At 32.2% G+C, this 61,241-nt stretch overlaps 8 protein-coding genes and 2 long non-coding RNA genes across 15 annotated transcripts; 3 read left to right on the top strand and 7 right to left on the bottom strand.

Annotated features, from left to right (window-relative positions):
• The first annotated feature begins 1,276 nt into the window (after positions 1 to 1,276).
• Positions 1,277 to 5,432, top strand: LOC121114812 (tudor domain-containing protein 7). Its single transcript, XM_040708892.2, has 6 exons — positions 1,277 to 2,265; positions 2,336 to 3,917; positions 4,104 to 4,205; positions 4,265 to 4,693; positions 4,760 to 5,069; positions 5,122 to 5,432. Exons 1-6 carry the CDS (start codon positions 1,682 to 1,684, stop codon positions 5,343 to 5,345), a joined length of 3,231 nt encoding a protein of 1,076 aa, XP_040564826.1. The 5' UTR covers positions 1,277 to 1,681; the 3' UTR covers positions 5,346 to 5,432.
• On the bottom strand, positions 5,420 to 7,635 carry LOC121114814 (activator of basal transcription 1). The gene is made up of 2 exons (XM_040708893.2): positions 6,249 to 7,635; positions 5,420 to 6,183 (listed from the first exon to the last, which is right to left on the bottom strand). The coding sequence occupies exons 1-2, from the start codon at positions 6,580 to 6,582 to the stop codon at positions 5,639 to 5,641; spliced, it is 879 nt and encodes a 292-aa protein (XP_040564827.1). The 5' UTR covers positions 6,583 to 7,635; the 3' UTR covers positions 5,420 to 5,638.
• A 546-nt stretch (positions 7,636 to 8,181) lies between these two features.
• Positions 8,182 to 9,178, bottom strand: LOC121114815 (putative histone H1.6). The gene has a single exon (XM_040708894.2). It carries the CDS (start codon positions 9,109 to 9,111, stop codon positions 8,494 to 8,496), a length of 618 nt encoding a protein of 205 aa, XP_040564828.1. The 5' UTR covers positions 9,112 to 9,178; the 3' UTR covers positions 8,182 to 8,493.
• A 2,574-nt stretch (positions 9,179 to 11,752) lies between these two features.
• Positions 11,753 to 12,834, bottom strand: LOC121114817 (transmembrane protein 192). The gene is made up of 2 exons (XM_040708896.2): positions 12,257 to 12,834; positions 11,753 to 12,099 (listed from the first exon to the last, which is right to left on the bottom strand). The coding sequence occupies exons 1-2, from the start codon at positions 12,754 to 12,756 to the stop codon at positions 11,829 to 11,831; spliced, it is 771 nt and encodes a 256-aa protein (XP_040564830.1). The 5' UTR covers positions 12,757 to 12,834; the 3' UTR covers positions 11,753 to 11,828.
• Positions 12,835 to 13,768: 934 nt separating this feature from the next.
• On the bottom strand, positions 13,769 to 15,345 carry LOC139904854 (uncharacterized). The gene is made up of 3 exons (XR_011779103.1): positions 14,571 to 15,345; positions 14,362 to 14,486; positions 13,769 to 14,280 (listed from the first exon to the last, which is right to left on the bottom strand). It is a non-coding gene; the product is annotated as an uncharacterized lncRNA (long non-coding RNA).
• Positions 15,346 to 31,912: 16,567 nt separating this feature from the next.
• Positions 31,913 to 32,848, top strand: LOC121115341 (E3 ubiquitin-protein ligase RNF216). The gene has a single exon (XM_040709564.1). It carries the CDS (start codon positions 31,913 to 31,915, stop codon positions 32,846 to 32,848), a length of 936 nt encoding a protein of 311 aa, XP_040565498.1.
• Positions 32,849 to 36,315: 3,467 nt separating this feature from the next.
• On the bottom strand, positions 36,316 to 40,345 carry LOC139904982 (uncharacterized). The gene is made up of 3 exons (XM_071887244.1): positions 40,264 to 40,345; positions 36,844 to 40,146; positions 36,316 to 36,787 (listed from the first exon to the last, which is right to left on the bottom strand). The coding sequence occupies exons 2-3, from the start codon at positions 37,630 to 37,632 to the stop codon at positions 36,692 to 36,694; spliced, it is 885 nt and encodes a 294-aa protein (XP_071743345.1). The 5' UTR covers positions 37,633 to 40,146; positions 40,264 to 40,345; the 3' UTR covers positions 36,316 to 36,691.
• A 2,740-nt stretch (positions 40,346 to 43,085) lies between these two features.
• Positions 43,086 to 46,172, top strand: LOC121114819 (uncharacterized). 3 transcript variants are annotated; one of them, XM_071887245.1, is made up of 3 exons: positions 43,086 to 43,109; positions 43,562 to 44,369; positions 45,621 to 46,172. In XM_071887245.1, the coding sequence occupies exons 2-3, from the start codon at positions 43,562 to 43,564 to the stop codon at positions 45,869 to 45,871; spliced, it is 1,059 nt and encodes a 352-aa protein (XP_071743346.1). In that variant the 5' UTR covers positions 43,086 to 43,109; the 3' UTR covers positions 45,872 to 46,172. The 3 variants fall into 3 exon arrangements, with proteins under 3 accessions (XP_071743346.1, XP_040564831.1, XP_040564832.1); XM_040708897.2 differs by lacking the exon at positions 43,086 to 43,109 and adding an exon at positions 43,190 to 43,480; XM_040708898.2 differs by lacking the exons at positions 43,086 to 43,109; positions 45,621 to 46,172 and adding exons at positions 43,199 to 43,480; positions 44,513 to 45,614.
• Positions 46,173 to 47,400: 1,228 nt separating this feature from the next.
• LOC121114822 (uncharacterized) lies at positions 47,401 to 51,719 on the bottom strand. 2 transcript variants are annotated; one of them, XR_011779349.1, is made up of 3 exons: positions 51,428 to 51,719; positions 49,447 to 51,224; positions 47,401 to 49,122 (listed from the first exon to the last, which is right to left on the bottom strand). It is a non-coding gene; the product is annotated as an uncharacterized lncRNA (long non-coding RNA). The 2 variants fall into 2 exon arrangements; XR_011779348.1 differs by lacking the exon at positions 51,428 to 51,719 and adding an exon at positions 51,314 to 51,418.
• A 5,359-nt stretch (positions 51,720 to 57,078) lies between these two features.
• On the bottom strand, positions 57,079 to 59,840 carry CycY (cyclin Y). Of its 3 annotated transcripts, XM_071887252.1 has the most exons (6): positions 59,732 to 59,840; positions 58,592 to 59,647; positions 58,282 to 58,508; positions 58,087 to 58,220; positions 57,878 to 58,030; positions 57,079 to 57,822 (listed from the first exon to the last, which is right to left on the bottom strand). In XM_071887252.1, the coding sequence occupies exons 2-6, from the start codon at positions 58,914 to 58,916 to the stop codon at positions 57,540 to 57,542; spliced, it is 1,122 nt and encodes a 373-aa protein (XP_071743353.1). In that variant the 5' UTR covers positions 58,917 to 59,647; positions 59,732 to 59,840; the 3' UTR covers positions 57,079 to 57,539. The 3 variants fall into 3 exon arrangements, with proteins under 3 accessions (XP_071743353.1, XP_040564833.1, XP_040564834.1); XM_040708899.2 differs by having other exon boundaries at positions 58,592 to 59,840; XM_040708900.2 differs by having other exon boundaries at positions 58,087 to 58,217; positions 58,592 to 59,838.
• Between the last annotated feature and the right edge of the window lie 1,401 nt (positions 59,841 to 61,241).

Consider the following 61,241-nt stretch of genomic DNA (forward strand, 5'->3'; position numbering starts at 1 on the left):
AGAGTCAAAATCAAGATGCATATTCATGGCGTCATATTAGATTATGTTGTCAAGATAATTACATTGAGCTCTATTTTTCAAATGAATATTAAGTGTATAATATCCCCTTATTCTTAATATATTGCTGATTTCTTCGCTATACTATATTTATTTGAAAATGTATGTTCTGAACTATTTTTTTATTTATTTAAAACAACTTTTAATCAATTTAAAAAAAAATTAATTTCAGTACTTTAATCGTCGGGGGGTAAAAATTAACAGTAATAGTTAAGAAAATACTAGATGATGTATTGATTATTTCCCAAATGACTCCGCTGTGACGTTAACAAAATAGCAATTACAATTGTAAACAAAGGCAAAGAAATATCTTATCGACAACCCTTATGTGACCTTGAGAAATTAGATACATCAACATTCTTAAGCGGCTCGTATAAAGCCGATTTCTATCTCGTGTGGACGCTAAACTTTATGAATAATGATAAAATAAATGTAGCATCGATTTAAAAAATATTGTATGAAGTACGTACAAATGAGGGGAGGGGTTTTGAAATAGATAACACTAAAAATTAAATTTTTTTCATTACAAAAAGGACATCCATGGAAATGCATTTCCTAGCCCTTACTTATAATCTGATCAAGAGTTTTTTTTTGCCACCACAGGCAGAGTTTGAAATTTACACTAGGGAGGCTAAATTGTATTTGTTTACTTACTAAGTATACAAAATATACATTTTCAAATAATAAATTTTGGGGATCAGGGGCCTATTCCTCTGGTCCTTCCGCAAACTCCACCTATCTTTGCCACGTAGAAATGATTGTTGTTTATGTCAAGCTTCAAAAACATTTTCTTTGGCTCACCATGTATAGTGTGAGCAATCGTTTTCTTATTACAGCCTGCCTGGAAGTTGTTTTTTTTAATAAACATAAAGTTTTATAAAGATCCTAAATATTTTTTCTTTATTTCAATTCTAAAATAGACCAAGCGTTTCTTCAAAAAACGCAAATCAAAATTTATTAATCTATAACCCTCCCATCAAAGTCCTCTTTTTTGGAAATCAGAATATATTCACCTTTACTATGTACCTAAATTTGACAAAATAGAAAATTCAACCCACAAAAAAGATCTCATGTTTTAGCCTATTGTCATATCTAAAGGAAATTGAGACACTATATAGCTTGTGATATCAAAGCAATCGTAAAAGGTCTCCTCGTCCCCCCTACTCAGGGTGGGAAAGACTAAAAATGAAATTGAGAAGCTAGGGAAGAATCTTTCGATAAAATAGAAAAGTAATGTACAAAGGGAGAGCTAAAGAGAGAGAAATTGAGCTGAGGGAATGCCGAATTAATGATGATCGAGAGGAAGGGAGGGAGGAAGGGAAGCTGGTGAAGGAAGGAATCAAGTGAGAGGGAGTACTGAATAGAATAAATAAATAAATACTCTAATATAGAAATGTACTAACTACTAGTAAAATATGATTTATGTATATCTGAGGTAAGGAGCTGAGAGTGGAGAAAGAGAGAGAGACACGTACAGAGAGAGAGATAGGGGGAGAAAGAGAGAAAGAGAGGTGAAGACAGGAAAGAAAGAGGAAGGAACATGTGAAAGAGAATAAGTGAAATTATTGGTAATTTGTCTATCGTCGAATGGAGAGAACTTATGATCTGATTCCCTTGTAATTGAATGATGTCGACTGAAGATCAAAGAAAAGAAGTTGTAGATCTGATTCGTGCCTGCCTCCTAAGCAGCAAGGGTGGGGTCGGGCTGGATCAGATTAATAAAGACTATAAAGATCTCGTGGGTGACAACATTCCGTTTCGGAGTTTAGGACACAACACACTCACGGACTTCTTCTCCAAGGCGAGGGATGTGTGCCGTATTATGGAGACGAATGGTCGAATCATCATTCATCCCGTGGCAACGGAGTCAACGCATCACATTGACAACCTGGTGAGCCACCAGAAGAAGTCCTCCGCAAAAGGGGGAAAAAGGCGTGTCCAATCCCAATATGGCCTCTCGGCGGGGCGAAGACCCAATCAAAGATCCAACTGGATTCCTCCCTCTCCCATGAATACAAATGGCAACAGCAACCATCCTCGTGGCGGAAGGCGGCCGACCAACTCCCGGAAAGTGGGCTCAGGAAGATTACCTCCGAGGAGTAGCATTGCCAATAGCACATATCGCCCATATCCATCTCATCAAAAACTACGAACTCCCTCCACTCATCACTCCTTCACTAACAATCAGTCCAATAGCAATCATTCCAAGTTCGTACCTTCATTTCTTTCTTTCTTTTATTTTTAGTTCTTCTATTGCTTTTCTTTTTACCATTAATAGTTCCTATCCTCTTAAAATTGGTACATTTCATTCTGGAAAACCAAACCACCATCCTCGCTCAAAATCAGGGGGGAAAAATCAGAATCCTCCAGAACGCTCTTACGTCAAAGATTTAACACAATATTATCAAGATAAAGGATATGGTACACCCGAATTTAAAACCTCTGAGATGGGTTCAAAAAAAATGAGACACAGGACTTATGTATCATCTGTAACCGTAGAAGGGCAATCATTTCGAACATTCCCTATTGAATATAGTTCTAAAGAGTTAGCTGAGGAAGCAGCAGCTCGTCTTGCTGTAGATTCACTTGGTTTAAAGCGGGAAACTCAAAATAATAAGCATAATGATGGCTTCAATTTTCGACAAGCAGGTGAAATCAATTCGCTTATTGCTGATCGAATTGTCGAAATTGTTGGAGACAAATGGAATGGTATTTGGTCAACACAAATTGATGTAGAGTACAAAGCAAAATATGAAGAGGTGTTACCTCCCGACTGGCCACAGCTAATTATTCCGACGAAACACCATCTTAGAATTGATATTCCTATTGAAAACCATTATATTGTTCTTCCTATGAAAGAAAAAGAAGAACCAAAAGTGAATAGTAATAATAATGGTCTTGAAAATGTTGATGCACAAATCACTTCTGTTCATTCTGATCTGAAAGGAGACACAAAGGAGGATAATTTTGAAGAGCTATTAAGTGTTGACGATAATTACTCTGGGAAAGCTCTTCCACCTATAAGTATTTCAGAGGAAACTTATTGGGATGTGTATATTACTGTCATTTCGAGTCCAAATGAAGTTGTTGTACGTCTACTCAGCGAGAACTATAATAAAATTTTTGAAGATTTAACTACTGATATGGAATTATATTACTATGACTATTCATCTAAACTACCACTAGTGAATGAACCTCTTGTTGGGTGCTTATATGCAGCTAAACTTGATACAGACTGGCACAGAGTTCGTGTTACAAATGTTCACGGTATAAAAGTTACATGCTACTTTATTGACCATGGAGATGAAGACGATTTAAATGTTCAAAATTTAAGACCAATTCACCCTAAGTTTTTAAAATTACCACCACAGGCATTGTCTATTAAACTTGCGGGGTTTGAAAATTTAGTTGATGCTGATGATACTATTCTCACTTATATGAGAGAAAATGTTCTTGGTAGATCCCTTGTTGCGGAAGTTGTATCTAGAGGAGAAAAGGGTACTGATCCAACACTTATTCTCTTTGACACATCTACTGAAAAGGATATTAATATAAATAAAAAGATTCTTGAACTCTCAAATGAAGGAGTCAATTGCAATAGTAGCATCTTACCATCCGCTGGGGAGGAAGTAGTCTCAGTCTATCTTTCTTATGTTTCTAGTACAGGAATCTGTTATATTCAAAGAGAAACGCCGACAATAAATTTGATAGAGAAGTTAATTGATGAAACTAAGGATAAAATACTTGAGCAAGAGTTTTCACATAGTTTGGATATAAATACATTATATTTAGCAAGAAATCGTTCAGATAATAGGTGGTTAAGAGCTGCTCTCCTTACAACAGAAGTAATCGATGAAAAGGTAATACATACAATGTTTTGATTTATATAAGTAATTAAATTGACAAATATATTTTACGGATCACTCTCTTTAGTGAGATGATTAATTTACGGAATTTTATTGTTGTTTAAGGTATTAGAAATATCTTGTTGCTATTTGTATGTAGTTGTTACAAATAATAATATATATACATAAATTTTCATTAAGGTTGAGATTGTACATATTGATTATGGAAGTCATGATGAAGTTGACTTAAGTGATTTGCGTGACATTGGATCTACAAAACTCTTATCGGAAACTCCTTATCAGGTAAGTTTTCATAAATTATTTAAATTGAAAATTTTATAAATTAATTTATATTATTTTAGGCATTGAAGTGTAGATTAGCCAATATACCGTGCACTTATCAGTGGACAGAAGAAACCACAAATAGATTGAAAAATCTTGCTCCAGAAAATAAGCTCTTATCTTTAAAAGTCATTTCCTCATCCGGCGATACACCTGAAGTAGAAATTTATGCTAAGGAAGATGATAAACTGAGTGTTTCATTTAATTCAATTATATCTCAGCTAAAGGAACTTTTTATTGTTAATAATCAAGATTTTGAAAATTCCACGAGTCCCACCAATGTAATAACAGATGATAATGATAAGAAAAGAAGCTCATTATCACCTCAAGATGAGCTTTTATTTTCTGATATTGCATCTTTGAAAGGCTTAGTTCCTCCCAAAATTCCAGAAAAAGAGGAATATTTTGATGTCACTGTTACATTAGCAGCAAATCCTAGCACTTTTTATGTAAACGATTTTTGTTCTTATTTTCTTAAGCCTACGAATATATTTTTTTTTTACTTAATCATACAGGTAAAACCTTGGAGGCAAACAGAATCCTTAGAAATACTTACAAGTGAAATGATCGAATTTTATTCTAGTCCGACTCGTCGTGTCGTCGACATAACTTTGGAAGACCTTAGTAAGGATTCGTTTTTTGCAGCAGTTCACTCGGATGGATTTTGGTACCGAATTAAAGTTGATAGAGTACTCGACGATCAGACGATAACTGTTAAATTTGTTGATTACGGGGACTTCGCTATGGTAAATTTAAAGAATCTGCAGCCATTGTGGCCCCAATTTAGAAACCTTCCTATGCAGGCTATTAAAGCCTTTTTGTCAGGTAACATATACATAATATAGATCTCACGAGTTTAACCTTAATTACCTATCAGATATAGTCCCAGTGAATGGAGATTGGACTCCTGCTGACGCGATATGGTTTAGTAATCGGTCAGTAAATAAACAATTCGTTTCCGTAGTGAAAGACATATCCCAAGAAGAGGATGGTTCGGTCAAGCTAGGAGTATCCCTTATAGATGTGTCACACCCTAAAGAAGATATTATCATCGACAAGCTTCTTGTTGACGAGAAAAGAGCCGTTTATTTGTGCATATAAGTCTTATTTTGTTTTTCTTCTAATATTATTTTATTAAGAGGTTTAAGTGTAAAAAAAAATAATTAAAAAAAAGATAGCATAGAAAAAGTTGTAAATTTATTTTTTCCACCAGAATGAATATGAATTATTTTACAAAATAGTGAACATACATAGTAACAAATACCATTTATCCCGAATTACTTCCATACGGCCATGTTTCCATAAAATTTGCACAAACAAGAAAGCGAGGTCGTCAAATATATTTTGACCAATTATGAAATAAAAACGCAGGATAACAGAGAAAAAGGTGGAGGCTAATCTGCTGATCCACCAAATACATTTTTAAGGAACTCTGATCTTTTCTGAGTCGATGATTTCCCTTTCCCTTTATTCTTCCTAGCTTTTTTGGATGGGATTATAGTTGCTTCGCGTTTTGACTTCTTGTAGGGAGATGGGGATTGTGTCGTGCTTTGTCTTTTTCGTTTAGCGAATATGGCGGATTCAGTATCTTTCAAAAAGAAATCGTAGGGGCGAGGCGATTGAATTTCGTCAGTTTTTATATTTTTGCATTTGTCGATATTTGTCCTAAAGTAATCTACTTCTTTCTTGGCCTGAGACACTTCGTTCCGCATTTTTTGATTATGCACCACTTTTTCGTAATTCATCCTCTCGGTTAGATGGGACCACTTGAAACGAGGAAGGTATTTGACATTCCAAAGGACATCATGTGATTTACTCCTCTTCTTCCCGCCAACGTGAGTGCAGTTTATAGATTCAGCAACTTCCCGAGCCACAGACTTGCTCATATATTCAATCCATCCCTCAATAAAACTCTTTAATTTATTTTTATCCCGTGAATCTAGAATAAGTAAATGAGTTAGAAATTACTAATTAAAGAAGTTATGAAGAGAGAAGAAACTCTACTTGGCTGTAGGAATACTCTTCCGACTTGTCCAAACTTGGAGAAATAGGCTGTTGTACGAGAGACGTTAAAGCCATGTGGGATGGAACTCAAATATATAATTCCAGGCTTCTTCTTCTTCTTTCCGTTTCGTCCTTTACCATTTTCACCCTCTTCATGATCAACGAAACAAGACCCTTTCGCTTTTCCTCCTACTTCCTCTTTATCATCCGCCTCATCAACTTCATCATCCTCATCCTCACTTGTGTATTGAAGGGAATTTATATCTTCGTCCATTTCTTCATCAGATAAATAGAAATCGTTACTTGAGGAGGACGACATCTTTTTCCTCAACATTCACAATGGAAGAATCTATTAACAACCAATATACAGACTAATATATTTCTTACATAAATGACCACGCCTCCGGCAACAAATTATCTCTTTTGTACAAATTATAGTCAGTTTACAGTGCCATAGTTTCTTACTCTAGGCAACTATACTCACGTGACATTCTTCAGCATCAGGATATTCTGATCTCTGACGTCATATTCAATAATATGATGTAAGAATTTGGTAATCATGATTTACATGGGGACAAAAATAACTATAAATTATAATTTATAACTTATAAGATACTGTATGAACTGAATAAAACTATGTTAACTAACTAATCTTATCTATGTACTTCCGAATAAGTTATAGAAAATTATTTGCAATATTTTAAACACAATTTTTTATGAGTCTTACAACTCATTAAATGTTCGTCTGAACCGTACTATTATTTTTTATTCATGAACTAAGCTGAGATGTTCTATTAAATATAGACTATTGGTTATATTAAAATAACTAATAAGCAAAAGGTATTAATTTATTATCAAAAATATATAAAGGAGATGATAATGAAGTTAAAAATAGATTTAAATTATTTTTTTTTAATAAATAAGTATTAACATAATTTCTAATCATGCCATTTTGAATTCTCGATTCTAATAAAAGGGGGTTTATCAGCTATTTTTCAGCTTACTGATATGATTTCTTGCTCTCTTTTTAGCCTCACTTTTGGATATTTTTTTATTATCACGAATTTAAACAATAAAAACGTAGTTTAGTTTATTACGCCGAGTAGAGTTTAATTTTAATATAGCTAGTATGTCATTTTGCTCTAGATGGAATAAAGGAGAAGTGTATCGGGATCATTTTTCCTCGGGTATTATATATTTTTCTAATTAATATTGAAAGATTTGAATGTAGATATATTTAATTATTATATATTCTATTAAATCTCTTATTCGACAGGTAAATATGTATGTTCCCAATGTGATAATGATCTATTTTCAAGTGAGTCCAAGTTTGAACATCAAACCCCTTGGCCAGCCTTTTATCATCCCATCCGTTCGGACTCTTTATCTAAAAAACAAGAAAGGAAAAACGCATATAAAGTATATAATGTTTTCCCTGGCTAAATTTATATTTTAATGAAATTATATTATTAATTAAACTTACTTTTTTTTATTAAGGTTTCTTGCGGAAAATGTGGCAATGGCCTAGGACATGAGTTTCTTAACGAAGGCCCAAAAGGAAATTCGAGATTTTGAATATTTAGCCACTCCCTGAAATTTGTTTCTAATGGTAGCCATCATTTTCATGCTAATTTTATCTCAAGAGTAATCGTATTATTAATTGTTAAATTTCAGATGAATCCAAGGGAGTGAAAACTACATAAAGCCGACAGTATAATACTAAACATGTACACTATAGCCATCAAAACAATTTTTGCAGAAGTTGGGGATACATTTAAAGAAAAGTTTATGCTTCTATGACGCTTTTTTATTAAAAAATAGAACAGGATAAATTAGCTGATGTTTTTATATAACCTTGTGTAAACTTTATATTTTTAATGTATGTTGCATCACCTTCCGAGTAGTAAAATAATTAATTAAGCATAGGAAAACATAATATTTTATGGCTTTTATTTTCATTGGATTTACATATTAGCAAGTCAAACGAACGTCTGAATAAATAATGATAAACAAATGTTGCACAAAATTTCAGAAATTATATAGAGTATGTCGATATATATATATATATATTAATATTAAAATATAATAAATTGAACTGAACAATTATGAATTATTATTATAAGAATGTCTGTCTATAAAAATAAAAATTGAGATAATAAATTGGAGTTGTACTTTTAGAGGGAGAAAGAAATAATTATCCTATTCCATAATTATTGTCCTTCCACTAATCTATGATTATTTGGAATCACTTCTTTGCCGAAGTCTTTCTCTTGGATGTTGCCTTTTTGGTAGGAGTTTTCGGGGATTTTTTAGCAGGAGACTTTTTAGAAATTTTTTTAACTGGAGTCTTCTTTGGGGCAGGCTTTTTGACGGCCACTTTCTTGGGTGTTTTCTTGTCGACTGTTTTGGTCTTTTTATTCGAAGTCTTCTTTGTGACTGGACTCTTCTTGACAGAGCTATCCTTCTTAATAGTAGAAGAAGCCACTTTAGCTTTTTTGGGAGAGGATTTGCTTGTATTCTTTTTTTTATCCGTGACTCTGAAGGACCCAGCAGCCCCATTTCCTCGAACTTGCTTTAAGACTCCGTCACTGGAGCCACTCTTGAGTGCAATCTTAACATGTGCATTGATGTGCTTATCATTATCCCCTACTTTGTAGTTGGCCATGATGTACTTGAGAATAGCGTGCTTGGAGGAGCCCTTCTGCTCTTTAAGCCCATGAATTGCAGCAACAACCATATCCACATATTTAGGATGTGAAGCAGCAACTTTTCTTGACTTGGTTTGTTTTTCAGGACTTTTTTTCTCTTTTTTAGAGATAGGAGATGCACTTGAGGTGGATTGACCTTCCATTGTTTCTGCCATTATTACCTATTAACTAAGGAAAATTAGAGACGTTCACTTCTCAACGACGAAAATTGTATAGAATCTCAAAAAGCTGGCGCGTCTTATATTTATACTTTTTTGAAGCGGACCGAAGAGAGCAATACATTCTCTTTTCAAAAGATATCCATATAACTTTTGTTTTTCTTTGCTGGATTCAATTCCATTTTTCACGAGATTTTTGTAAATTATTACTTATTATTTCAAGACTAACATCATTAGCAATACTACAACTCAATATTTCATAACATAAACGTTCAATATTTTGAGCTCTTTCCTTGATAAATCTCTAACAAAAGACATGAAGACCACGAAGTATTTTCACATACTTGCATTTTAACTTCGATAATTATCTTAAGTATCATGTTTTCGAAAAAAATAAAAAATAAATATGATAATACAATGCTTTTTTTATGATTTGTTTTTATTAACTTGTAATTAATAACTTTGTTTTCCCTTAGAAATCAACAATCAAATAGTGAAAGAAAACACAAATTATTAATTCTTTTACTAGAGTTATATTTTTCAATTGAGAGAATGCTTCGAAAATTTCGAACTCCAGTAAATTTGAAATGGAATACATGAGCACTAGTATGTTAAAGAAAAGTTAAACCTAATTTTAAAAAGCTAAAAAGCGATTTTTCAGATTTACATTGAAGAAAAATATTAAATTATATGATAATTCGCATATCTGATTATCACTATCAATATCTTAAAGACATTATTAGGAGCTCTAATATTTTACAGTGAAATCAGTTCTGATTTCAATTGCATTTAATAAATAATCTAATAATTAATAATAAAATATTATATTTTTTCCTTATGGACCATAATTATATGTCGGAGATTATTATTCAAACTTATTTGTTTTTCCGTATTGCTTTTCATTTATTAAAGTACTTTTTACAGATTAATCCATGCAAAGTATTTTCAAACCATAAAAATATGCATAACTATTCCATTCTAACAAGTAAATTATTAATTATCTGTTAAAAATAACACAACTAAAGAAATGATTTTTTATTATTAATCTTAACTGTTCAAGGACAATTTGCCAAAGAACATTTCTGTAATCTACATTTAGCTAAAAAATATTTTATAAATTTAATTATGAATCCAATCATGAAGTGTTTTTTTCCATATGAAGAAAAAACACAAGCTTAATTTCTATTTCCTTGGTTTATTCTCTCCATTGTTCCTTAAAATTTTTGAACTAGGAATAATTTTCTATTTTTTTTTGTTGAAATTATGAACGACTTTTTTTTCTAATACAAAATTTGTCCTTTCGAAAAATTATTTTGATATTTGACCAAAATAAATAAATTTAGATGACATTTTTCGATAACAATTATGTACTTCCACTTTCTGATATCTTTATTAAAAGTTTGACAACAATAATGAGGTACCTTTCGACAAAATATTTACATATGTATGAATATGTTCATTTATTTGAGTTGGAAGGACAGGCCTCTTTTTGTTGAGGGGGGCTAGAACCGTTATTAAGATGTTTTTGTATGACGAATGAGGGTTGACGATTTTGAGAAAATGTGATTCTTCTTTCGAAAGGCCAAGAAAGTGCAAATTGCAAATTACTTTAAAGGATAAAAGTTGAAAAATAACCTTTTATTTAGAAAACACATTTAAATATTATCTTCTTTTTTTTTTTTTTTTGAAAAATTTCTTTTTCTTTTGAAATTTTTGAATATTGTTACTAAACAGAATTGTCAAAAAATGTGTTCCTTTCAACAAACAAAAATGACAGCAATATTTTGGGGCGGTAGTCACGGGCATGATAGCTCCCATAGTTACGACATACCTAGTCGTTAGCTTTGTTTTCAAATCATGATAGGAAATTTCAGATATTAGTAGCAATTGCCCAAATTTTTGCTTTAAATAAAGTACAAAATTAAATTACATCCATTGTTTTATGACTTGTATATGTTTACTCTTTCAAAGATAATTAATTGATGAAAAATTAATGTCTTTAATTATATATCCTTAGAAATAAAATTATTGAATATTGCAACATACAATATCTGACTTGTTGATCCTCCAAAAGTTATAAACTTCTATACGTTTGTGATTAAAGTCATCAACTTATCATTACTGTACGTGCATGTACAATGCATATCAAACAACAACATAAAAAGCATTATAAGTATAAAATGAATAATTCTTTAATTAGCAATGTTAACTATTAACTTATTAAAATGAATTCCTTACAAAAATATTTTGCATCCCTTTGTTAAATATTTATATAAGGAATTCAAGTTACATTATATAAATAATTTTTCATTATATCAAATAGTATTAATTCAATGATGAGTTATGAAATAATAACCGCTGGTCAACAGTTTCTTTTGCTTACGAGTCCTAGCCGAGTCAGAGTCTTTGAATTGAGAGTCCGGCTGGAGCCTAACTCCTGTCTGAATCCTCAGCTCTATAATAGTAGTACAGTTTTGTCAAAAATGATTAACAAATGGTTTTACATTAATATGAAAAGTATACGTCATTGAAGGACTAGATAAAAACCTCTCACGGTTCACATCTGGTCTGCGGGAAACTGTTTTAAAGAGAAATAAAGGAGAGGAAAGGTTACAATAAAACTTTTTCTGATTAAATCATAATAATAAATTTATTTGAGCATAAATATAACTAAAATATAAATTAATAAGTTAAAATAAACATTTTAAAGTACATTAACCATTACTTGGCTGCGTTGTGAATGTATACTGATCTATCTTGAGTCTTAACTCATCTATTTCAACCATCATAAGACTTATGACTTCAGACTGTCTGTCAAGAACAATGTTACGTATTTTATCGGGTGAAGCTCCTATCAAGTCACTTATGCCTAGAGTTGGAACACGTTTACTGATTAATCTATTCATCCAATCTTGTCTAAGCACGTCTGGAGGAGCTTTTGTTTCATGAAATTTTTTCAAGTTTACAAGGTACTTAGTAATTAGACTGCAAAAAAGAATCTTATGGTTTCAAAAAAGACTAAACAGTTTTAATTTATATTTGTCCAATGAGTACTAATCCATAAAATATTTTTATGAGCATAATATTTTAGGATCAAAAAACTTATTTTAATTTAATGGATTTGAAACCATATGATCAAGACCTCAATATAGAAAGAGCTTCGATAGTCACAAGTCCTCGTAAATAATCAACTTCTTCACAAATATAAGACTTGCAATTCTCATAAAGAATAGTTGAAGCAATAAGTAATAATGCATTTCCAAATGATACGATATAGAATGGTGCTCTTCGTATGTTTTTCGTCTGAATGTAAAATTCTATATATCCATCCAATTTTGATTTCGCATGATGATATTTCCAATATTGATCCCCGATTAGATGGATAAGCCAGTGAAGGCCATGTCCATAAATTAACCACGAAAATGGCCGAATTGAACAATGCTTTTTTCTCCAACAGATACTCGGTAGAATTAAAGTTAAAAACAGAAGAAAGAGATTACTTGTCATCAAAATGATACACAAAACATAAGTTGGCATTGGTTTGAAATCGTAGTCCCATGTTCCTTCACTATCGGCAACTTGAGTAACATGAGAATCTTGATCTTCCCCATCAGTACTATTTGGTCTTTCAGATCGACTCATCACCTCCTAAACTAATCAACTTATATTATGCGAATGAATTTTAATCATTTTGTTATTTATTTATAGGCTTACTTAGTACACTGGTAAGTAAGTAGAAACTATTCACTCCAACTATGTACTTTACTGGGTGGGGAGTAGAGTTGTAGAGAATATGAACTAAAACATGTTTGAAATTTATTTTAGGGTAAATACTCAATTACAATTAACTATCATAATACTTTCAACTAAAAATATAATGCTTAACCTGCTTAAATAAACTAAATTGAGATATATTCGACTCTTTAACAATGATCAGGAATTCTGTTTAAAAACTGTAAAAACATTTAAGTTGACTGTAATACATAAAAAGTAAAAAAAGGTAGTTTAATAGTTATTAAAGAAGCGATGGCTGGACTTCACACGCATTTAACCATATACAACTTCATAATGATTAATTTATCAAAATTGAATATAAGAAATACTATATAACTTTTAATGATTAAATCCTTAATTTATTATGGTACATTGTTATCTTTTACTTTATTATTGATAAGTGATATACTTTCTCATACATCTGTATACCTGTATGTAAAATAAAATTTGTCTCCCTCTCTTTCTCTGTTTGCCTACACCGTTGAACCTAGTAGACCAAAATTTTGCATGGGTACCTCTTTTGAACTTGGCCATGCTAAGACGAGGTGCCATTTGGAGGGGGGGGTCATAAAAGTGGGGCTTATTCTATACCCAAAACACAATAAAACTCTTTTTTGGAGCTCAAGGACACTCTATAGAGGTTTGAGTTATAAGTCAATAAGTTACTGGCGGCTCAAAAAACAACTATATTAATAATAACACTCTTTAAATTAGCCAAATAAGAAATTGGTGAAAATTGCAGTTTCGTTTTTTTTCAGTTGCAAAAAAATGTATTTTTAATGGAATATTGGATTCGTAGATAAAATAAAGTTTCCAGAAATTTGTCTGAAAATTCAATAAATTTGCTTTAGCTTCATACTGAGAGGATTGTTACGTAGCTTTCTGTTGATTGTTTACCGTAACTGATTATTTGGTAGCAATTTGTTGGTTTGTCTTCTAAGCATACGTAAATGTGGAAGTTTCGCCGTACACAATACCTGTTTAAGAAGAATTCTGGAGAACATCACTTTTTTTTATCAAACCCAGGAGGCTACCGATTTTTTTTTTTTTATTATTCTTGGGTTTTTTTAATTACTGTTCTGGAATAAATTAGGCACTTTAACATTCGATTCAAATAGACAAACATAGGTTATGAATAACATTATTTATTTGGATATATAAATTATTTGACCACCTCCATTTTGTGTCCAAATGTGTCCTCACCCCATGCATCCGTGGAACGGGCAGGCTCATACTAGTACTAGTAATAATACATATATTATAATTCTACATGTAAATCCGGTGTGTTTTTTAGCTTCCCTGTTAATTTGTAATTGGTAGTATAAAGATCGAATTTTATTTTCCTTAGCAGTTGTCATTATTATTTCATTCCTGAGTAGTGAACATCCTTTCCTACAAGGTTAATAGAAATACAAGGTTAGACCATCATGTAATAGGCTCACCAGAATTTTCAATTTGATGTATCGTACTAACTTCTGGCAAAGGGAAGGAGATTTTGACGTAATAGTGAATAGAAAGGATTCCAAATACAAATTCACAAAAGGGCAAAATTAAGAATTGGGACTACGCTGTGTGCCAAGAGAGAAAAGTTTGGTTTCCTTGGAGTATGGTATTATATGTTATTTACATTTTATAATATATATATTATTTCTAACTAATTATTATTATTACAATAATAATACCTATTCGCCATTCCGAAAAAGTATCATGTATTCTTGCAATGAAACTGTCAGTTGTGCAGTTGCCATTTGTGATTCTCTTAACAACATAATTTATCATCATTTTCCAAAGGATCCCTCAAGGTTTGATTTCCCTACGACGTGGAAGATCCTCAATGGGTTTGAATGTTTTTTAATAAAATGAAGACTTGTCAAATGATAGAACCACGAATGTAGATTTTTTCTTTTTTTATACGATGGAAAATGTAAACAAAACACGCAACTACTTATACACTATGAGGTCACTATTAAAAGCGTGGTGGAAGTCAAACATCAGTCGTAAACACGTTGTGGTATAACCTTGTATTTCTATTAGCTTTACCTTTCCGAAACATATTTAATTATATTCAAAACCTGTTTGAACGTTCGTGTGTGCTCATAAAAGACGGAGAATAACTCTGAGGATTTGTTGTGGAGACATAATTGTAACTCCTTGTTGGACTCAGAGTAGAATTGGGGATCGAAATCTTAGTAATTCCAGCAAATGTCCTTGTTTATATCCCTTTTTTCTTCCTCTCGTCGCAGCTGATTGTAGCTGATCTAATCAAACGTCATGAGCATGAATCTTTCTCTCCCAAAACATTCGTCAAATTGGGTTACCATATTGATTTTAGGTTTATTTTTTTTAACATGCCCATTCCTCTTTGGATTTTCCCTTTTTGATTATAATGCTTGCCCGGACCGAAAGGGTCTAAACATTAAGAAGAAATAATATTGTCATTGACCATTTCCAGTATGATTTTACACTCCCTCCTTGCCCCGAGCAACGCCGGGTAAAAATTTGCTAGATATTAGATAAAATATAATTATATATTTTTTTGTTTAATTGATTGAAGGACTGAATGAAACTTTCCCTGACTAATATAATTTAGCTTATTGTTTAAATTTCTATAAATATGATTGTTACTCCAATGCAAAATGCAATTTTTTCATCTAATTTTTCTTTTTTGAAGTTATATACTCAAAGGTGAAAATCCATTGTGGAATGGGCATGTTAAAAAAAGAATATATATATATCCGTCAAGATATAAAAAAATACCATGTGAATTTGTTAATTGAGTCTATTAATTATATAAATTTTGTAATACAATAATTTGTCATAATATATGCTCGAAAACTGAGAAGAAACAAATTGAACACAAATGAAACATGAACAAATGTGTTCTAAATACATGTGGTCGGTTCAGGTATTGTTATTTTAGGGGAACATGTTTAGTAAATTGATCTAGGAAACCTTGCTTTTGCAAAAATTTGACAAAACCTTGGAACCCGTCAAAACTTGGGAACTCGCCAAACTTGGAATTCACTGTTTTTTTCTTTTTCGAACCGATTATAACATGTGAATCTTCCCAGACTGACTTCTTTTCTCTGTTAAATTTATAATTTATGTTTTTCCACAGGCAACACTGTGTAGAAACTTGTAGAGTATTGTGTAATGTATACTATTAATCCAAGTTGATAATTTTTTCTAAGAGAAAAATACTCACTTGCTCAAATTCTTGCGGCGCAATAGATGGCGTATTATCTACAAGGCATTCGTGAGCGACGCTCCAAACTCTCGAGACAGAGTGTAGCACGCTCACTATTTTATAGGAGCGAAAAAACCGCTCGAATTTTCGCTCATTTATATAAATTTGTATTACTTTTTCCGTTTTCATCATCTTATGAGATAACATCGAAAAATTCGAGTAAAAGAATAGTTTTAAAGATAACAAGGAAAGACGATTAAAGTTATGTCTCAACATAAAATGGAATCTTTTTTTTCTATGCTGTATCTGTCCCTCTCTGCTGGTTGATGAGTTTGCCTCTCAGAGAGGTGACAACTCTAAGAAGACTCAGACATCAGTTCCCTCAGAGACACTAACCATCTCCTTCCAGTGTGAAGATTACTTTGGAAGATAAATTTTTCTTATTGTAAACAAATTTTCTAACTGAAATACGATTTTTTATTATTTTTATGTTGGAAATTGACATAAATTCTCAAAATGTCATGCAAGTATAACTTGAAAAACATTGTTTCAGCTCAAACTAATTATCAGGCTTAGTTGGATACGAAACCTCGTAATAACATATCTCCTAAGACAGTAGTTCCGAAACTTTTGTGCCCAAGGTACACCAAAAAAGACAAATAAAAATTTCTTCATACACCTATTTTAATTAAATCAATTCTTTGGATTAAATAAGCTATTTCAAATAATGTATAGTTGTTCCAAATAGTACGGAACACTTGAAATGCCCTCAAGACACACTGTTTGGGGATATGTAATTAATTGCAGTGATTAGGTTCTTGCACTTAGGAATAATTCTTCACTTCTTCACCTATTGAGTTACTTCTTTATTATATTATATACAAGATAACATATACGAAATGACTTTGCATAAAATGTAACGCAGCTTAATATACATAAATAAACACGCAACTCATCATACCCTCCTAAGATTTTAAGGGAATATACATAAGGTTTTAAATGACGTTAAATTTTTTCCAAAAAAACATATATATACACAATTTAGAAATCAATATTAAATTTAACAGTTTTCTTTTTATTCCGGTCACTCCTCCTCAACATTCTATGTTCTATGTTTTCGTCTCCAGATTTGAGATTCTCGGTCAATATTCCTGATTTGTTTAGCCTCATGAACTTCCTATTTCGAATAAATTCACGATTGTTCTTAATCAATATATATGATCTCCCATGATCTCGGATGTCTTTGATCACGGCTTTAGTGTCCCAAGTTTTGGAAGTAGGGTTTTTACCAATACATTGTTCCCAATCTTGAACTCTGGTGGATCACCGTTTGAATTATCGGTAGTTATTGTTTTCTTTCGTTTCTCATAAACATCATTTGAATCGATTTTTCCATTACCATTAGGTTGTGTTGGCAAATAACCATGTTGTCTTCTGCTGAACATCATTTGTGTCTGACTAAATTCATCTGCCCTGGGTGTATTTCTCCAAGCAAATAATTCTGCTTCTATATTGGTCTTATCTGTTTTCTTGATGATTGACTTAACTGACTTGACTGCTTGCTCTGCTAAACCATTACTTTGAGGATTATGCGGTGAACTTATCTCATGGATAATAATATATTTTTCACAGAATTTATCAAATTCATTTCTATACTGTGGTCCTCCATCAGTACGAATATATTTTGGGAATCCAAAACAATGAAACCATGAGAATATAATTTTTGTAACAGCATCTGTAGACAACGAATTTAATTTGGCTACAAAAGGAAAACCACTGAATCTATCAACCATTAGAAGATAGTGAACATCCCTATACTCAAAGAGATCGGAAGCCACATGTGACATTGCATATTTGGCCTCTGAATTAATGATTGGTTCATCTGGCTTACTTGGTAAAAACTTCTGACAGGAATCACATTTCTCTATCATGTTTTTGATATCATTGTTGATATTTGGCCAAAAGTAGAGTCGTTGCGCCGTCTTCCTTGTTTTGACAATGCCTGCATGAGTTATATGAAGTAATTGTAAGATTCTTTCCCGCTCGGCCGAAGGAACAATAATACGATTGTTGTCATAAATGAGGAGTGTGTATTCATCATCATCAAATAGAGATAATTGATCCCAGATTGACGATAGTTGTTTTGCTGGGTGGTTGATTGGAAATTTCTTCATTTCTGTTCCCGACCTGAATGCATGTAATATCATTTGTAATATCATTTGATATTCACCCATGTCCTATTTACTACTGCGTCATATCAATATTGTTCCATTTGTAAACACACACTAGGATCTGTACAAATTTTGTTACATAACACTGTGTTATCCTCAAATTCCTCATCCGACTCCTCAGGTGGGTCAAATACCGGAGCTCTTGACAAAGCGTCCGCTATCTCATGAGATTTACCTGGAACCCATTCCAATTCGAAGTTGTAATCAGTTAATTTCTCCCTGAAACGTTGTAGGCGTTTATTTGGGATATCCATAATTGCTTTTTGAACAAACCAACAAGTGGACGATGATCACTAAGAATAAGAAATTTAGTTGAACCGTATAAGTAATACTTACAACGAGCAACTGCCCATTGCACCGCCAAACACTCAAGTTCCACTGTAGAATATCTGGATTCCGTTGAAGTTAAGCTTCTTGATCCACATTGAATTAGTTTTAAGCAGTTGTCGTTATCTCGTTGTACTAGAGCAAATCCTATTCCATTCAAACGTGAAGCATCTGTTAACAATTGAGTAGACAACTTGCGATTAAAAAAACTGGCAATTAGCCTTGAACTAAGCAAGGCTTTTTTTACTTGTTCAAAAGACTCTGTGTGGTCTTCTAGCCATAAAAATTTACAATCTTTCTTCAGCAATGATCTTAAATTAGTAGTCATGTGGGCCAAATCCAGTACGAAGTGTCAAAGTTGATTGATAAGCCCCATAAAAGATCTTAAACTTGATATATTTTTGGTATTGGAAATTGACGTATAGCCTCGAGCTTGACTTCATTTGGTTTTACACCTTCACCAGAAACGGAATAACCAGCAAAGTTAACACATGGTCCATAAACAAATTTTTTTACAGAAATCTTTTCATTTTTCTTTCTACATTCTATTAAAGTTTGACGTGTCCATTGAAATAGAGTTTCTTCATCAGGTGCTTGAATAAGGATATCGTCAACTATCTTCTTAGCATCACATACCTTTTCAATTATAGGATCAGAACGAGAACACCATTCATCCGAACTGGCATTTAAGCCCATAGGTGCGCATGTAAATCGAAATTTACCATCTGGTAAAAGAAACGTAGTGAGATTCTTGCTCTCCTCCTCTAAGGGGATTTGGAAATAGCCATGAACACAATCAATTTTAGCAAAAATTTTTGAATCAGGCTTGATACTCTGCATTATATCTTTACTTGTTGGAAATGGATGTATTGGACGTTTGACCTATTTTTTAAGACGTGTGTAATCAACTACTAATCGGACTCCCTTGCCTCCTTCTTTGTTGACGAAAAATGCAGGACTTATCCATTCAGTCGGTTTAGAAACTCGTTCAATAATATCATCTTTAATTAATTTATCGATAAGTGCCTTTGCTTTATCTTGTTGATGTATGTTTATTGGACGTGCCGTCAAAGTTTTGTGCGCTTTTATATGTTGAGAGGATCCAACTCAATTTTCATAGGTGGTCCAGACATTGGTTTATCGTCTAAAGTCACTGAATATATCTTTAAATTCTCCCATGATTTTATCCATCTCTTTATTTAAGCATTGAACTTTGTTCACTAAAACATTTGGAAACGCTTCCGTGATGACTGATAATCTTTTCAAATCATCTAAACATATGAGAAACTCTCTTTTCATAGACGATGTAATTATAACATCAACCATAATACTTTTCCCACTTGAATGTGGAACTTCAAGTTGAGCAATTCCCTCATATTTCATAGGATAATTACTTGCATTGAACAACCGTTGATTTGTGGTAGTGTAAGGAAATCCATTTTCTCTTATATAATCATAGGAAATTATACTCTTGCTCAACCCTGTGTCCGGCAATGCCATAATCTTGAAATGTTTCAAGCATCCTTTTATACTAGATTGAACTTTCAATTCCATCCTCTTCAAAGACATTGATCCTTTGATCTGACTAAAATGGCTTTTGTCAATTAATCAAATATTTAATAGTAAAAACTTTGGATAGAAAAATTTAAGGATTTTTTATTTTATTTTAAATATAATGTTATATCTTTATGTTTTATTTATTCTTGTACCTTCTTTCTCTTCATTTTGTGGAATAAATAATATATAAAAATTTAAGGAAATTAATCTCTATCATAAAGAGTTGTCATATTCAAATACTCCAAACGAGTGAAAAAATGAACGCCGCTCATTTTTTAATTGAGCGGGAGTGCGCTCACAAACTCTGTAACTGAGCGGGAGTGGGAATGTGCTCAGGATATTTTCTTGAGTTGACTAATGCTCTGGTTATAAGTTATAACCAGACTTTAGTGAAATATTGATTTGGAGACTATATAAAAACTATTGAATTACGCTTATTACACTCATTCAAATAAATTAAAGTAATTTTTAAGTAAATTTTTCTCTGACAAAAGCAAGTAACAAGTATTCAAGCGAATAACGAATAAAACTAGTAATTCCTCGATTGTTTTTTTTAGTAACTCAAACATACTCATGCATCCAAATTCAGCTCGCAGTACATCAATTTAAATATTATTTATAATAAATAAAGTAAATCGATTTACTTTATTATTTTAAATATTAAAGAATCGGAATCCAGATTTTTTACAAGAATCGCATGGGAATCGGCATCGATAATTTTTTGGGACGCCCCATTACTATTATTAATATAGATAATAACACCTCAATAAATCCTTGATGTTACCCTCCCTTTTAACGAGCACACATACACGTAGTTACTCACTGAGTACTTTAATATTTAGCTCGTTACTAAACCTCATCTAGAGTAGTTGTGTAGTTCGCGAACATAAAGGCTCTATGAACCGTTACTTTGAAACGAACGACGGGGGTCTGCTCCCCACTAATAAGGGGCCCCTCCCAAAATGAATTTGCTTTTTATTTAAAAAAAATTAACTAAATTTTTTTTTCCTTCTTTTCTAGAAAAATTCGTGCAAAATAATGCAGCAGAACAAAAATTTGAATTATTTTATAAAAAATGTAGTATAACGATTAAAGCAACAAAAAAGATCTCCAGAGACGTTTGGGAGTCGAAAGAGTTTTTTTAGTAAGCTGAGCCGAAAGAGCTAGTGCTCTTCTCAAAAGGGCCAGAAATTTCATCGCTAATCTAAAATCATATTCATTTTTTAAAAATTGAATGTGAAAATACTTTCCGTTTTTTTCTTCTATTTTAATATGAGTAGATTACTTAACATCAGGATAGACACAAGCTACGCAACCTCGTTATTAGAACCTTTGAAATTATCATTCTTATATTAAATAACAATTGTAGAAGAGAAGAATTAATTATTGTTAAAAAGTGATGAATCATGAACGCAATGATAGGGACTTATCCCGTATCCAATCGTCCATTGAAAACCCTTATTTATGATCTAAATAAACAATCATGGAATTTTGGATAGTCTGATTTTGAAGGAAAATTTTATTTTTTGAAGGTCAAACTTGAAAGAGTCCTCCAAAAGCAATTATCAAGTAGGATTTAATTCTCTCGAAGAAAGAGTTAATTTTTATATAATATTTTCTTTTATTCCTTGTAGATCTAACTTTTAACTGCAGATCCCTTTATTATTGAGTATTGGGGTGCGACCTCTTATTAAACCACATCGAAGGAATACATTATTTGAGGGAATATGCATAACATAGTAATGAGATTTTCAGTTCCTTGTAGTTCATCAAATTTCTCTTGTATTGGAGGAGAGCGTCTCTTGATGAACCTGTTTTCATCTTTAAATGACTTCACATTAAGTAATTCATGTCTCACCTCATGTAAAATTGTTTTTCCTTTTTCTAATTGATTAAAAGTGTTGAAAATAGTGTTTCTGATTTGATTTCCATGATGAGTATATATTTGCAGTTCGTTTGTGTAGAATTTATTATCAAGGATGCCTCATCCTCCCCTGTACACATATATAAAAATATATATTTGTGGCGATTAGCTACACCGATAAATATGACCGGTTCTCCCCTAAGGACTTTATCGTTGAATAATGATGTATATAGATTTTACTTCAATAAAGTTAGTGTGTTTTATTAGTCTAAGTGAGTGAGACCTCTTATTGAAACAGCCAAGAATATAGATGGATAGAGAGAGGATGTTTGCTTAAATATGTACTTTTAACCTCAGGAATTTAAACTTATAAATATTATAGATTAACAACCTAAATGTGGATTATTCAACATGTTATGCATGCATTAGTCCATAGTACGAATGCGTTATTATCGATACTACTCAAACTGAAGACACGGTACGGTTCTAATACTTAGTCTTAAAAAAAGCATGTAAATTTAAAATTTTGCTTCATGTATTTATTCGCTTTGCCACCACCAAATGAATTATTTCTTATTAGTAGCATTCCACATTTGAAATTTCAAGTCTCTTTGAATTATTACATACACTAAATACAATAATTGGACAACCTAAAATTAATTAACAATAGTTATGAATAATTAATTAAATAAAAACTTTGTTCTTCAATCAAAATAAGAATTAATTATCCTCTCAAAAAGAGTGTTATCATTTTATTAATTTTGTGTGTTGTACAAAATACTTGAATCTGATTTTGTTATGTACAGAAATTGAACTTCATCTTCCATCCAATCTATTTTTATTTTTGTAGGTACACAATTGATTACCGATTTTTGTTTAAGCTCCGACAAATTTGAGATATCATCTTCTCTCAAAAACGTTTGCGCAATTAATTCTATTTTATCACTCTTCTGTTTACGCCTCACCTCAGCCATTGGCATATTACTAGTCCTTTGTTTAATTGTTACTTTTGTTTTTAATATTAAAGATGGTATAGCACTTTTCTGAAAGGGTCGTCTTCTTAGTTCTCCATTTAGTTTCTATTTCAAAATCTTAATGTTTAAAATGAAGACAACAAACAACTTTTTTAGAGCTAACAACGGATTTAGCATCAATATTAACAATAATAGTTTTAAATAAACACTCATAAGATATTACTAGATTAAATATACCTTTAGTATTTTTTTACCAGGTTTAATATTTCCATATATTAAGAATTTCCATGTTTGATGTTGGAAATTTATGGAAAGAAGTTCTTATATTATTATCATAGAGCTTTCGACCAGATGTTTTACCAGTGTGGCAACTTGGAACCACGCAAGTTGAAGGCATATTTCACGTCTAGGAAGAATATTTATTTATAACTTATTTAGCAATAAACGAATATTTTTTTATATCTTATTGAATCAAAACAGAAGTAGTTATAATAGAAAGGTTGGGTGATTTTAAAAGTGAATAGTTTATTAAGATGTTAAGTAATCGACGGTTAAACTAAATGTCTGCAAGATTTAATTTATTTTATAATGTACTCCCTGTATATTAGACTCCTTTTATTCCTTTATACTGCATTGATATTTGAACAGACATAAAGATTATATTTCCTAAAAAGCGGGAGTAGCGTTTTGCAATTGGCAATCCATATAATACTAGAAACTAGTAATATAAGCTGTCATAATTATTTTTTAATTCTTAGGAGAAAACATATCATAATTCATAATCATTAATCATATAAAAATAAGCAGACTTGTAAGCAATCAGGAAAAAAACTGCGATCCAATCAAAAATTGCAATCAGAAATTCACTGCGATATAGCGATCAGGGCCATTTGCAATCAGCAATCAGATCAATTTAATTGAAATCATATTCAAATATAACTTAACCTTGTTAACTTAAATTAACGATTTATACACATTTTTCAAATGTATTTATTTACAATATTTTAATATGATAAAAGAATAAAATATTTGTAGAAAAAAAAACTAAAATATAGTCTACCGGCGAATAATAAAATATCTACATAAATCATTTCTCTTCCCGCTCTTTATTTGACATTAACAGGAGTTGCTTCTCAAAGTTGTCGTCTCTCAGCCTTAGTCCTCCACAGGATCTGTTCGCCCTTGTAGAACAAACGCTCGCTACTGGTACTACTGGTGAAGCACGACATTGTATATTTGAAATACCTTTTTTGAGCCTCCGGTAGGCCAAGATCATTTCCAGACCTTCAGAGTCATCCCCTTACTTACACGTAGTTCTTCTATTCTTTTAAAAATTGTAATTTTAAGTGTATCTATTACCTTAAACTCTTCTCCCTCTCTTCAGTAATTGCAGTTCCAAAAAATTCCAATTTATAGATATCGGGCAAAATCAGTTACCACGATGGAGACCAAGTTAAGCCTGATTTTATAAAGTTTGAGACGAAAATCAAGACCCAATCCAGTATTTTTAGTTCCAAATTAACACCAAGACTTTGATGTGTCGAGACCAAGACAAGACCAAAACGATAAAAAAAAACAGTCTCAATACAAAGACCGGTCTCAAAAACCACAGCACTATTACTCGATATGTAATTTTGTACAAATTGATAGCAATTTTTTGCTATTTCTGTTGCAATATAGCATTATAAAGATCAGGATCGATTTTGATACTGTAATCAGTGATATAATATCGCCATATCGCAATTGATCGCCGATCAGACAAAACTCCGATCAACAAGCCTGAGAATCAGTAACCTGTTACTAATTACTACGTATTTTTTATAAAAAGTTTTAGAAACGGGTGAGTTGTATCGTGATAAAGTATTGACTATTGATATTAAAGCCTGCTTCGCAGATAATAATTGTTAAAATGTATGGAGTTGCGAAAAAGATTCGAGGATTTTTGCATTACTTCTTTGTAATTAGGGAACTACAGCTCTAAGTAGAACAACACAGTAAAACCCAAATTCACGAAAATAATTTGGAACTGTATATAAGTCATATAATTAGTTCCAATTCTGAACATTACAACTTTATTAATGATATAACAAAGATCCTTATCTCTTGCAATATTCCACTCCATATTGTGAATCATTTAAATTTTGTTTAGTTCATGGAAATTTACACTGGAAAAGTAATTTCTTCTCGCTTCTCCATCACCAAGTCGATGGAGTCACAAGATAAATAAGTGTTATTGTCCAAGATAAAGAAAGAAATTGAAAGGAAGAGTATATTTTTTGCATTGGACGAAACTACAGATATTGGACAGCGATTCATGACTGCATTCCTTTAGATGGTTATTTTTTGGGTTGTTCTTATCTCATTAATTCGGAAGATGTAACGAATAAAACAATAACAAGTCGTCATGTATAAAGTATCAACAACATTCTTGGCTCCGATTTCAGGGGCGAAAGACTGAAAGTTTTCAATAACGATGGAACATCATATTGAATTAAAGCAGACATAAACCTGAAACAACATTTTGTAATGTCACTTGCCTAGCTTATGATATGAACCATTAAGAATAACAAGAGTAATAATATAAGTAGTATTAATATGAATACATCAAATTGAGAGAATTAGCTCCTGAAAACCATCAATCACGATAGCGATTTTTTTTAAATACAAAAACATTCATAGCATTAACTGTGGTTTTAAAAGTTTTTAGTGTGATGTCGGACATAAATGTACCAAAGAGTTCCCTTTAGACAGAAAATCACGTCAAAGATGTTATGATAATGAAACGGAACATTGAATAATTGGTTTTTGGAATTTTTTGAAAAAAATTCAAATTTCGAAATTTTTGCTCTACTGCATAATTTGCCTGAAATTTTTAGAAAATAAATCATTGATAAAAAATTTCCCCTCTTAGGTAATTTTTTTTTATCTTTACGGACAATTTTTGTAATAGAAAACCAAAATTATTTGATTACAGCCCCTCCCTCTGCGGACGCCCCTGTCGAGTCTGTAGTTTCCTCTTATGCAATAAATATATAATTATCCTCAAATGTTTAATGCCTCTTGGATAACACTTCTTTATTTCGAGACTCCATTTACTTGGTAATGGAGAAGCGAGAGTAAATTACTTTTCCAGTGTTAAGTACTATGCACTTAACAAAATTTGGATGATTCTCGAAATGTAGAAGAATATTGGACGAGACAAGTGTTTTGGTTATATAAGCAGTAAATTGGAAATTGTATAAAGTTCCAAATTCCTCTCATGAATTCGATTTTTAAATAGTTGTTCTATATTAAATTTTTTCAAAACTTTGATGCCATGATAACGAAAACAGCATGTCAAAAGTCTAGAAAAATCTTCTTAACTCAATATATTTTCGCCTTAATTATCAGCGATTAAAGAATAAATTATAAATTTATTTATTCTTTAAAAGCTCTTATATAAATATAAAATAATAATAAATTTCGGAAAAAAATAATATCAACTATTTTCACATATATATTATAATATTAAACAAAGTATACTTTCTCCAATGGAAAAATGACTAATATTGGACTTGTACAATTAGAAGTCTTTTCCAATCAAAACAAAATTGTCAACATGGCTGCAGTGTGGCAAAATATAACTCCAGTTTTATATGAGGAAATAGTTTCTTCTGGATTAATGATTTTGCCCACTACTAGACATTTGAAAATAATCTCTAATTCTTTTCAATTTGGTTCAAATATCGACAATTCAACTTAACCTTAGAATATTGAAATTAAAACCAAAGGATAAAATAGTATCAATTCTTATCGACGAAGCCTTTGGAGTATTCAAATGGGAAATTGTATGGTTTTGGAAATAATTTAACTCCAACAAAAACAGTATTATGTTTCCTTATCAAAAGTGTTTTGGGAAAATATAGCGACATGGTTGCAATAATACCCATTGTTACAATAAAATTCATCGCTAATAAAAGACTATTACTATAAAGTATTGGAAATTATTACTAAAATGTGATTTAATTCTGAAGCTATTATACTAGACGGGCATTCAGCAAATTGACAATTTTAATTTGATGAATTGCGGGATAACGAAAATTATCCTTATACTTTGAATCCTTTTTCTACGGAAGAAAAAATATTTATGTTTTTTGTTCCAGTTCACCTTTTCAAAAATTTATGCAATAACTTTTGATCACGATGATTTTTAACTACCCTTCATTTGAAGATGGTAAAATACTAGCTGGCAAATTTGACAACGTCGAATCAATTAATAAAAAAGAACTTGGCATAGGCATTAAATATGCCCATAAATTATCACATCAAGTCGTTCATCCCCAGCCAATTGAAAAAACTAAAGTTAACTTAGTAGTTAGTTTTTTTCATGAATCTATCATAAACACATTAAACTATTATGGGAATAAAGATTTAGAAAGTCGAAACTATTTCGATACTGCAGAATTTTTTTAAATAATTAAAAGATTTTGGAATTGCGTCTACGTAGACTCCATAATATCTCGTATTAAACTAAGAGACGATAGCTACAAACCAATTTCCTTTGATGAAAGAGAACAAAGCGAATATTTAAATTCATTAGGTGAATGATTGGTAATGTGGGAAAACATTTTAAATTGTCGAAATGTTTTGTAAAAAGAAACATTCAAAACAGCGAGTCTGGGTGTAAAAAAATGCAAAATTCATTTTAATGGTGAAGATAAATTTGGATCCTATAGAACGTAGATTCGTGTGGTATCGTCAACTTGGCGAAGGAAATTATATTCTAAGTTTGGGAATTTTTTAGAAAGCGAAAAGAAAATTAGAATAATATCTTTATTAAAAACTAACATTTTGTCATTTTCATCTCTCAAGGAGGTTTTACAACAAGAAATGCCAGTAGTAAACGTTGAAGATGGTGTAAATGAATTTACAAAATTGGTTCATAATATGGATATTTCAGATTTCGACGAAATTGCAGATGTTGAAAGTATACTTTATTATGTGGGCGGTTTCATAGCACACTCAATTTTTATCACCTAAGAAATGTTCTTGAAATTTAATTTGTACCTGATTAGAAGATGTAACAATAGCGATAGAGAAAACAGTGAATTTTGAACTCTTATGGAGTATTCAGAGGAGGGGGGGGGAGTTATCTTCGAGTCCATTCGTTGACTAAGAGAGGATGCCGAAAGAGATCATATCTGTTTATCTAAGGCATTACGACTTTTTCTTATATATACCACTGAAGTGCATAAGTATAAATTTGTTGATCTATTAACTTGAGCTCATACTCAGACGATTGAGACTTTGTGGAGATGCTACAATCTGCCGATATAAGGTTCTTACTTCGTTATTTAGACGATTGCCTTCAATTTTATAATAAATAAATACATACTTATGAATTATGGAATATATAATTTTTTCCAATTAGGTTTACTTGCAGAAGCTTAGGTTCAGGAGTACTTTTTGAATAATAGGATGGAAGGACAGGAAATATTGTCGGAATGGCATCCAATTTCAATTTCTTCATCTTTAATTCTGAATTCGTTCTTCTTCTTGTTATGTAACAGTCACATTTATATTTTAAAAAACAGTCATCTTTGAAATGCTTCCTACAAATTTTTGTATATTGGGTGGCTTTCTAATTTTTCGTAGAATTGAAGCTAAATACTTCGACATAATTCCAGGATCTTTTGGAAAAGAGTGAAATTACACCTTTTTTCCATCATGTTCTCCATTGTCACAAGCCTTACGTTTCGCTGTTGTTTTAGAATCACAACCGGGACAGCAACAAAACATCTTCTGATGTCTGAAACTACACTAATAATAATAAGTGATTCCAATAATGATTAAATAACAATCAATGAATGCTAAAACAATTCGTTATTCTGTATTCATTGTAATAACGTATTAAACTACTTGTGTAATCTACGCAAACGAGTGCGTTCTCCATTTCTTTAGTACTCCCTGGTTATACGATGAATTTAGGGATATATTATATTGAACGAGTATACACATGGTGTTATAATAAATATCTGAGAAGGAATTTTCGGATAACTCCTTAAATACGGTGAAGTAGAGTCATGCATAGGGTTGTGGGAATCGTGTTTTGCAAATACCTCTTCAACTATCTGGTTCCTCTGTTTTTTTTCGGGCATAAACAAACCTTTATTCATAAGTCATACTTGATGGCCGATGGATAATTTCGAACATACTTATAAGATATCTCAATTATAATTTTTTTAACGTTACAACTTATCTGAAAATTTACAACATATAGAAGCTTTCCTTCTCCAAAATATAGCTTTACTTAGTAATATTTAATCAAAGTAATATTATCTAGAAAATGTCTTAATGTTAGTTATAATTTATTGTATGATACAAATAGTATTAAATATTAATTGTCATAATATAAAACTATGGTATGCAAGTATAGAGAAGCACAATTAAGATTATTTGATGATGCAAATAAAATACGTGAAGTATATATTAATGGGAAATAGAAGAAACGGCAAAGAATAATAAAATAGTGTAAATGATTTAGTATCAAAGGTTGTTAACGCAAATATAGTCATGTGGATTCAATATATATCGAAGAAGTCAAAGTTGTAGGAGATCGTGGAACAAGAGCAAAGAAAGATTGTGTAGACAGTGTCGTTTCAAATTTCCTCATAAGAATGGGAAAGTTTGCCTTGCAAAAAGCGTCGACTGCACAAGATGTGTGGTAAGAGAGGCCACTATGCAAATGTCTAAAAGAGAACTCTATTTCGATCATCAACTCTATTCAAAAATTTGAACTTAATAAATTACTCATCGCTGTATTGAATGTCCATGGAAATTACTTCAAAAATATAATAGCTACATATGACAGTGATGCAATTGTATTTGTTGCTGGATCAAGAGTTCAAAGTAAATATCGATTCCAACCCATTTAAAAGAGTATCATTTAGAATATATCTTTAACTTAAATTATTTATTTATTTACACATAAAAGAGGGATTGTTATATATTATTAATATATAACTTCCCTATATATAACTTTATAAATGTATATTATATTCTGTAAATTTATCCACGACAAAATATATTGTTAGTTAGAGAACATCAACCCCATCATTACAGGAAGTGTACTCGTAACTTCTTAGTGACCACTGACCATAAAGGATGAATAGATAACTTTGGCACGAAATCTAAAGAATAGAAATGAGGCAATAAAGTAACAAATTATTAAAAAAATATTGTTAATAGTTATGTGCTGACAATTAAATGATAACAAAACATTCATTCCATTTGGTGATCAACAATTCCTTCAATTTCTTATTACTTAGTTGGACCTCCTTTTCACATTGAAGATATTCATCATACTAAAGACTCTCCCAGCATCAAAATTGATAATTGGAGTATTTTTGTATACAAGATTTTCACTTGTTGAGAGTTCCTTTAGTTTTGTGTAGCCAGGATTCTTTTGAAGCACTTCTTTTAACTTGGTCTAGAATGGCTCTTCCTTCAAATCTTGAGTCAGATTTTCTACTATGGTTAGGCTGGTAAGAAAAGGCAATCTTTCCTCAAGTGCAGCTATTCCCAAAGGTATTTGACGAAAATTTTCCTGCATAAATACTACTTCTTCTCTTAAGGAATCATTATTAATTACTTCTTGTTCTCTTCTGGTTGCTGCCAAATCTTCATCAAGGCTGTTGAAATATTCTCTGAAGACGTCAAAGTGATGGTAGTAGTATTCCACTGCTTTTTACCAAGTTCCCTATCCTGTTATAATTGGTAATGGAGGGAGGGGAATTTCTGACGAAGCATTTAATACTGTCTTTCTTCTTCCAGAATTCAAAAACATCTTCTTCACATTGGAAATAAGCATTTTAAGGACCGACGGTATTTTTTTTCAAACGTCAATAAAATTAGGAAGTAGGGTTAATATTTTTATTTTTTATTAAATGTTTCTGTACAAAAAATAGTATCAATTAGGTATCAATTTTAATTTTATTAAATTTTCAATAAAACGATATGTAAATCAAGTCCTTCCCTATCAGTACACATGGCTACCTAAAGGCAGGAATTTATCTAGAAGTGGGAATTTTCGATTCTGTTTGTCACTCGAGACATACTTTTTTAGACGTCCATTGCATAAAAGTTATGCAAGAAACAACTAAACAAACAGTTTTATTCTAAAGTCCTGACCACTATCTATCATTTGAACGTAAATAATATTTTTTTTTAATGTAAAGGGTTTTCCAATAAGAGGTGTTATTTTGATATTCAAAGAAAATTTGTTTTTTTTTAGATAAATAATCGGATATTTATTTCGATGTAATTAATAATGGAAAACAATATCAGCTTAATGACCGCCACAACTACACTTTCAGGGCCGTATCCTTTTTATGAAATTTTCCATCACCAAATCGCAAAGTGGCTCAGGTTCAAAAGAGGCGCCCATGCAAAATTTTAGCCTCCTTGGTCCAATGTTGTAGGCACCTATAACGGACACACAGACACAAGCTCTATTTTATATATGTTACTGGCAATATGTATAATTACATAAATGTATTCATTTATGCATGACAGCTTCATAAATATGGGATATAGAGAAAAGAAGCTGTGCTTTGAAAATAGCGCCCAAAAGAACTCAAAGACGCTGAGATTAATGTAATATTTACTGAATACATGGTATACTACTCTCTCCATCATTTATATATTACATTCTGAAACGATAGATCAGCAAGAATTAAAAAGGAGGAGGATCAGATCAGGAATTTTATTACGCGTGTAGTTGTGATTATTATTCTTTTCATAAATGATTGAGCTGATATTGCTTCTATAAATTAATAAATATATCATTAATATTGGCGATCGCTTCACTCTCAAGGGCGTTAGGGACACAAAACTCTCCACTACAATGGCTGAGTCTGAAGCCTATTCTGCGTCATTATCCAATGGCCTCTACACACAAGAAAGTTTGGATGTATTAAAGGGGATGTTTCCGGAGAAGGATGAATTCGAGCTCACAAGCCTTCTTAAAAGTTATCCGGGAAAATATATGGAAGGCCTAATTGATAAGATTCTTCAAGGAGTACAGGTTAGATGTTTAATATGTTGGGAGGACTTATACATGGAGGACGTTATCTCGTGTGATGGTGATCATCCTGTTTGTAGGAGTTGCTTGACTGAAGGGATCAAAAACCAATTAGCCGACGGATTGGACAATTATATTTGCCTCAATTACGGATGCGAAATCCCTTATCAAATCTCAGACTTGGAGACAGTGATGGATCACAAGATGATTACTAAATATATTCAAACCCTATGTTCTAATGAAGTAAAATCCTGTGGTGAATTTGGTCTATACACATGCTCAGAATGTAATTATGCTGTGACGATTGACAAGGAGGGATTGGATGTCATTAAATGTCAATATCAATATTGTAAAGCTTTGACTTGTATTCATTGTCAACTCCCCGCTCATCCCAGGGGTGAAACCTGCCTAAAACTTAAAGTTGAAAAATTAAGACTCAAAGTCGAGGATTCTATGGCCAATGCGGTGATTCGCAAATGTCATGCTTGTGCAAAACCATATACGAAAACAGATGGATGTAACCGTATCCAATGCATATGCGGTGCTCAAATGTGTTATATCTGCAAAAAGAAAATCCAGCCTAATTATGATCATTTCTATGATTTTCCAGAAGAACCAGAAATCGGTAAATGCCCCCTTCAGACGAATTCCGAGGATCTTCATAATGTAGAACGTACATCTGCAGCAAGGAAAACAGAGGCTACTTTTGATCATCAATTAAGTTTACCAAGACCTAGTACCTCGTATGCATCATATTAGGTTGATGTATTACCCTATTTCTTTTCTCATCTATATTCCCTACTATTTCTATGTATATATTTTCAAACATGTGGAATTTACTATTGCTAAAGTGAACAACTCGAAAGTCATTATGAATAAACTCAAAAATGGATTATTATTTTTTCCAATTTGCTTATTAAATTTGATTCGTAATTCATTATATTTGTTGTTTAGTTACTCAAATAATATAGCAGTTTAAAATATATTAAAAGTTGTAACTTATTCGTGGATTATACAAGTTGCGATCCATAAATGAGATGAGGCATTTTAAAAGAGTAATTATAATTTAAGGATATCTGTGATAAGTACAATAAAAAAATTAGTATTCCATTAGATATTTGATATATTCATAGGTAATTAATCAGATAAAAATTGCTTAATTGAATATTATTCTGTGACACAGTGGAAAATTTAGGGGTCCACAGTTAATTTACGTGTGTGTACATAATGAGTGTACTATTAGTCGATCACCATGAAATGCCGGTAATATGATTAAAATAGCTGTTGTTATTATGATGAAAGTGCTGTGAGACGTAGGTACTAATTGTAGCTTTTTCAAGGTACGCAATATCTGCAATACTTATTGAGTAATTTGGGCAATTGTTGACGTAGGAGATAAGGCTTTTTTTAGAGAGAGACAGCTTCTGTTCTACCCCGACGATTTGGAAAAAGCCTAAAAAATTACCAACACCATAATAATTATACAAAAAGGTTTTTTATATATTAGTATATATGATAAAGATTGTGGAGGGGGCGAGCCCCCTACAAAGGATCTAACGACGCCCCTGCTACTAACCGAAATGTAGGATTAATCAATATATATTCATGGTCGAAGCGTTGTTGATGAGTATATAATCGAAATATGTTGTTGATTGCAGGATATAAGTTAACGCGCACAAGGCACAAGTACCTATGCAGTATGTACTATGCTAGATTTTTTATCGTTATTTACACCCTGATTATTTTATCTACTATATAGTTTGCCAGCATAATATGTAATACATAGGTAGTGTATAAAATGAAGTTTATTATATAGTTTGCCTAAGACAATCAGCCATTATTAACATTACTTAGGTATTATATATTATGCCGGATTTTCATCCTTTGCCGGTAACATATAAATATATATATATATATACAGATAGACCAAATTAAACCAATTCAATTTTTGAATATTGGTCAAAATTCTGATTGGTTTATGACTTTGGTTCGAACTCATTAGTCATTGCATAAGTGAGATTATTATCTATATTAAATAAAGGAAAGCGATTCTTTCGTGAATTGTCCTAGATAGAGTAATCCCACGGCAATCTTTTCAAAAGTAATTTTTCCTTAGGTGAGCTTTCATGACACCATAGAACATGGATCGGGTAACTTTTTTTAACGCTACCCCAAAAGAACTTGCATTAAAATTAATCTCCCAACCCCTTTAAATTAAAACAATGCTTTAGTAGGACATTATAACACCCTAATCTCATCATGTTATTAGTTACACATTGTATTATAAAATTTATAGATTTTTATTTAAATAAAAAATACAAATACATTTGCCAAGGATATTGTGGACTTAAAATCTCCTTGTCACTGTTTTTACTTTTCTCACTAGTATCATCATGTTGACAAACATGACGATAAGAAAAAACACAAAAGAAATAAAATTACATCAAGATCATTTTCTAAACAATTGTGGATGTATGTGGCATTAGTAGGGAATTTAGTTGGACAAAATTCAGGCATGAGAATTTTCAGTAGTTAAACTGAATTCACCCTTTTTATCCAATATATGAACAGTTTTGTTTATTTTAGCCATTTATTAAGGAGAATTTTAGAAACTTTTTTCAGTTTCTAACACTTTCAGTTTTGTCTTGAAAACTTTTGTACCCCCAGAATTTTGTTAGGCAAACAAGCAATTCGTAACATACCTCTGTATTATGATCCTGGAACAGGATCTGCCTCTGTGCAAGGCACATCTAATGCTTTTGAAGAAGAATCGCCCTCAAACTACACCAACTATTCTTCCATCCATACTCCTGGGTAGATAATTCTGCTTGGGTAGATCTATTTGCAGTAAACCACCTTGTTGAAAATAAATGAGTGCGACGTATATTTTGGAGTAGTGATCTCGAACATGGTGGTAAAGAACTGCCATCCAACTTCTGCACAAATGTGATTCGTTCCTAAGCTTGGTTTATAATCTGGCTTCTATCTATATCTTCAATGAAGAGTCGTAAGAGGAACAGCACCCTAGACCAATTACAAAACCTTTTTTGGAGATTATATGTTTGCAATCTGAAGATTGGAGAAGATAATAAAAAATAATGCTCAAACGTTTCATTATATCAACTACAATCAGCAGTAACAAGGGAGGAGAGGGAGAAGGAAATAATCAAGAACATTGCCAAGAGTTACTCCGATTTTTTAATCCAATTCTTCTCTGTTTCCATCAAGGGTTTACAATTATAACTCCACAACAAATCTTCAGGTTTACGCTAAGTCTTTTAATAGCACACAAATATTCAAACAGGTTATGAATATAATTGAATCTATCTGGGAAAGGATATTCACTACTCGGTAATTAAAAAATAATGACAACTACTAAGGAAAATAATATTAATTCTTCAGATTACCAATTCCTAAAAAACGGGGCGGCTAAAAAATTCACAGGATTTACATCAATGTCTATGATCCATCCAGATCTTGAATTTACCATCTAAAAAGTATAGTTCAAATTTATTCAAGCCGTAAAGGATCCCAATAGTTTTTCTAAGGAATTGGGAATAATTTGTTTCTGCAGGGATAGTTTACAAGATGCAAATACAAATAGATGTTCTTGTCTATCGATGATTTCGATTTGAGATAAAATTGTTCCCAGATCCACAGAAGATGTATCTGTACTTTGGATTAGGATAATGTCGTGGTATAATGCTTTACACGTAGAAGGTTCTAGACGCACTTACTCTTTTATACAATTATATCGACATATATAAAATTATCATTATTAATATTAATATATATAAGAAAAAAACAGAAGGAGGTTCGAAAGTGGAGCTCCAATTTGCAAGTCTTAACTCTAACCAATGGGCAATGAGCAGTGCCGTATGTCAGGAAGATTTTTTGGTCCGCTTTACAAGGGTGAACGGTTGATTTTCAGTGGTGAACGTGGGATATTTAAACAGGGCAAATGCTACAGCATAGATTAAATCTTGCAATAATATCGTCCAATGGACTGTCTGACCATTATTTTCTTCAGGCAAACATTGGGAAAAATAAAATGAAAAGGAAAAACTCTAGACGGAAAGTCAATGCCGACCTATTCATAAAGGAAGGAGTATAATGGAGTATAAAATGCACGGTGCAAGAATGAGAGAAAATTTTTGAACTATACAATTAAGTCAAACAATTTAAACCTCCTTAAATATTTTTAAAATAATAACGGATGAAGATAATGAACGAGATTATAATATACCATGAAACGGTTACATCGACAGAAAATAAATTATGTTCACAAGTCTTGATGTTCTTAACTCGCATGTATACGTGGTGATGTGTTTGAAAAAAATGAACAAAAAAATGCATGTGTTCTTTATCATGAGTAGAAGAAGAAGTTTTTCCTCTCTTTTCTTGACGCAAAGGTGTCAATCAAACTGTCCATGTCTTCATGGAGCACCTTGTCCACCATCACCCTGTCCATGTTCAAGAGGGTGAGGGAGGAGAGCCTCTCCTGGTCCATGGTGGTCCTCATGTGGTTCTTGAGCCTTCTGAGACAGGAGAATGACCGCTCCGCCTCACAGCTGCTGATGGGCATTGAGGCCAGGATAACGCTCACCTTGTATAGCTCGGCATCAGGCGGAACACTCCCGAGCTTATTAACTCCGCAGCAATTTGTGACGAAACCATGTCTTCTGTGTCAATATCTGCCTAGAGAAACATAAATTTTAAACATATAATGCAAAATGAAACATTATAATATTAACCTTGAATTGCTGGAAGATTGTATGGTCTGACTGGAGCTGCTCGAGTTCAAGTCTGTAGTGCTTGGCGACACGCTCAATGACACAGGTCTCCACTTCACTGTCATTCACGATTGCAATGAGATCCATTGTGATGTTTGTATCGTCGGTGGCAAATCTGCTCTCAAGCTCTAATACAATCTTATTGATTGCAACATCGAAATGTGTTTCACGGAAGTAGGATTCAGTTGCTCCTTTCCACTTTATTCTCCTTGGAATCTTCGCCTCCTTGAATTCCAAATCAATTGAGTCCTCCTGGTCAAATACTGATTTCATCTCAGACGACTTCAACTCAGCAAGTTTCCAGATTGATTCAAAGATTTTCTCATTCTTAAGATCTTCAAGAGTCCTAATCACTAGGTTGACGTGTTTCCGGGCCTTTGTTAGGTCAACCTTTCTACCTTGAAGTTCATCTGACAAGCTAGATGTGTGTCTGAGGAGTGTCTTCAACAGTTCAATGCCGAAAATAAATTCGTGACTAAAGATGCTGTTGAGCAGAGAAGTTGCTGTTGAACTCGACAATGTATCTTTATCTTTTCTCATTATTATGAGGGTATTCATGATTCTGACCATCCCTAGAGATACAGCATGTACAGCATCGTAGCGGAGACTCCAGCGGGTAGCAGACTGGTTCTTCAGGGTCATCACCTTGGCATGCTCCTCATCTTTACTTGTTATCTTCACCGACTTGTAGATTGCTGACCTCTTTGGTGACCCTTCAATGAAGTTGTATAAAATTTTTACTGTCCCCATTGTATTTCTCAACAGGGTTATATCTGAGAGAAGATCCTTGACTACATGATTGACGACATGGGCGTAGCAGTGGATGTAGACACACAGTGGGGCTACTTCCTTCCACCTGGCGGCAAGACCCTTCTTGATGCCGGATATGTTGGAGGCACCGTCCGCGGCCAGGGAGACAGTGCGGGCGGAGTTAAGGCCGAGATCCTTGACAGCCTCTTGAAGCTTCTCAAACAAATATTTGCCGTCAGTCTGGGTAACTTTTACAAACTTGAGGAAGCTTCTTTTTGATGCCTTCACTCGTCAGATATCCCAGTAACAGACTGAACTGCTCCGTGTTTGACATATCTGATGTCTCATCAACAATCACAGAGAACCAGTAGTCATCATCGCCGGCACAAGTCTTGACATCTTCCATTATATTTTCCGTCACTTTGGATGCTATAACCTCTATCAGCTCATTTTGGATGTCAGGTGAAGTCCATTTGGCAAAAACTGCCCCAGCTGAACCAAATTTTTTGACTTCGGCCTCCAGTTTATCTTTGAGAATATGATTGTCGTGTGAACGCAGGGACAAAAGCTCCAAGAAGTTTCCTCGATTGTTTTCATTAGATTCCGTCAACTTTTCTCTTGTTTCGGAATCGCCCCTAAAAGCCAATCCTTGCTTTGCGATGAACACAACAGTTTGGAAAAGATACCTCAAATAAGCTCGCCACTTCACGACTTCCACAGCATGTTGAGACTGAACATGGCCGAGAACCGAGGTATTCTTTCACTTTGATGTGAGGAAATTGATCCACTTTTCCATCGACAGTTTGTGTTTTTTGTTGTTAGAATGAACTTTCAACGAGGACTGTTTTTCCATGTTTTGAACTCAAATTTCCCAAGGTTGGAAATGGAAAATTTGGAACAGGTGAAACACTTGGCTGACTTTTCAACCTCGTCATATTCTAACCACGGGAACTTACGGAACCAATCATATTGAAAGTCTCTGGAGTATTTGTCATCTATCTGAGGGCTGTATGTTTGTAACTTGGGCTGTAGAGGATAATCTCTCTCGACTTTAGGCACAGTTTCCCCCTCAGTCTCCACTCTGGTTCTGGTCTGGATGTCCTTCCGCTTTGGCTCCCGCCCGGTAAGTATCGGGTCACCCAGCTGGCTCGTGAAAATGACAGGGTACTCTGGGCCTCCGTCCACAAAATCCATCTCCTCAGTCTTGTTATTCTCACCTCCCTGGACATTGCCGCTAGTCTCAGAGTCCTCTACAGAGGGAATATTGTTGTTGTTGACTACAGAGAGCTGCTCGGGAGAGAAGATTGGTCCGATATCGAGATTAGGAAGTCTTATTCCATGAGAAATCCGTCTGCTGGGGTAATTTGATGAGTCGCCATTATTTTCTGTGTCTGCTGTAACTTTCTCTTCAGTAGAAACGGACTTAGATCTTGGTTCAGGCAGTAAGGCCTCAACTGGAGCAGGGTCATTGGGACAGGAGGAGGCAGTGACTGAGGATGAGGATGTAGCAGAGGAAGTTTTCTTAACAGCAAAGTTCAATGTTTTCTGCTTCTTATGATCAATTTTCACTTAATACTTGCAGCTGGGGTCATTCTTATGGAGTTTAACTTTGTGATCATTAAAGTTGTCCTTATTTTTTTTTCTCCAGATAGAACAAATCACCAACTCTCTGTTAAAATGCGTTTTCCGCTTCCCGTGATACATTTCTGATAATTAATACATTACTGCAACAATCCACTCTAAAAAGTACATAACTATTATTTATGTCCCTTTTAAGCAGTAATAATTTAATTTATCTTGTATTCAATGAAACAAATTCTCACGCTCTTAAATATTTCAAGAGTACTCCATACGAAAAATGTTGTGTGCGTCTATTTTTTTTTTTTTTTTTTTGGCTGTAAAGTACTTCACATTTGCATGGCTCTGGTCCCTAGAAAAATAAAAAAGATATTTACTGTCAGTAACGTTAAACGTAATATCTAACTCAAATATCCACTCAATGTGAAGTACTTTAAATCCATACGAAAAATGTTGTGTGCGTCTTTGTTTTTTATTTTTGGCTGTAAAGTACTCTTGAAATAATTGCAGTAATTTATTAATTATCAGAAATGTATCACGGGAAGCGGAAAACGCGTTTTATATTCAAAGGTTCAATCATTTATATTTATAAAATGACAGGCAATATTTGAAAGAGATATTACGGTAAATTACAGGATTTGAATTCAAATTTCTGCGATGAATTGAGATACCCGAGAGTGTTAACTGTAGTTTAAAACCTCCGTTTTATCTATCTGACTTAATTTGGGCCCAATATTGTCTTAGAGATATAATTTATTAATTTACTAATTCTATAAATGTGCCGGTGAATTTTGGCTACTTTAAGTACAATTTGTGGTGCCTCCAAAGGATTAATCAGAATCATTTTTTCATTTAAATGAACTATAATTTGTTGGAAAAATGTATTCCATATTCAATTTTGAGAAAAATTATCTAGCTTCTTTTTGGGTGGACGTGCTAGAAATATGTAATTTTATTATAATGACTCAGTACTATTATGAGTTGGTCATAACTTACGTATATATAATAGATTTTAATAATTAATTATGACTTAATTCATCTATATTTACATACCTATATGATTGGTGGACGGTTCAGTAAGGTTTGTTTTTTTTGGTCCGCTGAAGCGGACAAAGCGCAATACTGACGTACGGCCCTGGCAATGAGTAAGGGTGATAATTTTGGTAAGAATAGAAAAGCGTGCGAGGAGAAGAGAAGAAATGCTTATGGCATCATTGATTAAATAATATACATCTTCTTCTATCAATCAGGAACGTTATCATTCCCGCCTTTATTATTCAATAGTAATATAATATTAGATGGTGATAGTCGATAGAGAACTGAATAAAATGCCTAAAATAACGTCGCCTTCCGTCTGGATTTCTGAAAATGGAGCCCCAGGAATTTGGAAAATACTTACCGAATGAGAAATAGATGGTTTGTCGGATTTATCGATATAAATGTGTCTTTAGTCCCCTGTTTAGAAATAAACGCCACTGATTATCCTCATCGCATATCAAGAGTATGGATAACTTCTAAAAAAGCAAGTTAATGATGAATACATCAAGTCAGACTTTAACTTTGATCTCACAAAGATACTTATTGCTTATAATATAACCTTATCCATTGCTAATCATCTATGTTCAAAAAATTTATGGAGAAATAAACGGGTAAGCCTATCCCTTCCCGAGGAACCATCATTAAATTAATGGAGGATGTTGGTACTGATGTCATTAATAGAAATACGTATAAAAATGTTTTGAGTCATCCACACCAAATGACGATCAAGTTATCAATAAAAAGTTTAAAAAATTTACTAATTTCGAAATTCAATCTATTATTTCAATATTCTGTATATATAATTTATTGTTATTAGTTATATGTTTCCAATTGTTTAATTTTGTATATTTAACATAAATGTATGATGGTATATTTTTTATTATGTAGATTATATTTCATTAAAGCCTTCTTTTTTAAACTTGGAACTTCAAATATATTTCGAAATACTCTACTTTGTCGTTTCATTAGCTATTATTCTGAGAATAAGGTTCATAATGAATTACAGTTTCATGGAGTGTGACGTTTTCAAATCTACTGTAACGGATAAAACGTCTAAGTCAATTATACGTAGTATATCTTCATTAAACATTTTGCTAATAAGTACTTTCGTTATACCCTCAAAAATCATAATAAAGCAGGCAGATGATAATCACATCAGTTTTTTAAACAATGACACCATACGTATTTTTTTTCCCCCTTCTCCTTGCACGCGTTTTTCTCTACAATATTATCAACTTTAGTAATGAGGTACTCTTATTGTATTGTGAGTTGCTGAAAATACAATTTAAAAAAACTGAACTAGAGCGTGAGCGAAAGGAAGAAGATCCTTAAAGGAATAATCTCTCCCTTCTAAATCCCTGATCTTTGAAGCACTTAAAGCTACTCCTGGCTGTCCTACGGAGAAGGTGAAGGTCCAATCCAATTCCTTGTACTATTAGGTTTCCGATGATGTAAGAGATTCTTCACTACACAAACTATTTACTCAGAATCAAACAAAAACACAAGAGCAAAGGATGACCCTTCCTCACTCTAAAAATACATATCTGTACATTCAATTTCCTATTTAACTAATATCCATTTAAACATCGTCATGTAGTAAAATCCAACTACTCAAAACTTTTTTTTGATCAAATTACATCCGCATTCTTTAATATCTAAGGTTAAAAAAAAATCTCCAGCGAACAGCCAATTAATGGAAATAAAATATGGAAAACGTATTTCACAAAATTCTTCAATTGCTAAATTTTTCCCTAGAAGTATGATTTAATTTTATGAATTTGCTCCATTTTATATTTATTGTTAAAGTGTATGTTATACATCATAATATATGTGTTTCATTAAAAAAAAAATTTAAATTAAAAAACATACCTAATATTATATGTTATTGAAATGATAATTGTTTAATGGTTAAACTTCTTTAAAAAGAAAAAAAAATCTTTTTTTCAAATTAGTAAGATATGAGATGTTAAAGTTTCTCTCATAGTTTCAATTTACTGAATTTATTTAATTAATGCGAGAAAATTATTTTGCTCTTTAGTCAAAATAAATGCACACCAAAAGATTTTTCATTTCTTGTGATGTATAAAATATGTAAAAATAAAAAAAAACGGGAAACAACAGTGGTTATCCTGAATATTTAAATAATTTTTGGAAGGAGAGCAGCTTAGCTGTCATAACGTTTTATTTGATCAGCTACCGTGAGAGGAAGGATGTTATCATTATTCCTTTATTATTGAAGAGAGAACAAAGAAGTATGAAGTATTCCCTAGTGCGTGAAGGACGAAAAGTAATACTTATGATTTGTTGTAGAGTTATAAGTGTAAGTCCTAGTTGGACTCGGATAGAATTGAGGATCGACATTGGAGTAATTCCTCCCTATATCAATGCTAGATACAGAGTAGGGTTGATGTTTTTCTTTTTTTAAAGCATTTTTAGATCATATTATTTCCAATTATGGTTTTAACTCCCTAACAAATCCTTAGCGTTACTCTCTCGTTATGAATTACTATTCATAAGCAAAAATACTCCTGGTTACAATTTATTCCGGTTACCACCAACAACAACAAAAACTTGCGCCCTGAAAATGCTTAGGATTTACAACCCTACTTATATAGTTTTATTATTGAGTGGCTATTAAAAAGGTCATTAATCTAAGAAAATAAAAATCAAGTATTCGTAAAGTAATATTATTGCTTTAGCTTCTAAGTAAAAAGTAATTTAACAAAATTATTTTTCAATTAAGTAATATCATAGTATGTAATAAGTAACTTATTACTCCATTAAGTAGTCATACTTGTTACCAAATACTGCCTCTGGCTTAATGTGGGTTCAAATAAAAAGATTATGAAGAGAAGTTAAAGGTACATAGATAATTTTCTTATTATAATGGCAAACTTATCATGTCTACCCTAGCTACAATATTTTCTGCCGAGTTTGTTTGTTTACATAAGTTTTCAGCTGTTAATACTGTACAAATGTCTACAATTAATCATTATAGTAAATTTAGCATTATTTATTGAAAATAAAAAATATCAATTTTAATAATTAAGTAAAAGTAGTATGTATGTACTAGTAATTATTAACTAAATTTCTGAACGTTAAAGGACTCAATTGATACCATATTCCGTATTCGTTCACTTTTATACGTCTTGAATTAGCTGATTCCTTTCATTATTGACTATTTGTTAACTAAAAACATCCATTGTTAGTTGTTAGACAATTCATAAATAAGGTAAAAATATGAATTTGATTTATAATATGATAATTAAATCAGATTTCTGTAGTAATATGTTGTTGTTTTTTAATTCTTCAGATGGGGTCCTCAGAGCGCCTACATCTTAGATGGAATGACTTTGAGTCGAACATAAAGTTAGGTTTTTCTGAGCTCCGAAAAGAGGAAGAGTTCTTCGATGTTACTTTGGCTTGTGGATCAAAGCAGATTAAGGCACATAAGGTGATACTAAGTGCTTGCTCTCCTTTTTTCCGATCTATCATTAAGTCAGTACCTCATCAACATCCTTTGCTCTATTTGCGAGGCATTAAATTCAATTATATGGAGTCACTACTCTGTTTTATGTACAATGGAGAGGTAAATGTAACGCAGGAGGAGCTAAAAAACTTTCTGGCAGTAGCTGAAGAACTCAAAATCAAGGGACTCTCTCAGAATCAATCATTACAATCTCCTTCAATAAATGAGGAAGCCCATCTTCCACCTAATAAAAGACCTCGCATTGTTAATAAGGTCGATTTGTCTTCTCCAAGGGCCAATATTACAAGGGAAAATTCTTCTCCCGTAATTTCTAAAGAAAGTACTTGCCAAACTCATGTTTCATCAAAGCATTATTCTCAACCAACTATTACAATCGAGGACGATGAAATCCAAGATATAACCCCAATCACTGAAGACAAGAAATATGTTGTTAACAATTCTATGACCATCCCTGATAAACCACAAGAAGTAGATGATAGTTTGCACAAAGAAGAATTTATTGAGGATCAAAATGAATATGAATCTGCGTCAGGAGACTTTTGTTATGACGAAGAAGAATCAATAACTGATCATGATCTTTCAGGGGCCCCCGGACCGTCAGGCACTTCAATACCTCTCGATGAAAATAAAGGTAGGAGTGTTTTAATTGTTTTCCTCGCTAAGTTCACTATATCTAGAAACGGTGTCATGATATATTATTTATTTTTGATTCGATATAATTATGAGTTTAAGTTAAAATGTATTTTATTAATTATAATTATTTATTCTTCATAGTCTTGGAAGAAAAAATCATCAATTTTCTTATTTATACAAAGATCACTCGAGCTCTAAAAAATATATATGCAATATAAAGATAGTTTTGGAATCTTTCAACATTAGATTTTTAAATATTTTCAGACAATTTATTTATATCTTCAACAACAAACACATAAAAAAGCTTTGAATCTTAAAAATACAAAAAAAAAAAAAAAATACCAAAAACTTGTAGCTTTTTCTAATCAGAATGCATTATTATATTCTTAAACAATGCGGTAAAATATTAGTGTCAAATACTTAAACATTTAAGCCAGATTAATTTAATTTAAAATAATTTGCTAGAAAATCTGTTATTTCATAGAATAAAATGTTTTAAGTGATATTTTGATCGTTTTTGCTGGACTATATTTTTATATATAATTAGATAAATTCGACAAATCCATTCTTTATTTATTACTTCCATTAAAAATAGTAGATTAACTGTTGATATTACAAGAAGAATGTTCAAACATTTCAAATGTATTTTCTTCGTGTGTTTTCATTTTGATTTAGGCAATCTTCAAAAATGAATTGTTATTGATTCCAGGCAAATATATTTATTTTTTTCAACCGACACGTGTGACAAAACTAGATGGCGGTGTACAGTCCTAAATTCGGACTGACTTGAACATTTTTGTTGCAAGTGAATTTATTATTTTTAAGCAAATTATGGAAGGACTCCAGAATTTGACACGTATCAACCTCATCTAAAACTTCGAACGGTGGATGACTTCAATTGTGATTTCAAATAAGTAAACATCGATTGATTCTATGATGTTATTTTGAGTTTTACAGTGATTTATTTTGATATGACACTGATAAAATGTTTGATGGTCCACAGTCTGAGACCCATTAAATAACGGTGAACGGTTTGAGAACGATTAAATTTCTGTTCACAATCTGAGACTGATTCTATACCTAAATCTTAAAACAATTACTTGAGACTGCTCCTAAAAAAATCTATATTGGACAGAGTCTCAAGGCTAAAAATTACTTATTTTAATTTTCAGTATATACCCACACACTTTGATGTCCTCGTCAATTTCTAAAACAAATATTTATCTAAATGTATTTTTTGTCCTTACAGAACTGAACGAAAAATTAAATGCAGAAATTAATAGACTTATAAAAAGAACACCTGATGGTGTTTATCAGTGTATTTCATGTAAGAAGACTACAAAGCGTTTACAGAATCTTCAGTTTCATATCGAGTCAATGCACGTTATTACAGATGGATTTGAATGTCATCTTTGTGGTACTATACTCAAAACACGACAATACTATCAAAAACATATGAAAAAGCACGAAAGATCTCCAAAATATATTCAAACACGTTAAAATATATATATATTATCGAGGTTCTCATGGATTTGCATGGCTTATTCATTGTTGTTATTTGTACAATTTATAAGAAACTTATAATACATACTCAATACATTGTTTTCTCAAATATTTAATATTGGTGTTTTGTTTGTTATCAATTAACTGGAAGATTAAGGCGCTTCAAAGTTTATTCAAGTGTCATCCAGCGGTGTAAGAAGTGGCTTTGTGTACCATTTTTAAAAAGGTGGAAGTAACTGAAAAATAAGAAGGTTCTATGGATATAAGAAAATAAATAATTTTTAGTGATAATCAAAAATCGAGATTTGAATTTTTTTATAAAAAAAATGAAAACCAGTCCCCTAAGAGATGCAAAAAATATTCGGATGGGGTGCTTTATCGAAAAACGGCTTTTTTGGTTTTTTTTCCTCAAAGGTTTATATATAAAAAGAAAATTGTGTTTGTATAAAAACATCATTCAACATTGTAGTAAAAATTATTTTGGTTCTAAAGACCAAAAATCAAAAACAATCAAACTATCACAAATTTATAAATATAAAGCTTAACATATTTCTAAATACACTTTAATAACATAAAAACTTACTTAGAAATGGATAAAAAAATCCAATTTTTAGTGGAATTAGACTTATAAGATTTCATTACAAATATGAATGATAAAACTTATGGTTTTGAAATCTCTTGTAAAGATTGATTGATAAAATTTCAATAAATTTGCAGCAAAATCCCATTTTGTTTCATTCATCAGTGGAATTATGATGGAAAACATTGAATATCTTGCTGCTGCTGATATCATTATTACTAGAATATCGTATGGCTCGATAAGTTTTTATTCTGATAATTCATACTACTGATAGTACCATTCAAGGACATTTATTTTTCAGTATTATTTACCTGACTAGAAGTAATGCCGAATAAAATTGTAGCTTTTAAAACTTTTGACTGCGTTTCGTTCAGATTCGATATAAAAAAACGTTTGAATATCTTTAATTCAGAACAGTGAAAAAAGTCGTGCAGTGTATAGTTGTATTTTTTTTTTTTTGACAACCACTTTAACAGAAGTAATAATAATCAAGAAAAGGAGAAAATCCAAACTCATTTTTTTACTTCATATATAAATACAGCCTAATATTTCATAGACATATTTGAGTCACTATAGGCTTTGTATTCAAATTTGTAGATTGAGTTAAGATACCCACGAATTTAAGCTATAGTTTAAAATCTTTATTTGATCTAAGATACTAAGATCCCGCTATGGCACCTATCAAATAAAATCCATCAATGTATCATTTCTTTATTGTTACAATCAATTTTTGCGGCGGCTTCAATAGATTAATTAGAATAATTTGTTTATAGAAATTGACTATAATTCGTTGAAGACTACAAATATAATTTATACTCAATATTGAAGAAAAAAATCTCTCTAGCTTGCTTTTGTTTGACGTGCCACATACATACTAGGGTGTAGCAATATTTTGTCTAACTCAAATTTCGTGATACCTAAATTTAACAAAAACGCCATCGAGGTTTAAAGTGATATTGCAAGGAGTAGAGTAATTTATTATACTAATGTATATATATTACAAATTTATAGCAAGCAAAAAAAATAAACAAATAAATAATAATAGAAGGAGCGTCTCAAACAAAGAATTTAATTTTTGTGATTAAAATTACATTATATGTTTGACAAGTTAATTGACTACTAAAATTTTTGACAATTATTAATTAATAAATACTTCATTACATATTAGAAAAAAATGGGTTCACAGTTATATATATTGTAAAATAAATACGTAATATTTGGGTACATATAATTTGAAATAAAATATTATCACTGTGCAATTAGAGTCAATAACGAATATATTATATATTTTATGATTGTGTAAGACATTATGCAACAAACAAACTACTTGTGCAAGTTGCAACTTCCATAAAAAAATCATACAAAATTAATTTTTTCAAATAATAATAACAAAAAACTAAACTCATTTTTTCCTTTATTATCGTATATATTATCATTATGGTGACCTCGATATCGTATCATTTTGTGAAAGTTGTACAAATTATATCGTGTCCCCCAGTAGCAGAGTGATCCAACTTCAACACAAGGGAAGCATGCAGCGCCGATTTTAGGATGATATTTTCCCCGGCTTGATTATAAAAATAGGGCCCTCGTAAAAAGTAGATTTTTCATAAATTAGTATAACAAATCTTTTCTAGATAAGGTCATTTAAAAAAAATCATAAATAAGGTATCGCAATTTAGGCTCTATAAAAGAATCCACTGAATTTTGATTTATTTTCTTTAAAAAAGTTATTGCACACGCATCTGTGCTATAGGTCCCTCTCACGGTAAAGCTGGGTCTGGGAACATGTGTAAGCAGATTGAAAATAAATTTAGAGGAAAAAAAAATAAGGCGTCACATCAGCACATATTTGACCGCCCTTACACAACAGATTTATTAAATTTCTTGACAACTTTTCTTTAAAAATAATTTCTATCTTTTTCTTTTTCGGAAATTTCAGATCTTCTAATTTAAAAAAACAACTTTTTGAATCTTTTTTATATATTTAGAAAAGTTTCGTTTAGGCATGAAATTTTGAATCTTCTTGCCTTCTTTTATGGATCTAAAATTTAGCACCTCCATTAATTCTTAAAATATTCATTGCAAAGGGAGGGGGATCACGATACACGCCATCCAAAGTAAGGGCGATTAATAGTTTATATGTTTGTAGTTAGTACTTGAGACGGTGGGCATGTACCCACATATCTTAAACATATAAAACTATATGCGTTTATATTTTTCGAATGGTTTTTCTAAGTTTAAAATTCCTATCTTCAACCCTCAGAGTACACATATATCAGAGACAGAGTGAAAAAAATCAGGTCCAAAAAGAGTCCTCATGACACTAGGTCAACGATAAGTTATCTTAGCATAAACTTTAGGGCGAGTTATCGTAGTGTATAGTACAGGAATAGTTATTATAATCTCCCTCAAGTCCAAGAAGAGTCAGCATGGTGCCAGGCTAATGAGTTCTCGTAGCACACAATTCAAGAGGAGCTATCATAGTATCTAAAGGACTGACTACCTTGAGTCCTTTAGTAGTATCGAGTCTAGGATGAGTCATCATAATATCAAGATACCAGGTCAATGATAAGTCCTTGTAATTCACAATTGAGGAAGAGATAGCGTATTATCGACTCCAGGACGAATCGTAAGGACAGTTGCCGTTGGTTCTTGAAATCTGTGCCTAAAAAAGAAGAGTTTTCAAAATCAAGATATTCATAACTACGTATATTGTATAGGGACTAGCGGTAGTGGTTCAAGTTATCTTTTCATTTTTATAATACCTTCAAATACCTAGCAATGATTATATATGTTTGAACATTAAATTAAAACCTGTGCCGCAAATTGCAATGCAGTGCTTCTCAAAAACTTCTGGAATCGTGTCCCAGATAGCTTTTGTTGTTACGTTCCATTCTAACAAGATAATTTTCAATTTTTGCTATAAAAATGTTTAATGAAAATCTTTTTTCCCCTATAGTTTATAACATTGCAAAACAAAATGCCTTACTGTGAGGAAGGCAGCTCGGTAAGGAAGCTGCTACAATCTTTCTTTCTTATGCTCAATCATTTAATCGTTTGCGAATTCTTTTTTAGCTGAAAAAAGGAAGCATCTATAACAGGGGGTTCTTAACCTTATTGGAGGTACTGAATCCTGCATGCTTCATCAGTACATTCACCGAACCCCTTCGTGATTAGAAAATTAAAATGATTTCTTCGGAACATAGGTATTTATATTATTAGTGCAAAAAATAAACCATACATCAGTTGCAACACAAAAACATAACTTAATGAATATTTATTGCAAATCAATGTGTCTTTTGCAGCGGCCTTTCAGACACAAGTTCAGAAATGCGTGGCTTCACCTTGACAAGTGCCACTCTCATATCGTTTTTGCAACAGTCTGTTCTTTTTCTTCGTTTTTATATCGACCATCCTCGAAAACGATTGATCATAAAGATATATTGTTAGCAGCGGTATGAATATCTCCAGGGCTTTCTTTGCGATAAGAGGGTATTGTACGATTTGCTGACACCAAAACGTTGACAGCGTTGTTGTTCTGAAGAGATACTGGCTTTCCTGAAGTTCAACGATTTCATCGAGATATTCATCATTCACGTCTGCTGTCACAGCATGAAACGTGAAAGGTTGTCTCACCCATGCTGAATATGACCCTGTGCTAGGGAAGTATCCATCGATAGACTTTGTAAGCTCCTCTAAGTACATGGCTATTGTTTGTTTCAGCTCTCCAGGTAGAGAAATGTCTCAAATTCCAGTTACATCTTCGATTTTACTAACACTGTCGTCCAGCAGGGGGAAATTTGCGAAGTTATCATCCTCTGTTCGTCGTTTCCATAAAGCTAGCTTTTTTTTAAAAATGCCTCCTCGTTTTCTTCCACTTCGATGTTGTCGATTCCAACACCTTGCACCTCTCAATTGAGATAATCGAAAGGCCAAAGTGAAAATTAAATCAGAATTTTCGAAGTAGTCTACGTGACAATCGCAAAAACACGATCAAGCACCTTTCCCCCTGGATAATTACTGAATGGTACAGAAGTACCTCAAATTCCGAGTCCATTTCCTTATGTATGGTGCATCGAACCAACGCTCCAAAACCAGAGTGTTGTCCCAGCATGACTGGAACTCCGTCAGAATAAACTGCAGAAACCATATTCCATGAAATATTGTTATCTCTGATGAAGTCATCCACGATTTTCCTCACATCGACTGCCTTGGTTGTTGTAAAAGGCTTTCAAACTAAAAAATCTTCCTTTATCACGTCTTCTTTCATATAGCGTACAATACAACAAGCTGGCTTAGATAGGAAATCTCAGTGGTCTCATCGAGTTAGAGGTTGAATTTTGCAGGGCTTGAAATCCGATCTGCAACTACTTGAGCCAAGATTTCATTGATCATTTCGTCTATTCTGCTGCTGATAGTGTCATTTGAGAGGATCGGTTTGTCGATTGGTAAAAAGTAAGGTATATATAATCATGTATTTTCTTCTGATATGTTTTTGATTTGTTATTGAAAAGAGCACGTGACATCTGACGTCAATGCATTTAAATTAATTGATAACAGATGAACAATTTCAAAATATAATTAATATTATCATCATTTACTTTAAAAGTCTAACCTCTACGATTTTCCTAATAATTTCAAAATGAACACTCCGAAGAGAAATCTTTTACCTTGAGCTGTGTCAATCTGCTACTCCCCTCATGTGAACTCCGGGGAGGTTATTCTTACCATAGATTTCCCAAAGCCTTGGTGCAAAATGTATCCGAGCTGCGGAGACAAAGAAATCAAATATTAAAAGGACAAAAAGGTAATTGGTAGAATAATTGGATAAGAAATTAAGTAGATCTATTTTATACATATGGCCATCCTTATATTTATCCTAGGCTCTCCTCCAGGAACACACAAAAAAAAATTTGTCAATGAACTTCTCACTACTCCCAAACAAGGAAGTTTGAAATTTCATAAGTCACCTGAAGAATGCTTTGATGCTATGGAAGTATCATTTGAATATTTAAAGCCTTCTTTGGATGTTTCCTTGGGGACTATTGAAGAGCATGTAATACCACAATAAAACATAAATGTGTTAGTACAGACAGATATGTATAATGAACAGCTTCTTCATTGGGGGAAGAAAAAGAAAAGACTTCTCATGAAAATAAATAGACTTGGGAAAAAAAAAATTATTTCCCTTCAAAGAGTCAGTTTAACCAAAAATGCATCTAAAAGAAGTGAATGTAAAGCCTATAAATGTAAATTAAGTAAAATATTTTCACCAGGTCAAGTCAATGTTTTAATGAATGAGAATGCTAACGCCAGTCCTAAAAAATGGACGGAGGAAGATATTCAGAGGTCTCTCATTCTGAGATCAATGACTGGAGGAAAAGCCTATAAATATCTTCGGAAGAAATTCCCCCTTCCTTGCCAGCTTTATCCACATTAAGGAAATGGATTTCCAAATTTAAATGTGGTCCTGGAATTCAATACAAACTTTTGAACATTTTAAATAAACAAATGTATATAGGAATACATTATTGCTATCGTTAATTATAATTAATAATTTCGGATTGTTTTCCTTTTTAGAGCTCTCTCAAATAGATGTCCACTTAAGCCGTCTTGGAGTGTTGTCTTTCGATGAAATGGAATTGAAACGAAGTTATGACTATTTTCGATCTTTTGATCAAGCCTTTGGCCCGAATAAGAAGATTCAGGTGGCAATGATTCGTGGTCTTTTGGATTTTTGGAAGATGCTTGTTTATTTTGATTTTGACAAAGCAATGCCTATTGAAAATCTATTTGGTATTATTAAAAAATAGAATAATGTAGTGGCCATGGTATCTGAAATGGGTACCTCAAATTTGGGATTGCAAAATACATTGGGAATATCCGAAGAATCTCCTTACTTTTGGAATCCATTCAACACATCCAAAAAGATTTACGTCTTGTATGATACACCTCACCTCGTCAAACTATTAAGGAACCATCTCTTGGATAAAGGATTTATCTTGCCGGACGAATCTACAATTACAAAAAATGATATTCTAGCATTAATGGCAAAAGATTCAAACGAACTAAAAATGGCTTATAAGATTACAGATATTCATTTAGAATGCCAAAATAGTCAAAGACGCGTTTATCTAGCAACACAACTATTAAGCCATATATCCATTTCCTGAAAAGAAGCCTCAAGCGGATTTTATCAAAATGGTAGATTCATGGTTCGACGTCTTCAATAGTAGGAAGCCTTTTGACACGAAAATAAACTTGTGTGGATTTGGTAATCATATGAAGGAACAGGAAGAGGCTCTTAAGAAGATGAAAGGGACAATTAAATGTATCCGGGGAATTGGTAAAGGAAACAAAATTATTCCTTTCCAGTGTATATTTTTGATTCCCATTGTCTCTTTGGAAAACTTATTCAATGACCTGAAGAAAGCATCTAGAATCAAATACATAATTACTTCTAGGTTGAATTAAGATTGTCTCGAAAACTTTTTCTCACGCTTGAGGGTCTTGGGAGTATCCAACGATCACCCAACTAGTGTTGATTGTATCAATGGACTAAGACTAGTTGTTCTTGGCCAAGCCGCCCGACTTCATATTGGGTCAACATCAGTTCGAATAGAAGAGGTAGAAACCTCATCAATGGATAACTTTCTTGGTTGTTTAATTAAGGAAATCGAGCCGGAAAATAAAGAAACGGAAATAGATTAGGAAAAATATGAAGATGCTTCACTTTTAGCTGCCGAGTTGGCTATAAATCCGGATCTGGAATTCGAAGCACATTCAAAATCTCCCTCCTCAGCCTATGACTGTAGACTTCAAAGAATGGGTGATATCATTGGATACTTGGCCAAGAAGTTTTCTACGAAATATCCTAAAATCGTTTTACACACTAGAGATGATCCTTTTAGTGATTCAGATATGACACCGTGGATATCAGCATTATCCAAAGGAGGACTGACAAAACCTACAAATTCCTTCCTCACTCAGATAAACAAATTTGATGCAATCTTTGAAGCATAACATGGACACGAAATATCGAGCCAACCTAATGTTATTGAGACTTTAATATCAATTCTTCAAAGTTCAGCTCTAGATTTCCACTAAGATATTATTAGAAAGTACGCTCGTCTAAGAACATTTATAAGAATTAAGGCCCTGAATATTAGTATAAATTATCAAAAAAATAATGAATTTTGTAGAAAATTAAAGAAATTATCCCATAATATTTAATTTTTTTGTTTCTTGTATTTCCGATCTCCATGCAGCTTATGAAATGTTCCGCACTTTTTTTTGGTAATTTTTCATATCTCTACAAATATTTCAGTTTTGCCGGTGCTATACTATAATTACTCAACTTAGCAGTCCTTATCATGCATTGAGGAATATGACTCCCATCACGTTCCTTTATACACGAGAATCCATACTCACGGATGTGCACTGTGCATTTAGCAAAGCAGGTCTATTCTATGCTTAATTTTGGATACAGCAACTCCAAGAGCATCCTCCCCGTTAAGCAGCGATCTGTATTTATTTTTGATATAAGTTAATACGGAAAAGGTCTTCCTACATAAATAAGTTGACATAAATGGTGTAAGTAAATCTATAGCTGCTTTAGTCTGCAGTGGGTACTCATTTAACACAGAAATCCAGAATTTGTCAAGTTTTTTAAAATTAAAATCTGTTTTTAGTGTTAGGTCACATGAATTTTGATATTTTTCTATATCCGACAACATATGTGGTGGTAAAAGGGGCGGCGCATCCAGCTATATTTTTGTGGAGCACTATCTTCTGGGAAATACTTTTTAAAATTATCTAGAAGAGACTTCACACAGTCATGGGAAAATAAAGTACTCATTTTACTGAGCAGGGAGCTTTTCGGTACTCCTTGCACTGTGCAAGGCTAATCTAGATTCGTATTTTCATGATAAGAATATTTTTTACCGGTTCATGTATAAAAATTAGGTTAAGTATTTCGATACTTATTATGATAAAAAGTAAATTAAAAATGTAATTCACAAGAACTGACAGGGGCGACCGCAGAATTTTAGCTTCAGGAGGTAAGGGTGGAGGACTTAACACGAATTTTTGTGTTTTTTTAAAGGATTGTCTAGCTTAAAAATTTGCGTGATCTGTCAGCAGTTAACATATATTTTAACGAACTAATGGAGCTAAAAATACCGGTAATAATCCGGTATTAGTAATACCAATTTAGTATTGTATTGTTTAAAAACATTCGTACCTCGGTACATTGTAGTAGCAATACACCGAATAATCTATATGATCCTATTCAATTATACAAATGATAATATTATAGTACGAAGTTTAATGTTTAATTTAGAGGAAAAAACTGTTATAAGTATTTTTACCATACATTCATACTCTTTTAAATAACCTTCTATATAGTGCCCATCAATTCTTATGAATGAATGTGACATAAATAATTCATAATCTGAAATTAAAAGATATATTGATTTTAATTCAACAAACTAATCAACTGTGTTGGATCTTTTTCAATATCGAAATGAAATAACTAACCAAGTGGGTATTGTTCTAGATATCACAGAGGGTTCTTGATAATGAATCCAGGGACTTTTTTTTTTATAAATTCATAAAAGGGGCATTCCATGTCAAGTATACACACGCTTTTGCTATAACTGTCACCGATTTTGATAATTTTTGGTCAGGATGTCTATCCTCTCAAAGAAACAGCATGTATAAAATTTTAGACTTGGGGAGACGCAAGGGCCCTTTGGAGTCCCTCAAAGTTTTCTCCCTTCGAACTTGAGTAAAGTATAACTCCATTTAGAATAAACCGATTTCATTTTTATATCCATATAAAATACTTTTAAGAGTACGAGCTTTAACTAATATTATATATAAAATACATGCGTGCCAAAAAATACTATGAAAACATTATTGCAAAATATAAAAATGGCGTCCAGCCAGTTTCAAAATCGATTTCTTTATTTTTTTACGAGAACTTTCACCTACTCATATTCTATGTGTGCAAAAAATTAGAGTGGGAAATGAGTTTTACCCATTAGGTAACGAGGTCAATATTTTAGGTGGCGTCGAGACCGAAATTTTAGGAACCTCTTAAATCCTAAACCGGTACAAAAAAGTCTAAAATTTTGGATTTATGAGTTTTTAACTATTATTTAAGTATGTGCAAATTTTTTTTTTTTTTTTTTTTTGAGTAATTGATTTGGGTTGGAATTACCCAAATAAAATCCAAATTCTGCATTGCATCTTTAGCAAAACTTATAATTAAGCCCATTGAAATAATAAAATATTTTATTTTGATAAATATGAGTAATTATACAAATACATATATGATAAGATTATGAATATTTATAAGATAGGGGGGATAGAAAGGAATAATAACAGTATGACATATTTTTTAAAATAAAAAGATTGAATTTACTATTATGAGACAATTATGTCCTTTTCCAGTTATAAGCCTAAATGAAAGTGATCCCACTCTAATTTTTGTACACAATAGAATATAAATAGGTTAAAGTTCTTACAAAAAATTGTCGAAATCAATTTTGAAGCTTGGCTGGAGCGCCATTTTTTATGACATATGAATTAAAGCTGAAAGTATTTAAATGCAAAAAAAAAAAAAAAAAAAAAAAAAAGAAACTAGTTCGTTGTCAATAGAGTTATGAATTACTCAATTTCGAAAGGGCCAAACTTTGAAGGACTCCCAAACGGCCCCTCGCGCCTCCAAAAGTCTGAGATCCTGACCAAAAATAGTCGAAATCGGTGACAATCATGTCAAAAAAGTGAAACATGACATGGAATACCCCGAAAGTTCTATCCTTGGTGAGGCAAGCAGTTGATAATAATTTATCACCATAAAATAAAAGAATGACAAAAATTTAAAAAAAAGTTTAACAATATTAAAAATATGTTTTATCAAAGAAATCCCTTTTAATTAATATTTTATTCTTAATTTCTATTAGTTCGTGATCGGATTTTTTTTTTTTTGGAAATCAAAATATGGTCACCCTTTTATAACATATTTCTATATATAATACTAATAGAGTGCGCGTTTTTTAATGTATATACATAGTACTAAATGACATTTTCATTCATTTTTATTTCTTAGTAGGGATGTTATTTGTTTAATCTGATCTAATTCGAGTCTCAACTGATAAATCATGAAGAAGTTAAAATAAAAAACAAGAATTGACAAAAAAAGTACTTAATAGTTGATGGAAATATTTTGAACCCTTTGTTATTGTGATCTATTATTTCTACAGATCGACAACTTTCGTAATATCCTAATAAAGACACAAATTGACAGAATTAAACTCTGGTACAAAGATATTAGAGCATTGAAGTTTTTGAATATATACACTCAGCTATATCTAAAAAGACTCTTGATTATTAATACTTGCATATAAAAAAATACAATGAATAATGGAATCTAGAGTAAGTTCTCTGATAAAAGTTGTAGAACAATGAACAAAGAATGACAGCCATTAAAAGTTGCCACATACATATATAAATTGATTTATAATTAAGATTTGTCATATTAATAATCAAATAAAAATCACTTGCCGACTTTTTGAGAGGAATTATAACTGATACAATAAATGGTGAATTCTGACAATATAGTATAAAAATTTATTTTACACAATGCTTTAAAATGATAAAATCATTATTTAGAAAACTAATAACTTCAAATTAAAAAAATATAATGGGTAATAAACCCATATAATATGACAAATACAAACGAATGGAAATGGTTTCAATGAAGAATACAGGGTGTTTAATAACAGACCTATAACTTATTTTTCAAAAATATAAAAAACATACTCTGAGAACATAAATTATGTTATATCCGAACTGTATACTTGTTATATGATTAGAATAACGCGACTGAAGGAGATACCCCCGCTGAAAAAAAAAAATAGTTCAAACAAAATAATGTCTAGGGCCCAAATAGTTAGTTTATAAAATATGAAAAGAAATATGCCATTAAATTTATATTAGTTTCAAGGAAAATTAATAAACGCCACAATAAATATGTTCAAACCAATAATAAACTATTAAGAAGAGCGAATTTTAATTTTATGACAAAATAGCCACACTTCTACGATTTACGGATAATTTGTCCAAACTTGACCATTTTTTAATTCCACCCTGTAGAATTTCTTGTGAAATTCTTTCTTCACACTGTTGTGACATAGCTTCCAACTTTTGAGCCCTTTCTTTTGATAGAGGTTCGGCAGGAAATGATAAGTCATTTGCCTCAGCCAACGTTCGAAGATCAAAGTAATATTTAGCATAAACACTAGATGGTACATTAATGTTAAACTGTAGCATTTCTAAAAATTGTCGTTCTAGCTCATTCCTGTAAACATAAGATTAATTCAATTACTAATCCAAAATTACATATAATAACTTACATATCTTCAACAGTAAGATCTTTCATGATTTGACAGTAATCAACATTCCAGACCGCCTGATCATCCCATACTTTGCTAGCTAGTAAAATGGCACCTAGAGTGATACGCTTCCAGCTTCCCGGTGTAATATCAACCTCAGCATATGTAAGTAACCTGGAATGATCATCAATAGTAATTAATGATCAAATATAGAATTTTATGCTGAATACCTTTCCAGATAAACAAGGGTAATAATGGCACACTCCGCAGTGAGTTGTGCAGCGCTAAAAAGAGTGCGGATAAATTTGAAAATCGTCCTCAATTCTGGATTAAACTGATTATAATCTGCAGAGACGGATTCCTTCTAGTAATGAAAAAAAAAAAATAATGAAAATTGCAGATTTGAAGTCAAGCATAAAATGTACTGTTAAAGGGTGTAATTTTTCGTCAAAAATATCAAGAACCATGGTGGAAGAGGACCTATTCTTGATGTGATAATATATGGCCAATGAAACACATTTAATTGTATTTTTAAGATTAGGCTGTGAAACAGTGGAATCATCCAAAAAGATAGTTGAACATGAACTTGATTTCTTAAGAGTACTGCAAGATCTGGAATGTGCTAAACCATTTTGACTTTTGACTAAGCCATCTAAAACAAAAGAAGACACAAATATATTTATAAATTATATGAAATGAAAATTCATTTATCCGAGTCTAAATGTGAAATCTTACTTTTGGGTTGTAAAATACGTTTTGTTTTTTCCATAAAAATAGTTTCAGTGGTTGGATGAAGCGAAGGATCTTCCTCCCAATCATCTGGTTCGCGTTCTGAGATGTGTTGCAGATTCCCACAAGACTCCTCTCTCTTCTTTGTAGAAGGCACCATACTCCCGTTGTTCCCCAGATTCGGAGTGGAGTCAGATTTGGTAGGAAGGTTCAAGGTTCCATTGGAGGAACTCTCTTTTTTTCCACCCTTCTCATTCTTCTTCCGCCGCTCATTCTCACTCCCAGAGGAACGGGAAAGACTGTAGGAACAGCAACTCTGATTGTTACCCATTTTTGTACCAGTCACAGCTAAAGATTAGATTCCGTGTCTCTCTCCATAGAGAATAAATCCTCTCAGAACACGACTAGAATTCTCAATTCGGAATTAATGATCAGTGATTACCAATTAGAAAAGACTAAAAGAGGGCAACTCTCAACTTCAATTCACTCAAAGAAAGAAAAGAAACTAGATAAATAAGAGGAGAAGAAACCTCCAATCAGCGATCACATCATGCAACAGCTTCCTCTTCTTCTTATTTAGCTGTCATTCAGCTTCACGATGCTGTGCGTCTTCTCATCTCCATTCCATCTCCCAACCTTTTCTAACCCAAAATCACATCACTGAACCCAAATGGCTTCAAATTACATATGACATTGTAGTTACAAGTAACTCAATTCTTCCGAATTTCTGAACTCTTCTTTTTAATTACTAGTTGGGAATCGCTTAATAAGAGCAAAAAGGTGTTCAACCCATGCAAGTTGTTGAAAGTACTTAAAAGGAGCATGAAAAAAAACCCCACAACGGACTAAATAATATACAGTAATAGTGTCAATTTTGATTTGAGTGGGTTAGCACCATAGCCTATAATAGAGAATATATAGCTAGTGCGACAAAGTTTTTCATAAGAAGGTTGATAATTTTTATAAACATAAGTTAGTTTCAGCTGCGGTTGGGTGTATTTATGCTATGTTTATATCGACTGTATTATAATCATATTCGTGAACGGTGTATCAGTATGTCCCCTAATAAAAACACATAGGGCCGTATTTAGTATATACCGGATAAAATATACATCTAGTTACTCTATGTTATAATATTATTCTTACATGGATCCTCTTCTATTAAAAAACATAAAAATCCATAAATATAATAATTATAATAGTTCTGGATAGAGAATCAGAGAAAGAACAATCACGAAAAGAAAAAAAAGACTACGGTTTGTTAGATATTACAATTAACATGATTATACGCATATTAATATACAAAAAGAAATGGCGAAAAAAAGTACGGGTACGTTCTTGTATGCAAGGTTAATAGATTAACCTTGCTAGTAGTATGTATAAATATTTTTCTTTTAATTTTTACAAAATATACAAGTTTATTGCAACGACAGAACAGAACAGTTGACGTAAACTTACGCAACACTAACGTCCTCAAGTAATCTATACTATAAACTATAATACGAAAGGATAGCGCCAGGATTGCCCATCAATATCTACCCACATTTCAAAAGACACCAATTAAACATTTCTCTAGCTTGTTTATTTAAGTTATGAATCTCCCTCCCTCATCCTTTTTAAAATGCATTATATGTTGCAGTATTACTATAATAATAAATAAAAGCTACTTCCTAATTGTATTGTGTGCCTAAATAGATTAAGATTTACAAATGATAATGAGGGAAGATATTATTATAAATAATCTATACTCTATTTTTATGATCAAAGCTGCTAGCTATATAGCTAGCAATCTCATGTAGCCTCGATTACGTAAGCTGATGCATAAGGAGAGTTTTTTTCTCTTTAATTCTATGGTAATGTTCGTTGTATCTCTCAACCTCTTCTTCAAAAGCATAAAGGCTCAGAAGTCAGAATCAGATTAATGAAAGTAATAAATGAACAAATACATTCCCAGCTTGAAAAAATACTAATACATATTCAAGAGATCAATGCTTAAAACAATACTGAGTTTTGCTAAAATAGTGATAAGTAAAGTGAGATTTAGAAGCAAAACAGCTGACAGGAATATACACAGTATGGAATTCTTGTGGGTGATGACTGCTGATCTGTACCGCTCCAGTATTCCCTTTCTTCTCTCTGTTAATTCTCTCTTCTCTCAGCAGCTCTAGCTCTTTTCTCTCTTATTCTCTTTTCTTCTATGACGTCACTTTCGGTCCGTCTTCCGTCCTCGAAGTATCCTCATAACATACTAGTCTGATCGAAGATGGCTGCAGATGATTTCATGGACCAAACGGGTCCCGAGGACGATTGTATTTTGTCTCCAATAGAGTAAGTTCTACCTTTGTAAATTATTGCATAGTTCCATGCTTGGACATTTTTCTGACAAGAAAGAACTTTACACATTCCAAGTACGGCTCCTTTATCATTTCTATGAATCCATCTTGGATTATTGTAATATTAATAATAATTTAATCCTTCAGTAACGATAATAATTATGATTCATGTCGCTTCTCCTTGCAAAAAATAGATAGGTTTTGTTAATGCGTAATTCTTTTTTACACGGAGCTGAGACGAAACTCCAAAAATTATTACTCAGAATATCTCAACATTTTACATGTGCCAAGTTTAAAAAAAAATATTTATGTAGTAAACTGTA

This window comes from Lepeophtheirus salmonis, chromosome 3 (assembly GCF_016086655.4).
Source record: "Lepeophtheirus salmonis chromosome 3, UVic_Lsal_1.4, whole genome shotgun sequence".
In the NCBI taxonomy this organism is placed as follows: Eukaryota; Metazoa; Arthropoda; class Copepoda; order Siphonostomatoida; family Caligidae; genus Lepeophtheirus; species Lepeophtheirus salmonis.

Bases quoted from the DNA above. Each gene is read 5' to 3' on its own strand.
- LOC121114815 (XM_040708894.2), bottom strand. From the start codon at position 9,111: ATGGCAGAAACAATGGAAGGTCAATCCACCTCAAGTGCATCTCCTATC.
- LOC139904982 (XM_071887244.1), bottom strand. From the start codon at position 37,632: ATGGGGACAGTAAAAATTTTATACAACTTCATTGAAGGGTCACCAAAG. The intron at 36,788-36,843 runs GTTAATATTATA...ATGTTTCTCTAG, and splicing joins CAATCTTCCAGCAATTCAAG to GCAGATATTGACACAGAAGA.
- LOC121114814 (XM_040708893.2), bottom strand. From the start codon at position 6,582: ATGTTGAGGAAAAAGATGTCGTCCTCCTCAAGTAACGATTTCTATTTA. The intron at 6,184-6,248 runs GTAGAGTTTCTT...TACTTATTCTAG, and splicing joins AAGAGTATTCCTACAGCCAA to ATTCACGGGATAAAAATAAA.
- LOC121114817 (XM_040708896.2), bottom strand. From the start codon at position 12,756: ATGAGTCGATCTGAAAGACCAAATAGTACTGATGGGGAAGATCAAGAT. The intron at 12,100-12,256 runs GTCTTGATCATA...TCTTTTTTGCAG, and splicing joins GAAGCTCTTTCTATATTGAG to TCTAATTACTAAGTACCTTG.
- LOC121115341 (XM_040709564.1), top strand. From the start codon at position 31,913: ATGGCTGAGTCTGAAGCCTATTCTGCGTCATTATCCAATGGCCTCTAC.
- CycY (XM_071887252.1), bottom strand. From the start codon at position 58,916: ATGGGTAACAATCAGAGTTGCTGTTCCTACAGTCTTTCCCGTTCCTCT. The intron at 58,509-58,591 runs GTAAGATTTCAC...CTTTTGTTTTAG, and splicing joins ACGTATTTTACAACCCAAAA to ATGGCTTAGTCAAAAGTCAA. The intron at 58,221-58,281 runs GTACATTTTATG...TTTCATTACTAG, and splicing joins AAAAATTACACCCTTTAACA to AAGGAATCCGTCTCTGCAGA.
- LOC121114819 (XM_071887245.1), top strand. From the start codon at position 43,562: ATGGGGTCCTCAGAGCGCCTACATCTTAGATGGAATGACTTTGAGTCG. The intron at 44,370-45,620 runs GTAGGAGTGTTT...TTGTCCTTACAG, and splicing joins ACCTCTCGATGAAAATAAAG to AACTGAACGAAAAATTAAAT.
- LOC121114812 (XM_040708892.2), top strand. From the start codon at position 1,682: ATGATGTCGACTGAAGATCAAAGAAAAGAAGTTGTAGATCTGATTCGT. The intron at 3,918-4,103 runs GTAATACATACA...ATTTTCATTAAG, and splicing joins CAGAAGTAATCGATGAAAAG to GTTGAGATTGTACATATTGA. The intron at 4,694-4,759 runs GTAAACGATTTT...TTAATCATACAG, and splicing joins CAAATCCTAGCACTTTTTAT to GTAAAACCTTGGAGGCAAAC.